The following is a 72,089-nucleotide window of genomic DNA, read 5'->3' on the forward strand; positions in this document are numbered from 1 at the left end:
CAGTATTATTTTAAAAGTCAGTTTCATTTAAGCTATCAGTTTGGTTATTAAGCTATTCGTTGCACAGTTTGAGTGTTATTGTGAAGTATTTTAATAAAGGCCATTTTTCCAGTATTCAATATTTGAGTTATTTATTCAACAGTTTAGCGATACGAACCTAGCAAAAGGGCAAATAAGAGGATTTGCAACAAATTCGTTACAATTGGTATCAGAAGTGGGATTGTTGAATAAATTCCAGAGGACAACAAGGACATGGCAAAGTTCAGTGAATTGAAGATCCAGCAACTGAAGAAGGAGTTGGAGAGCCGTGGATTGAATACAAGCGGCGTTAAACTTGAACTTCAGGCACGGCTACTAGAGGCAATGGAATTAGAAGGAATTGACGTGGAAGAGTATGACTTTCATCTTGATGGCGAGGAAACAACAAAAATGGAAGAGACAGTTACGCAGACAGTTACGAGCACAGACTTGAACATGATATTGGCTGCAATAACTGCTCAAACATCGAGAGTAACATCGAAGATTGAAGCACAAGAAACGCGTATAACAGAAATGACATCACAAATATCCACCAACATGTCATCACAACTGGAAGAACAATAGACATATATGGCATCACAATTGGAAGAACAGAAAACACACATGGCGTCACAAATTGCAGAACAATTAAAAGAACAAGAGGCACGCATAACATTACAGCTCGAAGCACAAGAAGAACGTATCTCAACAAAGCTGGAGGCACAGGAAACAAAATTCTCATCGCAGCTGGAGGCTGTTAGTGAACGACAAAATAAAGTGGAGGCCGAGATGGATGCTTTGAAAGATCGGATTCAGGAGTTACAATTGAACCGTCCAATCACTTCAACGTCTACTCTGAAGGTAAAATCCCCAACGTTTGATGGTTCTGTTCCATTTCAGGTATTTAAGCTCCAATTTGAGAAGACGTCGGCAGCGAACAACTGGAATGCTGAAGATAAAGTTGCAGCTCTCTTCGTGGCATTGAAAGGGCCAGCAGTCGAAATCCTACAGACGATTCCCGAAGGAGAGCGGAACAACTATGAAGCATTGATGGCCGCTGTCGAGAGACGTTATGGAAGCGAGCATAGGAAACAGATATTCCAAATTGAGTTGCAAAACCGTCACCAAAGAGCGAATGAGACTTTGCAGGAGTTTGCCTCGGATGTTGAAAGGTTGGCTCATCTCGCAAATGCGGACGCACCCGTGGAATACACCGAGAGGGTAAAAATCCAGAGTTTCATAAATGGCATACGAGATGTGGAAACGAAGCGGGCTACATACGCAAGCCCAAAGCAAACATTTGCTGAAACGGTATCTTATGCACTGGCTCAGGAAACAGCGTCACTTTTGTGTAAGCGAGTTTTGAAAGCACTCCGTGTGGAAGTAGAAAGGCCAGAGTGGGTAGACGCAATATTGGAGGCACTGAAAGGATCGCAAAAGCGAAGTGAAAAAGTTATCAAATGCTTCAAATGCGGGAAGTCCGGTCACATAGCACGTCATTGCGATCTTCGTCTTAATAGTTCCAACAATGTGGGTGGCCGTAAACGCAAAGCTGGAGGAGATGAGCAAGAGCGAGTAAGAGGTAGAGAGCTAGATCCAGCTATTGAATGCCCTGTGATATCTGTGTCGCAAATTGGTAGAAAATCGAGCAGTCTTACCGTCAGAGGGAATGTGGATGGCAAGGATCGTGTACTGACTGTAGATACGGGCGCATCTCATTCCTTGATCCGATCTGACTTGGTCAACAGGAGAGTAAAACCGTTACCTGGAGCAAAGTTGCGTACGGTCACTGGCGAGTATAACCAAGTTCAGGGAGAAGTGATATGTGAAGTATTGATTGGGAAGGTCATGGTTCTACACAAAATTGTTATGGCGGAGATTGTTGATGAAGTTATATTGGGAGTGGATTTCTTGGTTGACCATGACATCATGATCGATATGCAGAGAAGGGTGATGCGTTATGAGAACCAAGATGTGCCACTTAACTTTAGTTTGGAAAAAGGGTTCAGCAGTAATCGGGTACTGGTGGAGAAGACTCGACGAAGGCCACGAAATTCAAAGGTAAAGGTTGATGGAACAAATGGGCCAAACAAATCAAAACCGAAGGTACCTGTGAGAGAAACACTGGCACTGAAAAGCCCTAATGGACGTACTAAAACGAAAAAAGAATGCAAGGGTGGTTTCAAGCCAAGGCACACTAGTGTTGTGAAGCTTCGGAACGATACTGATTATGCAAAGCAAATCCGTCCAGCGCTAGCTCTGCGAAGTAGTTCTTCATTGGCCAAGCAACAGAGTGGAGGGAACGATCCAGGATAATGAGTAGTAAGATGAAACACAGGTACGGCAAGGAAAATAATTCGGAAGGTTTCCGGGAGGGAGATTTGGTACTGTTATACAACCCTCACCGGCGGAAAGGTGTTCCATCCAAATTTCGGTGCAGTTGGGAAGGCCCGTACAAGGTTGTGAAGAAGATCAGTGATACCATCTACCGCATACAAAGCATTGAGAAACCACGGAGTAGAAGAGTGGTACATTTGGCGATGCTAGCAGCGTTTAGATCGAGAGATTTGTCTGATCGGGACGATCAGACTTAGGTGGAGGGCAGTGTTACGAATATTAGCAAAACTAAGGAGTGCTGCCAGCTCTAAGCGGTGCTAAGCAGTGACGTGAATGCACATCAATAATTCAATCATTATGTATCTACATAAACGAAACAATAACTGCGTCTACATATATGTACCATGTACGTATACGAGCAGCGGAGAGTCAATGCACTAACACATGCATATATCTGAGAAGTTTGAGAGCTACTGGACTAGTAGATTCTGGAAGCGCCTAAAAGATGTATAAAATTGTGAAATTTTAGTTATAGCTGAGAAGTTTGAGAGCTCATGGACAATGCTAGTAGATTCTAGAAAAATGCGAACGAGGAAACCAAAAAGTATAAAAGGCGACAGATGTAGAGGCGCTGTAATTCAGTTTGATTTGGGTTTTCAAGCAGTTACGACTAAGACGATATCTAGCGAGCAATAGCAGTATTATTTTGAAAGTCAGCTTCATTTAAGCTATCAGTTTGGTTATTAAGCTATTCGTTGCACAGTTTGAGTGTTATTGTGAAGTATTTTAATAAAGGCCATTTTTCCAGTATTCAATATTGGAGTTATTTATTCAACAGTTTAGCGATACGAACCTAGCAAAAGGCCAAATAAGAGGATTTGCAGCAAATTCGTTACAATACCCTCGGTTCATTTTCCTACATGGTTATTTTCCCTTATGTTGTCACCATAGCTCTCAACTGAGTATGAAATGTTCGGTTACACCCGAGCTTAACCTTCCTTACTTGTTTCCTATTAATTATAAGTAATGATGACGGAAAAATATAGGTATTTAAAATATTTCAAGATGCGTTATTCTTTAATCAATTCCTTTTCCTGCTTCTGCTTCATTTTCTGCTGATACCCAACTTTTCTCTTTGTTTTTTTTTCTATATCCTTACAGGAGGTTTAAAAAGGATATTGTACGTGCATATGCATCTAGGTAGGAAGTAGGAAATCTTCGAAGTGACTTTTGTCAGTGAAAAATCAAATTCTTAAACAAAAACTCGTCCTCGAATGAACTGGAAAACTTCATTTTACTGATATTTGATTTATCGTCTTTGTTTTAGCGTAAATTGGAATATAATAAATTTGCCTTACTTGTTTTCGCTATGGACAGAACTCACCCACTGTGTCGGTAGTGTTGTGTTGTTGTTGACTAATATTACCAATTCCACTATGTGTCGGGATCTCTCTTGGCGTTGGATGCTCGTGATTATGATAAGGTGAATTGTGCGACTGCTGATGATGATGATGATGCGTAATCATGTGCTGGGAGTTATGATGCTGTATCTGTTGAGATAAATTAGGAGTTGACAATACATCGACGAGACTTTCAAAAGCAGCGATCTCTTGTTCCGAGGAAACGATTTCCTTCCAACACTGTACGCCGTTGAACTTTTTGAGTGCGACAGTATCACAGTTTTTATAACGTCGGTGGATTCAATTGCCCTTTCCTCTCCGCCAGTAGAGGATGTGGTCCGCTTAGGTTTATAGATAATGTAGACCTCGTGAAATATTGGTTTACACGCCTAACGCGATGTTACCAGCTAAGGCGCTTGCGAAAACATTGGCTGAAATATTTGATATGAGCCTACGCGAAGGTAATTAGTGGCGTGGAAATTTTTCTTTTTCCTTAACTTGGAACAGTGGCCAGAGAACTAATTGGGTCACGAGTGCAACAAAATCAACGAATGTTGTTTACTTTTTATATTTATGCCTAATCAACACTGTTATTAATCATTTAACTTTCGCGTGCTTAACGCCGCAGGCAATACCATCAATATCGTCCACCCAGCTGCATAGCTTTTCCCCCATATGGAATTACCTGGAAAATAAAATGTTCCTTGCTTGATGCAAATCCGAAAATGAATTATTTAGTTTGGGTTATAGATCGGGTATTTCCTCAGCTTCTTTCCTCTTTCAGGAATCATCCAAGTAGGTACTAGTAAATCGAAGACTTCACCTCTGGTGGCAACCAATATTTTTTTATTTCAGATCGGGCAAGTTCTAGCAAAATTAACCTTCCTTCTTACCCAGCCAAAACGAAAAGAAAAAAGAACAAGAAGACAACCAAGCAGCCAACTTTCGTATCTGGTTCCGATACACCGATATTCTGTTGAAGCGACTCGAATTGTGATCGCTATATTGTTTTGTTCAACCCATTAGTTGGCTCATATCCCTGTCACGCATGCTCTGTTCAGATTTCAAAGTCGTCGTGTTAATGATACGCGTATGGGATTCAGAGGTAAATTTTAAGTCGTGAGAGAATTATGCGCGTTGTGTTGATTCGTTTTGCCTTTTTCATCTCCTCTTGACAATTCCTATGCCAGTGAATTGGAAGAAGAACAAAGTCAGCTGATGAGATGGAATTCTTGGCGATGCCACCCGCACGAAATTAACACAGAAAGTGTTTAGCCACCCCAGGCGAACATGAGTGAGGGTGAATCCTAACCTTTTCACCCATCACTAGCCAACTAGTACGTTCAAAAGGGTGCATCTCCTAAGTGGATGATAACATGCTGATCTCCTTTAGCACTACAATTTAATCATTGATCTTAAAGGCCAACTTCTCATTGACAAGACTACTAAGCTAACGTCAAGAGGTGTCACTAGCCATACAGAGCGATTAAAATTTTCTGCAATCAACGACAGTAACAACGAATTTATTAAAATTTTGAAAGGATTTTCCGGAATCACTGGTATATCGCAAAATCACGCACCTATCAAGTGTAAAGTCGAGCATTTCATTCCGACTAAGGGTGCTCCTGTATTTCAACCACCACTTCCGACTCAATCCAGAGAAGTACAAGGCCGCCAAAGCCGAATTCGAATACTTAATGAAGCTGGGATGGATCCGACCCTCCAAAAGCCCATGGGCTAGCCCGATACACTTGGTTAAAAAGAAATCTGGAGATTGGAGGGTGTGCGGTGATTACAGACGGTTGAACGATGTCACTGTACCTGACAGATACTCAATATCCCATGCTCAGGACTTCATAAATAGACTAAATGGGAAAACCATATTTTCAACACTGGACCTCGTGCGAGCTTATCAGCATATTGCAGTAGTTGAAGAAGATGTACTCAAAACTGCGTTTATAACACCCTTTGGCCTTTTTGAAAGTCTGGTCATGCCATTTGGTCTCCGTGGGGCAGCGCAAACATTTCAAAGGTACATTGACGACATTTTTCGAGGATTACCTTTTGTTAAAACAATCATCGATGACTTGCTAATTGCATCATCTTCAGCTGAGGAGCACAACCAACACTTGACGACAGTGTTCCACCTTCTGCAAGACAATAATTTGAAAATCAATGTGGAAAAATGTATTATTGGAGGCAAAGGGGTAACATTTTTAGGTTAATAGCGTTTCCAGTACAAAATTTTCCAAAACCTAAGACAGTGGTAGAGTTAAGGCGATTCCTAGGAATGATTAATTTTTACCACCGCTCACTTCCGAAAGCAGCTGTAGTGCAAGCCCCGCTCAACAAGTACTTGTCTAGTTCAAAAAAGAACGATCGAACGCCTATAGTTTGGACAACCGAGGCAGAATCTGTCTTTGAACAGTGTAAGGCCGATTTATCTAGGGCGACACTTCTGGTGCATCCGTCGGCAGATGCAAAACTTCGCCTAAGACACAGCGATGGGGGCGGTCGTTGAACACCAAACGAAAGGTTCTGCGTGGGAGCCACTCTCATTTTTTTCAAAAAAGTTCTCTCCAGCTCAATCAAGGTACAGCACCTATGATCGTGAGCTTACTGCAATTTACGAAAGCATAAAATATTTTCGACATTACCTTGAAGGATGTAATTTTGCGATTCTCACTGACTACAAACCTTTAGTATATGCGTTCAAACAACGCATCGACAAAACACCTCCTCGTCAACAACGTCAATTGGAATATATATCGCAGTTTTCAACAAATATATGCCATGTCGCCGGAGCTGATAATTTTGTGTCGGACGCACTTTCGCGGGTGGACGCTTCCATATGCCACCCAATTTCGAAATTACAGAGCTGGCACAGTTACAAAAATCCGACAAGGAGTTAGAGGAGCTTCTTAAATCGACAACTACTTCATGCAAATTTACCAAAATTTATTGGGGTGCCGAAAAAACACCTATTGTGCTGGAAACTTCTACGAAAGTTGGACGACCTTTCCTTCCAGAACTTTTACGGCACCAAACATTGAATAGTTTCCACCGTTTGTCACATCCTAGTGGTAAGGCTACGCTACGTATTATCCAACAGGGATTTTTCTGGCCAAATATGAAAAGCGATATTGCTGGTTTGGCTCGTAATTGCAGACTGTCTACAATTCAAAGTAAGCCGACATGTACAAAGGATACCGAACGTAATTCAAGCGCCAGACGGCCGTTTCGACCACGTGCACATCGATATTATTGGACCCTTCTGCTCAGCCAAGGATACAGGTATTGTGTAACTTTTATTGATCGTTTTTCCAGGTGGACCGAAGCGATACCCACAAAAGATCAAAGCGCAGACACTATCGCAAGAGCATTCTATACTAGCTGGGTGTGCAGATTCGGCTCACCGAAATTAATTACAACAGATCCGGGTTCGCCGTTCGAGTCAGCTTTGTTCACTGCACTGTTCAAGTTTATTGTTACCCAACGTATTAAAACTACAGCTTATCACCCCGCGTCTAATGGTCTCATTGAGCGTTGGCACCGCTCCTTCGGCAATAATGTGTCATGAATCAAGGTTCAATTGGGTCGAAACTCTTCCAACGGTACTTCTGGGTCTTCGAACTTGTATACGAGAAGGGCTAAACGCATCTCCAGCCGAATATCTGTATGGCATGACATTACGGGTTCCCGGAGAATTTTTCAATCATGACATCGCGACGTTTCTCGGTGAATTTAAAAAACATATGCGTGAGCTTAAACCGGTTCCAACAGCGCATTACTACAAACTTAAACCATTTTGTTTCAAGGATTTTACGTCATGCACTCATGTTTTTCTTCGCAAGGAGAATACACGCTCTCTTTAGAGACCATACGATGGGCCTCTTGCAGTCATTGCTCGACCTTCTGACCGTATTTATCAAATTTATCAGAATGGCAAATCTGTGAACGTTTCAATTGAGCGACTGAAACCTGCTCATTTGGAGCAAGTTGAATCAAACGAAACCTTTTCTAATCCAGCTACGCAAACACATACCGAGACAGCACCAGATAGTTTTGAGCAAGTTTCATCACCGATGTTAGCGGAACAAAATCATTCTGCTCTTCAACCAGTTAAGGAACCTCACAATCCTTACGTCGTTCGCAAGGACCATTGCTATGCCAAACCCAACAATTCCAATGTCTTACTTGAGGACCACAGCTATGCACAGCAACAATCAACCAAGCAGTCACAGGGTAATAACCCTACTGCAAAGAAAAAATCTGTAAAATTAATATTAATTCTGTCAAATATATTTCTATTTGAAAACTTTTAAATTTTTATTTTTCAATGTTCACACATACAGTAAACCTTTGTAAAACTAAAAGTTTAGGGGGTGTACTGTAGGTATTATTGATTCCTTTTCAATCTATTTGGTACTTTAAGTTGAATTTTATCTGTACTAGATTTTCTTTAGTTATCGAAAAGTTAGTTGGTGATCTATAGAATTTGTGCAAAGACGAAGTTTGAATTTGTATTGATTAAATATAGAGTAGGGGGACTCGTGGAAGCATATAAACTTATAAGGTGTGAAATTATATCCATTTACACACACTGTTATATGAACGCACCTAGTAATATTCTTGATAAACTTGATTGTTTATCAGCTGTATTATTGCCAAACAATTTTTTTTTGATTGTTATACAAATTAAAAAATGCCAAAATTAAGTGAAAAATCAAAACTTGCTGATGGTGGAGATTTCTGATGAAAATGCCTGCTGTAATGTCTGCAAGGTTGCATTCCTTTGAGTTTACCGCGTTTATACAATGAAATGTGCCCGTAAATTTATACAAATTGTGTAAATGATTTTTCATAGAAAATTTGACAGCTCGTTTACGCACTAGATAAATTTATACGTTTACACACTTTAAGCCGGAGTCATTGGTGCCGTATGTCGTATCGCTGTATCTGTATCCCTAACGTAATCAGCTGTTTATCGTTACGACGGTAAACCAAACCCCAATTGGTTGGCTACGATACGGTTACGACCTTAGCGGCACCAATAATCGATAGCATTGATTCTCATAAGGTTGGTCGAATAAGCTGTTATAAGGTTACCGATACGGTTACCGACAAAGCACCAATGTCTCCAGCTTTATAAGGCATTTATACGGTTACATGAGTCCCACTATTGATTAAATATAGGGTAGGGGGACTCATGGAAGCATATAATCTTATAAGGTGTAAAATTATATCCATTTACACACACTGTTATATGAACGCACCTACTAATATTCTTGATAAACTTGATTGTTTATCAGCTTTATTATTGCCAAACAAATTTTTTTGATTGTTATAAAAATTAAAAAATGCCCAGATTAAGTGAAAAATCAAAACTAAAACATCTTTACTTGCTGATGTTGGAGATTTCTGATGAAAATGCCTGCTGTAATGTCTGCAAGGTTGCATTCCTCTGAGTTTACCGCGTTTACACAATGAAATGTGCGCGTAAATTTATACAAATTGTGTAAATGATTTTTCATACAAAATTTGACAGCTCGTAGTAAAAATAAATATTTAATAAGAGTAGAATATGTTAAATATCTACATAGAGCAATGCTCGGTCGCCCAGACAAATCGAATTTTTGGGGGCGCCAAATTCCTTTCGGAAGGGCTAATATGGCATAGTAAATTCAAAGCTTTAATATCAAATCGTTCGTTCGGGCTACTTATACCCCCAATGAGCTTGTACCCGTGCGAAAAGGATTCTTAGCCGTAACGGGACAGTCAAACGGGCAACACTTTCCAAACCTTCCAAAAGTAGGTCTCTCGCTTATTAATAAAACAAGCAAAAATAATTATTGAGTTGTGTATGCGTTTATAATTCAAGCTAAACGATTTACGTTTGTTTAAGTTTATAAGTGAGGTAGTAAGACTTCTTTGTTAAAGCCAACATTTATGTACAAAAATATCTTTATTGCCATAATTTATTTGTTTCCAAATGGGGCAACGAATCCTGCTTTTTTATAAAACTCCGCTGGTAGTGGATCATCCATATCATGGAAAAAGTCACAGTCTCTTGCCCAACAAGGCCCTAGTTCTTTACCAACAATATACCTACGCAAAAAATCTATCATATTGCGCTTAAGCAGCTCATCACGCACAGAGCCTATCCATGTATTATAGGACAAAGGATCATAAAAGCATGCATCAGCCTTGAGTTCAGTCAACAATTCACCCGCTTTCGTCGTATCTTCTTTGGAGGCAGGATCTTCTGTAAACAACAGTTCCCAAATAACACCACGAGCTTTAGTAGCGATTTTTTCGAAATTAGTATTTATTGCGCAATCTTCAGAAAGCTGTTCTGCTTCGACATTTTCCTTAATACATTTTTGATAATCTTCCAGAGGTGTTGCCTTTGATATGGTTACTTCAAAATCATTTGTTAACTGAAACGAGAGATATATACCAATTCAACACAAAGGGTTAATGAAATAATTAGCCAAGTTTTATACACTAAAGCCCTAATTGAACGTATGCATGTGTAAAAAAACACGGCTAATATATGGCTTTTTCCAAAATATTCAAATATTTGGTTAGATGCAACATATATAAGTAGTTGCGCATGCATTTTAGTTTGAATGTAGTAGTATTTGACATACTCTCAAACTATGAAGGTGGTAGGCTTTTTGGTGTAAAGAAAAATGTTTTTAAAAATTTAATTTGTATGGTTAAAACTGTGGAAAAAGGGTGCCCTGTACAAATCGTTATAAAGTAATTGTGGAAATTCAGAAAGTGATACAAATAAGTGGAATTCGAAAGCATTTTCAGCATTTATTGAGCAAAGTAAATTCTGGTAAGTGGTACTGACGGCTTTGTATTACTGGGGAAAAATACAAAATGGCCGATGCCGTGGCGTTGGAGGCGGTGGTCAGGGATGACGCTGTTGTGGATGACCGATGTCTTGGACACGGGTTTTTGGAGTATAGGAATCTAAATCGACAGACTGGCTACATATGAAATACAAGAAAAGAACGAAAACAGTTAGAAATTCAGGAAAAAAGAAAGTTTAATTTAGGTAGAGAATTAAAAGCTAAAAAACTAAAAACGAAAAAGATGACGGCATTCAAATTCTGTTACAAGGAATGCTGATTCAAAGAAGCGCGTGGACCAAAATGGTAGCAGAACGCAGACAAATCGAAAACAATGTGACTGAAAACGTGGTGACTGGAACCGTAAGAAAAACGCAAGATGTGAAAAATGAGGGTGCGGACATAAGGAAAGAAATAGAGGAGACAAACAATATACGTATTCAGAATAAAGGTGGAGAAGAAGAAACCAAAAATGCTGGTAAGAAAGAACAAGACAATATAAAACTTAGCGAAGGACAGACATATGGAAATAAAACACCGATAAAGAGTGCGCATGATAATCAAAAACAAGAGGCACAAAGTAATATGCAGATAGGTAAAGATAAAGATAGGAGTGGGAAAAGAAAAAGTGAGGAATACACGGAAAGACACCGTGGTGAGTTCAGTGTATTGGTGTACTCATCAGGAAGCTAAATGTAACACGAATTAAAAACATAAAACTAATCGGAAAAACATTCAAAATAAATTTTTTAAATCACAAGTATTCAAATACATGTGTACACAATGAAAAGTTGAAAGAACTAGAACACCTTACATACCGAAAAAGTTTGTGGAAGCGGTAAGTTTGGCAAGGACAGAATTCACTTTCCATGAGATTTTGAATAATATAAATAAATAAAAAAAAAATAATAATATAAGCACGGATATAAAATTTACATTTGTCACTAGGATAATGAAAAGGGATCCTGAAGAAAAAGATTGGAATTGAAGGGCATGAGCCAAAAGTGACGCATTACATTCCCAGAATTAGGCAGTGCTATAACTGTGGTCAGCTAGGACACACGCGAATGGGTTGTAGAGCTAAGTCCGGATGTATTCTTTGCGGAAAGAATGAAGGATGTGAAAAAATAATAAAGAATCAAATCGCTGTGTTCTGTGTGGTAGTGGTGAGAATCGTGCTCTAAATAGAAACAACTGCCCCAAATGGGAAAAGGAAAAACAAGTATTAGAAATAATGAGGTATTGTGAATGAAACTAAGTGCGATATCTTCTGCATAGACGTCAAAATTCCAAAGTGATTCGATCACCTGATTTATAATTGACTATCGCTGTCTCATTCTGTATCTCTTTCTATCACTCGCTGAAGATATGCGCCGCCATGTTGAACACCCTGTTAAAACGCAAAAAGTAGCCATATTGAACATTCTGTCAGGCAGTTGAGGGATAAGATATCACACTTAGTTTCATTCACAATGTAATGAGGGTTAAGGAAATTTAAAGGTTGAGGCGTTATCATAGCGAGGTGAGTATCTTTTTAACTATCTGTTAGGCACTAATCTGAGTATATGTAATAGGGGAAATGATCCCACTTTCATTACGAGGAACCGCGAAGAGGTCCTTGACATAACACTGGTCACAGACTCTTTCAGTGGCCTGATAGTTTCATGGAGAGTGGCGCACGCAAGTCCTAAGTACATACAAAATATTAGAAGAACTAACTGGGGCTACTATAAGAAGATTATAGGTAAAAAGCTATCTGAGGAGGTACGATTCCCAGAAAGCGAGGAGGAGCTAGACGTGTTTGTAAATAATTTCAGTCAAAATTGCAGGAATAGGGCTTGTCCGGCTAAAAAGGTTTTGGAAACTCACAAACCACCATGGTGGTCGTCTGATCTTGATAAACTTAGGAGGTCATGTAGGGCGGCCTTTAATAAAGCAAAGCATGATGGACATGAATCCTCATGGGCTGCTTATAAAGGGAAAATAAATATATATAAAAAAGCAATCCGGAATGGAAAACGATCCTCCTGGAGGGATTTCTGCGGCAGGATTGAATCCACATCCGCGGCCTCCCGGTTAAGGAAGGTGCTATCGAAATCTCCAACTCAGCTAAGTTACGTCCAAAAGCCGGGCACTGGATGGACTCCAGCGCTGAAACCATTAACTTGCTAATGGATACGCACTTCCCAGCAAGTACGGGCGTGTCTTCAAGTATTGTCAGCGGAGGGTCACCTAATGATCAGCTGATAAGCGAAATAACAGATGATAAAAGGATAGATTGGGCTTTACAGACCTTCAAGCCCTATAAATCGCTGGGGCCGGATGGAATTTTTCCGGCTCAGCTCCAGTATACTGCCGAACTTATAAGGCCCTGGATTAAAGGGATGTTTATAGGTGGTCTTAGGCTCAATTACGTACCAGTATCGTGGAGGGAAGTCAACGTGGTCTTTATCCCCAAGGCAGGGAAACCCTCCCACTCTAAATCAAATGATTATAGGCCTATAAGCTTATCTTTTCTGCTTAAAGCGCTCGAAAGACTTCTAGAGGACCACATCAGGAGGAGGATTGAGCCGTCGCTTCTTTCGCAAGCACAGCATGCCTATACTAAGGTCAGGTCAACTGACACGGCCTTGCACTCACTGGTATCCGCTATCGAAAGGTGACTAGACCTCAAGGAATACACATTGGTGGCATTTCTAGATATAGCGGGTGCCTTCAACAACGTTCTCCCGGAGGTAATCACCTCGGCGCTGACCGATCTGGGGGTGGACGCGTGCCTGGTGGAGTTTATATACAATCTGCTCACGCGTAGGCAGATTAAAACTGAGCTAGGTGGATGCATGATCCACAGACCGGTCGGCAGAGGCACTCCGCAGGGAGGTGTTCTCTCTCCGCTACTTTGGGTGGTTACCGTCAACCAACTACTCCGCCTCATGGAATCAGAAGGTCACCAAGTGATCGCGTATGCAGATGACATCTCGTCACCATGCGGGGGAAATTTCCGCAAACTCTTTGCAATCTAATGGAGTTCGGAGCTCTGCATCACCGGGGCTCTCGGCTCCACTCCAGCTGAAGCACTCAACACAATGCTATACCTTCCATCTCTTGACCTGATGGCGAAGGAAATATCGGTCATCGCCGCCATACGCATAAGGGAAACAGGTCTCTGGTCAAATGGATCTAGTGGACACGCAACAATCCTGGGCACGAGCGCCCCAGTCCCAATACCGGTGCGCACTGACTACTGCACGCCAAAAAACGTCTTCGTTAAAAATTATACTATATATATACCATCGCTACAGGACTGGAATACCAGACAACATACGGTACCGGGTGCCATCAATATATTCACGGATGGTTCTAAGCTTGCAGGGAAGGTGGGAGCAGGCCTCTTTTCGCCGGATTTGGGTCTAGAGGTCTCTTTTCGCCTACCAGATTACTGTAGTGTTTATCAAGCGGAAATGCTGGCGATACACAGGGCTGCGAACCATCTAGGGTCTATGCCTAAGGATGGTAAACGGGTGTTTATTTTTTCAGACAGCCAGGCCGCCTTAAAGGCCCTGGACTCATTCGTCGACAACGCAAAGTCGGTCACTGAATGCCGAAGATCTCTTAACGAGATGGCTCAGTACTTCAGTATCAGCCTTATATGGGTACCTGGGCACAGGGCAATTACAGAGCAGACGAGCTGGCCAGAAGAGGCACCACCGACGATATCTTTCCGGGAAATGATTCGGTAGGCATACCCATGGCCACTTTCAGACTTCGTGTGAACACAAACACTATAAGAATCGCAAATGGACTATGGTCAGCCATATCATCGTGTGAAACATCCAGGCAAACCTGGCCCTCATATGACAAGGGGCGCTTCTGATTTTAAACAAATCAGTTCTATCGTCCCTGATAAGGGTTCTAACAGGACATTGCTTAATAGGTACGCATGGTGCTAGAATGGGGGTAACGACCTTCGACTATTGTCGCAGCTGCAGATGTACAGAAGAGGAAAAGAGCGTCCAGCACCTTCTCTGTCACTATCCAGCGCTTAGTAGGCGTAGGATGGCTATCCTTGGTAAACCTTTTCTACATGACCTCGCTGAGGTCTCTTGCTATGAAGTAAAGGCTCTGGCAAAATTCATAATTTCCACGAGGTGGTTTGACCCGCTTTAGGCAGGGTAGGGGTCCTCTTTTGAGACCGTATAGGGTATTACGATGGGCCCATTGGTGGCCTAAGTAGTGACCTGTTACCATAGTGTTCAGCTCAGTCCTTGTAACCTAATCTAACCTATCATAGCGCCATTAATTACAACAACAGATTCAGCATTTTAGGAGAAATGGATGAACATTTAATAAAACAAGTGCTGAATGCATTAACAATGACAAAAAGATTAACAAAGGTCTTGTAAGAAATAGATATAGTGAGGTAGTAAGAAATGAGCAAAGAGCCGAACCAGTGAAAAGTTATACCAGGAAAGAAAATAAATTGGAAGAAACTTACTATGAAAAGCAGAACTGGACGAAAGTAGGAGAGATAGAAAGACAGCTAGCTTTACTTGTGGAAAAATTTAACATCGACAACAATGACGCATAAGTGCAGCTCATAGGAAACTTATGTCAGAATCAAGTTAGCGAGACGCTAACAATCAAACAAAATCAAAATAATGAACATGGATACAATAAAAATATTAAAATATAATGTCCAAAGCCTAAAATCTAATAAAAGTTATGAAGATTTTTTAATCAAAAAATAAAATCCAAATAGTTTATCTTCGGGAGATATCTTCTCATGAAAGACAAAAATTTCATCACAATTTAATTGGATTTAATTTATTAAAACAAGTTAGGGCCGATGGTAACCGAGGAGTAGCCATTTTAGGTTTTAGAAAACAAATCAAATTTCATACCGATCAGGGGCCGAATCGTAACATACGCTCCATGATCGAATGCAGTTTTCAAAATCACATTAGCTCCGAAATGGTGTATGGGATAATGAAATATGTGAACTAGGGACAATGTGTACTCACTAGATCCATAATATATATGTATATTTTTTGAAATATTTGGATAGTCAAATTTTTATCGCTTGAGTAAAAATAGTTTACGATCCGTGATCGTATGTTACGATTCCATAGCAGGATATTTTGATGGCAAAAACAACAAATTTAGAAACAAATGTGACTATTTGCGGGGCATACTTTCTGCCAAACCTAGGTATACAAGAATTAGAATCGGAAGTAAGTCGAATCTTAGCGCATCTGGAAAAATTTGGCGGGGGGAGGATGTCGTGGATACTGCAAAAGGTAGATTTCTATGCAGTGCTGTAGGCAATGCTAATTTTAGATGACTTAACGATGGGCCGGCGACCTATCACTGTGTTACTTATAATACGAAGTCGGTGTTAGATTTAGCCTTAACCAACATGGGAAGGATACCAGGTTTCAAATGTCATGATGGTTACCTCGGTGGCAGTCACCACAAAGCGATAGTCATAGAAGTAATGAATAGCAAACAACCAAATTTTTTTGAGGCTAGAAAGAAGCTTCAAGAGAATTTGAATATGGTTGCGTTCATAGGTTTAGAAGACTTGAAAGAAAAATAAAACATGCGAGAAAAAGGGCAACTATTGATTCAAACAATAAGAATCTTGACAGGCAAAAGGAAAAAAGCTCGGCACACAGGCAATGTAGTGGAACTTGAAGCTGCAATAATTAAATCGGAAAGGTGGAAGAAAGCTGTGAAGGATGCGAAAAGGAAAATAATTTGGAAACAATTGAGGAAATCAACGTGAACCCAAATGCTAAGGAGGCGTGGCGTTTCGTGAATAATGTTCACAACATGAATCACGGCGACGAAAATTTATGGGCAGAAGAAGATAATGAGATATATCTAAAAGAACTTGAACAACAAGTAAGACAAAGTAGGAGCAACATATCTGCGCTGAATATGGTAAATGCACAAAGGTCATGGGAAGAAATCTGTTTTAGTTTTGAAAAGTTCATTGAGTTGTTAAACAAGAAAAAATCTACTGCTGTGGGTTTGGATAGGAACACGTTTGATATGCTAAAAGATCTTCCTATTGATACGAAAGAGGGGCTGTTTCATGTCAGAATGGAGGGAAATAAAAATTATCCCCATTCCCAAAGCTGGGAAAAACTTGGATGATTTCAGAAACTATAGATCCATATCACTGTTGTCAGTGGTCGTAAAACGCCTCATGATCATGAAAAAAGATAAGTTAACAGAACTTATAGAAAATAATAAATTAATTCCCAACAAAAGTTTTGCGTACAGGAAGAATTGTTCTGCCACAATGTGTCTAAATGAGGCCTTGTACTACATCGCAGAAGTAAAAAGTAAAAAAAAAACAAGTAAGGAAGTCTAAGTTCGGGTGAAACCGAACATTGCATACCCAGCTATACACTTGAAATGCTGTTGTTGTTTGTTTTGTGTGCTTAATAGTGTTACAAGGCTGCGTAATAATACATATACATAAACATAGAAAATTGCTTAGTCATAAAAGGGGCGGTGTTACGCCCATTTTTTAAAATTTGAAGTTTTTCTTATTCATCGTTATAAACGTACTTGATATTGTAACGAATTTACTTGCAAATCCTCATATTTGCAATCCCCTGCTAAGTTCGAATCACTAAACTGTTGAATCAATAACTCCAATTTGTAATAATGCAAAATGGCCTTTATTAAAGTACTTCACAATAACACTCAAACTGTGCAACGAATAGCATGCTTAATAAACAAACTGATTGATAGCTCAAATGAAACTCTACTATTCAAAATAATACTACTCTTGCTCGCTAGATAGCGTCTTAGTCGAAACTGCTTGACAACTCAAATCAAACTGAATTCCAGCGCCTCTACACTTGTTGCCATTTATACTCTTTGATTTCAACGTTCGCATCTTCTAGGCACTTCCAGAATCTACTAGTGCATCAGCTCTCAAACTTCTCAGCTGTAACTACAATTGCACAATTTTATAGCTTTTCTCATTGCATACTTTCAGGAGTATCTCAGATATATGCATGTGTTTGTGCATTGACTCTCCGCTGCTCGTATACGTACATGGTACATATCTGTAGACGCAATTATTGTTTCGTTTATGTAGATACATAATGATTGAATTATTGATGTGAATTCGCGTTACTGCTTAGCATCGGCTTAGAGATAGCAGCGCCCCTTAGTTTTGCTAATATTCGTAACACTGCCCTCCACCTAAGTCTGATCGTCCCGATCAGAAAAATCTCTCGCTCTAAACGCTGCTAGCATCGCCAAATGTACCACTCTTCTATTTCGTGATTTCCCAATCGCTTGTATGCGGTAGACGACATCACTGATCGTCTTCACAACTCTGTACGGGCCTTCCCAACTGCACCGATATTTGGATGGAACACCTTTCCACCGGTGAGGGTTGTATAGCAGTACCAAATCTCCCTCCCGGAAACCTTCCAAATTATTTTCCTTGTCGTACCTGTGTTTCATCTTACTACTCATTATCCTGGATCGTTCCCTCGCACTCTGTTGCTTGGCCAATGAACTACTTCGTAGAGCTTGCTTTTGACGGATTGGCTTCGCATAATCAGTATCGTTCCCACATTTCACAACAGTAGTGCGCTCCGGCTTGAAACTACCCTCGCATTCTTCCTCGGAAATTCGTTGCTTCGTTACCCTGCGTCTTTTAGGTTTTGTCAATGCCAGTGTTTCTCTCGCAGGTACTTTTGGTTTTGCTTTATTTGGCCCATTCGACCTATTAACCTTTGACTTCCGTGGTTTTTGTCGAGTCTTCTCCACCAGTACTCGATTACTACTGAATCCTTTCCGCAAACTGAAGTTAAGTGGTATATACTGGTTCTCATAACGCACCACCCTTCTCTGCATATCGATCTTGATGTCATGGTCAACCAAGAAGTCTACTCCCAATATGACAACCATGACCTTTCCAATCAAGACTTCACATATCACTTCTCCCTGAACTTGGTTATACTCGCCAGTGACCGTACGCAACCTTGATCCAGGTAACGGTTTTATTCTCCTGTTGACCAAGTCAGATCGGATCAAGGAATGAGATGCGCCCGTATCTACAGTCAGTACACGTTCTTTACCATCCACATTCCCTCTGACGGTAAGACTGCTCAATTTTCTACCAATTTGCAACACAGATAGCACAGGGCATTCAATGGCTGGATCTAGCTCTCGATCTCTACCTCTTACTCGCTCTTGCTCATCTCATCCAGCTTTGCGTTTACGGCCACCCACATTGTTGGAACTATTAGGACCAAGATCGCAATAACGTGCAATGTGACCGGACTTCCCGCATTTGAAGCATTTGATAACTTTTTCACTCCGCTTCTGCGATCCTTTCAGCGCCTCCAATATTGCGTCTACCCACTCTGGTCTTTCTACTTCCACACGGCGTGCTTTGAAAACTGGCTTACACAGAAGCGACGCTGTTTCCTGAATCAGAGCTTGCGACACCGTTTCTGCGAATGTTGGCTTTGGGTTTGCGTATGTAGCTCGCTTTGTTTCGACGTCCCGTATGCCATTTATAAAGCTCTGAATCTCTACCCGTTCAGTGTATTCCACGGGTGCGTCTGCATTCGCTAAATGTGCTAGCCTTTCAATATCCGACGCAAACTCTTGCAATGTTTCACCAGGCCTCTGGAAGCGGTTCAGCAACTCCATTTGGTATATCCGTCTCCTATGCTCAGTTCCGTATCGTCTCTCTAGAGCGCCCATCAATGCTTCATAACAGTTCCGTTCGCCCTCTGGAATGGTTTGTAAAATCTCAGCTGCAGGCCCTTTCAACGCCATGAACAGTGCAGCAACTTTATCTTCAGCATTCCAGTTGTTCACTGCTGCGGTCTTCTCAAACTGTAGCTTAAAGACCTGAAAAGGAACAGACCCGCCAAAGGATGGTGGTTTTACCTTTGGATTACCCGTTGGAACTGCTAGGCGATTTAGTTGCAACTGCTCGATACGTCCTCTCAAAGCATCCACCTCGGCCTCGATTTTTTCTTCAAACTGTAAAATTTTCTTGCGCCTCCAACTTCGAGGAAATACGTCCTTCTTGCTCTTCCAGTTGAGCAGAGATCTGCGATGATATCTGTGCTGAAATTTGCGGCGACATTTCGGATATCCGTGCCTCTTGTGCTTCAATCTTCGCTGTTATACGGTTCTCCTGCGATTCCAGCTGAGATGACATTTGCGACGACATTTCGGATATACGCGTTTCTTGTGCTTCTATCTTCGATGTTATTTCTGACGACATTTCTGCAATATGTGTCTTCTGTTCTTCCAGTTGTGATGTTACTTGCGACGCCATTTCTGAAATGCGTACCTCCTGTGATTCTAGTTGGGATGATATTTGCGACGACATTGATGTTACTGTCGATGTTTGAGCAGCTATTGCAGCCAATATCATGTTCAAGTCTGTGCTCGTAACTGTCTGCGATGTTTCGTTTTTCTCTTCAATTTTTGTTGTTTCCTCGCCATCAAGATGAAAGACATACTCTTCCACATCAATTCCTTCTGCTTCAATTGCCTCTCGTAGCCGTGCCTGAAGTTCAAGTTTAACGCCGCTTGTATTCAGTCCACGGCTCTCCAACTCCTTCTTTAGTTGCTGGATCTTCAATTCACTGAACTTTGCCATGTCCTTGTTGTCCTCTGGAATTTATTCAACAATTCTTCTTCTGACACCAATTGTAACGAACTTACTTGCAAATCCTCTTATTTGCAATCCTCTGCTAAGTTCGAAACACTAAACTGTTGAATCAATAACTCCAATTTGTAATAATGCAAAACGGCCTTTATTAAAGTACTTCACAATAACACTCAAACTGTGCAACGAATAGCTTGCTTAATAACCAAACTGATTGATAGCTCAAATGAAACTCTACTATTCAAAATAATACTGCTCTTGCTCGCTAGATAGCGTCTTAGTCGAAACTGCTTGACAACTCAAATCAAACTGAATTCCAGCGCATCTACACTTGTTGCCTTTTATACTCTTTGATTTCAACGTTCGCATTTTCTAGGCGCTTCCAGGATCTACTAGTCCATCAGCTCTCAAACTTCTCAGCTGTAACTACAATTGCACAATTTTCTAGCTTTTCTCATTGCATACTTTCAGGAGTATCTCAGATATATGCATGTGTTTGTGCATTGACTCCCCGTTGCTCGTATACGTACATGGTACATATGTGTAGACGCAATTATTGTTTCGTTTATGTAGATACATAATGATTGAATTATTGATGTGAATTCGCGTCACTGCTTAGCATCGGCTTAGAGATAGCAGCGCCCCTTAGTTTTGGTAATATTCGTAACAATATGTTTAACAATTTTTGATTTATGATTAATAATATTTGTAAAATTGATTTTATCACAAGTTGGTGGTGCCACGCCCATTTTAAAAAATGTTTTCAAATTTTTATCAAGAGTCAATATCAGTCCACACGTCAAATTTCAACATTCTAGGTGTATTATTTACTAAATAATCAGGCTTTTTGTGTTTTCCAAAATGTTATATATATAAAAAGTGGGCATGGTTATCATCCGAGTTCGCTCATTTTCAATAACAATCTATTCTGGGTCCAGATAAGTTCGTGTACCAAATTTGGAGAAGATATCTCAATATTTACTCAAGTTATCGTGTTAACGGGCAGACGGACGGACGGACGGACATGGCTCAATCAAATTTTTTTTCGATACTGATGATTTTGATATATGGAAGTCTATATCTATCTCGATTCCTTTATACCTGTACAACCAACCGTTATCCCATCAAAGTTATAATACCCTGTGTACAAGTACAGCTGGGTATAACAAGGTGTTCGTATGCATCCTATATATCTCAAATGCATACAACTGTGCTGATTTAAAAATTCTCTACAATATTCTAATACAGAAAAAAGTTCATTCGAACATTGTTGAGTGGATGTTTAACTTATTTTCCTGTATAAAGTTGAATTTAGGGAAACACACAATACAAGTTGAAAATGGTCTACCGCAAGGTAGTTGTCCTTCGCCTTTACTGTTCAATATTTATACTGCAAAATTGCATGAGGTCAATGACGAAACAACACAAATACTTCAGAGAGACGAGGAAGCACTGCTAAGGTTTAAAACTTATATAACAAATTTAAAACAGCTTTGTAATGAAATTAACTTAGAATTCAATACAGGAAAAAGAAGGTTCAACTAACAGCTAAATGGCGATAGCATACAACAAGTAGAAAAGGCTGGGCAGGATAGTCAGTGCCAATTTGACTCCCATAGAACATGTGCAGGGCGTTAAAAACTGCATCGTACATGCAAAAAACTCATTAGAAAATTGGCTCCCAAAAATGCTGTAAATCTGTTCAAAACCTATGTTAGATCGAAAGCGGATTATGCTAACACAAAGTTTGCAAATGCGCCAAAAGGAGCGGATAAGCAATTAATTACATACTTCCGTAAACGAAACTCTGAGACGATGCCTCTGTGTCCCTCCCAACACACCAACGAATGCAAGATATGCTCTGGCCTGTGAACTTCCTCCACTGACCAGAGCGCTTTGGTAAACTACCAATGAATTAACGAAACAATGGCCACTAAACCCTGAAATAAAAAAATCGTTTACAAAGAAGTAGCATAGCTATATCGAGTCACAGCTATGCCTATAATCAATTTGACACGTTTGGATAAGATAAATGCAAAGATAAAACTTTCAAAGGCATAATAATATAAAATTTAGATATTCGGAATTAAATAAATCCAAGAGGGAATATTCGCGAGAAAGTTTAAAGGCTTGGTAATATGCCAAATTGGACAGGCTTGTAAGTGAGAATTTCTATATACTGGCCACAGGTACCTCAGTTGAAGGGGACAGTACGGGATATGCTGTATATGGCATCGAAAGTAAAGTAACAAAAAAAAACAAAATAGACCAGGACTTCAACTTTTGGAGAGTCGGTGGCATTATATGAAGCGGTCAAGCTAGAAATAAGGTATAAACGAAAGAAATTAGCTATTTTCACGGACAGCCTAGGGGCAATAAGTAATCTTGATTGTGACAGCACAACAAATATTTTAGTAGCGGAAATCCATAATCAATGGCGGACATCAAAAATTGAGACAATCAAAATGATTTGGGTACCCAGTCATATGGGTCTAACATTCAACGAAAAAGCTGACGATGCGGCAAAAAAACCAACTGAAATAGGACAACACTTAAATCCAGACTTAACACACAGAGAAGCCCTTCTGAGGATTGGCAGGGAACTGGAGAAATTAAAGACAAATATCCTAAACTGGGCACAGGTATTATAGAATTAATAGCACCAAAGAAAAAGAACCCTTGGTTCAAAAATAAAAAAAACATTTAGTGCATATGACACGAAGTTATTGAATAGACTGATTTTTAGGATATACGTATGGAAAAAAATACCTAAAAACTGCAAGGAAAACATCTCTGACCACTGCCAAATCTGCCAGGTGCAAGAAACGACACAGCACATGATTTTTAAATGTAGCTAACACAGTGCCTTCAGAACCGGTAGCATTTTCAAAAAATTCAATAACTTAAAAGATCTATTTATCACGAAAAAATTTTTGTACTATGAAGAATTAATTAATTTTCTACACAATGCTCGTCTTGCTAATTCCATGTAGGAAACAAAAAAAAACTGGTTATGTAGGATTGCTCTGTATTGGAATATTTTCCCCAACAAAAAAAAAACTATTGTAATTAATAAAAAAAAGTATATATGTATATAGCTACATATACACATATAAATATACAAACTTTCATTTTAACAACGAAATGTGAAACAGTATTAAAGGATAGTTTATAACAGGCATGCTTAACCAACGAACCGATATCATTTCGTTACGATAATTAACGTTAATAAACGAAACAAAGTCATTTCGTTTCGTTTATTAACGTTAAGAACGTCAAATTAACGAAGTGATTTTGCTTCGTTTTCTGCCATATCAAAACGAAATCAAATCGTTTATGTTGATTATTAATTTCAAACTATGCTGGCAAAGCTGATTGATGGCGGAGTCATTAAAGGTGAAGGCATTAGCCAAGCTGATTGAAACTTTTCTCATGAATTTTGACAGTACGAACATTTCTCAGAGTATTTTGACATTACCACCAACGAATTACACAAACAAATTACATGGAGTTCGTGTGTATGTCCGCTCGCTGTTAGCACCTTACTGGCTTCACCATGGCTATAGCATTGCCAGCACAATTCAAACTTTAAGTATCACGTTTTTGTTAACGTTTTTACCGTTAACGAAAGCTTTTCGTTTCGGTTAAAAACGAGATACAATTTATCTTGATAATTTCTTTATCGATAATATTTCGAAGTGTTTCAACGGAAACGGTGGAAATTTTTTGATAAACGATTAGCTTAACGTTAAGGTGCATCCCTGGTTTATAAGAAAAAATTCAAACAAATTAACTTTCAAAAAATTTATGCTTTTGTGTATTAAAATCATGTAAGAAGGATAAATGGATGAGATACTTATATTATAATTCAGTCTTTTTTGGTTTGTTAATATGTACACAACTTATTTGAAAATGTAGTAAATTTGTAAACCCGTCACCTTTTTTGTGAAGTCAATAAGTACCCTGCAAAAATTGTGTGACCAAAAACGCACACAAACACACGAATTTTTGACAGGGGTGACGATTTGGAATGAAAAATTCTTCAAATGAAATAGCATGTTGACAAATTTAGCTTTCCCACAATGTATCGTGCTCTCTCGCACCTATTATTTTTATAGGGATAGCAAAATACGTAATTTTTGCGTGCAAAAAAATTCGCCATTTCTAATTCAGCAGAGACAGCAAAAAAACATTTGGTGGTCGAAAATTTTTTCAATTTTGAGAGTTTTAAATGGAATATCTCCGGAAATATTTAAAATTAACAGGGAGTTCTCCAGATCACATATATATATATTTTAAAGCTCGCAGACTTATAATTTAAAAGTAATTTGGTGTTAAAGTGCAAATTTCTATACAAATTTTATATGTGTATACGTATATATGTATATGTGGCAGCACAGCTTTGTAATGTCATCAATAAAATATATGTATATATATATATATATGTGCATGTTGCTACAAAAGCGCGATTGATTTAATAAAAACATTTATAATAAGTGAAAACAATGCAAAAATGAAATGTGAAATATACTAAAATGCAATTTAAGTTTATCGTTGTCAATTTATATAGATATGTATGTGGATTAAGGTTTTGAAAGATGTGTAAATTGTAATTTAAAGTTCTATAGAAATTTGTTAAATTTGCAAACTTTAACAACAAATAACTTTTAAATTATAAGATTGCGCACTTTAAAATATATATATTTGTGATCGGGAGAACTCCCTCTTTCATTTGATACCAAGTTTTACCCCGAACTCGGGGGTGCTATTCTAAAATTTTCCCAAAGTCTTTAATATACAATGATTTTTGCTGTTTATTTCGACAAAAATTTTTGATTTGATTTTTGTGCTCATCGAAAGAATTCACAATTATATAGCACCATGCCGCGAATAATGATAAAAGGTGGTGTGTGGAGAAACACTGAGGTAAGCATTTGACTCGACTGGTTACTCTTGGCCGTTTATTAACTAAATTGATAACTTTCAGGATGAAATCCTCAAAGTAGCTGTAATGAAATATGGCAAAAACCAGTGGTCACGTATTGTATCACTGCTGCATCGCAAATCTGCCAAGCAATGTAAGGCACGCTGTTACGAATGGATTGATCCTAGCTTAAAGAAGACAGAATGGTCACGCGAGGAGGATGAAAAGTTTTTGCATTTTGCCTAATTAATGCCAACACAATGGCGTACAATTGCGCCGATTATTTCAGAGGGTTAACTGGCACCAATTGTTCACACCAAATTGTTAGGTACAGGATTCGCCACGGGTAGGTGAGGTTGGCAATCACAACCTCTTGAATCATTTTGGTCGGCAGGTATGCCGCGGATATATTCTTGGCACTTGTTATTGATGGCTTTTATGATGCCACCAACACTACCTGGACAGACGCCAATGCTCAGTCAACCACCCAAGCCGTGTCAACCCCCAATACCCGGACACGTCCGGACGTCCTGGTTATAATGTATGCTAATACAACTAATAATTTGCTGATGATTATTTTTGTGTTATTTTCTTTAGCAACCACCTGAACCTGTTACTGGTAAATATCAACAGCCGCAACAGTATGATCAAGCCCAACGCCGTTTAGATCCCGATCAGATGCCAAATCCGATAAGCGTTATCATTGAAAATCAAAATAGCGCTGGTGGTGCTTTTATTACTAATGAACAGGGTTTATTACCACCATTGGTGACCACAAAATATGTGGTAGAAGATCAGGGTAACTCCTCGCCACGTTACGTTAGGTATCGATAATCGAAATTAATGTTTTGTTTGGCAATTACATTGATCTTTCTTCTTTGCAGGTCGTCTTTGTATTGCATACCTGCAACAGCTGATTTATTTAAAACAACAGCTTTGTCCATTACACTTACCGCCTCACCAATGGCACGAACGGATGAGGGTGAATATGAGCCACCCATTGTAAATTTTGGTGAATTGGGTGCAATTAGATCTAATCGTTGCAAGGCTCAATAGCAACTTGTAGATGCTAGTCGTCGTTTCCAATGTCTAATGTGTAAAGTAACAAGAGATGGTAAAAAAAATCTTTCACTTCTACTTGTGTTCATTGATCCATATTTTTTCTCAACAGTGCCAACTGCATATTTCCAACAGTTGGGCCATACCGGACAGCGTGTTGATAAATATGAACGTCCTGAACTTGTATTGGGTACATGAGTATTTGTGTAAAAAATGCTTGGGTACCGATAGCTCTCATGGTAAACCTCAACTCATATCCACATCAATGCCTCGCATTGAATTGGGTTCACGTAGTATGGACAAGCATATTGTTGATTCCAGTGGTAAGGCCACAATTTCAAATGATGGGGCAACCATTATGAAACTATTGGATATTGTGAATCCAGCCGTAAAACTCTAGTAGACATCGCCAAATTTCAAAATGCTGAGGTAAGTTTTTTGTTATATTAGAATGTGTAGAATAAAAATGTTTCTCTTATCAGGTCGGCGATGGCACCACTTCAGTAGTACTTTAAGCAGGTGAAATCTTAAAACAAGTTAAACCATATGTTGAGGAAGGCGTGCATGCACGTATCATCATTAAAGCTATACGTAAAGCATTATAATTATGCATGACCAAAATATGACATGGCTGTACATGTGGAAGCGTCAATCAAAGGAACAGCAAAGTGCTTTATTGGGAAAATGCTCTGCCACAGCAATGTCCTCCAATGTCCAAAAGTATCAGAAAATTGTTAATGCTGAATGGCGTCTCCTGTACAATAAAATAGGTAAGTAAGGCGCCAATGTTGTGTTTTCTAAACTACCAATTGGTGATGTTGGTACACAGTATTTTGCAGATCGTGAAATGTTCTGTTAATGTACCAGAAGAAGATTTGAAACGTACAATGAAAGCTTGTGGTGTAGCTGTTATGACTACAGCTAATGATATTAATTCAAGTGTTTTGGGTCAATGTGATTACTTTGAAGAACGTCAAGTTGGTGGTGAACATTTCAACATTTTCCAAGGTTTGATAGTGGGTTTGACATTAACTTCATTTTTATAGTTTATAATTATTTAAAGGTTGCGTTAATGCTAGAACATATACATTGATTTTACGTGGCGGTGCCGAACAATTTTTGAAAGAAACTGAGGTTCGTTACATGATGCTATAATGATTGTGCGGCGTACAATTAAACATGATTCTGTTGTTGCTGGTAAGTCAAAATACAAATTGAAAATAATTTCTAATCTTAAATTGATAAGTAAAATTATTAAAAGATTGTGTCCAACTCCGGAAGAAAAAACTATAAAATTTGTGTCAGTGAAATGATTATTATTATTATTATTATTATTGGTTAGGTACTGGTATGAATATCAGAACTAACTGAAAGGGCATTGGCTACTCAGGCCATCAGCTCAATTTTGATGATTATAATAATAATAATAATTTATTTATTTACGGTCTTTAAGACCTAGTTCAAGGTAAAAAAAAAAAAATATATATATATATATATATATATAAATAAATTGTATACATTACATGCTTAATGACTTACAGTATAAAAATAATTTTGCTTTAAACTTATTAATATTTTCACAGTCTTTTATCGCATTTGGTAATTCATTGTACATTTTATAACCTATATATTCTAAAGTCTTCTTCGCGAACTCCGTTCTTACTCTAGGCAGTCTTATATTTCCGCTGCTTCTAGTTCCATAGTTATGTATTTCATGATTAAAATGTATTCTCCCGTTCAGATAATTCGGTGTTATTCCTAATTTCATATGATGTATAAATTTCAATGTGAAATAATATATCGACTGTTTTACACTGAGCCAGTTTAACATATTTAGCATTGTAGTTTTTGGTGTTCTAAGCGAACATTTTAAAATTAATCGCATTGCCTTGTTTTGTTGTATCTGCAGTTTTTTTATTTGTGTGTCATTTGCTAATAGCAGGATTGTTGGACAATAGATAAAGTGCGGTTCAATAATTGATCGATACACTAATAATTTGTGTCGTTGACTAATATATTTACAAGTTCTGTACATAAAACCAATTTTTTTTGCAATTTTGTTTTCTAAATAATTTATGTGTTCTCCAAATCTAAGGTTTTTGTCGATCCAGACTCCTAGGTATTTGATCTTGTCTACTTGCTGAATTTCAACATTTCTTATCTTCAGAGTAATATTGCTAAGGGTATTGGCACCCATAATGCTTTGATTTTTGCAAAATATCATACTTTTGGTTTTATCCACGTTCACTTTCAACTTTCTATGGCATAGCCATTTGTAAAGGGAGTCTAAGTCTTCTTGCATTTTCGATACCGCAAAGCCCTCACTTCTTTCACTAATGGTTATCAATGCATCATCCGCAAATAGTCGAATATTGCAATATTTCAAGCATTCTTTAATATCGTTAATATATATTGTAAACAATAGCGGTGCCAATACTGAACCTTGCGGTAGCCCAATATGTACATCAGCAACCGGTGAAACTGCACTTCCAATTATCGTCTTCTGTTTTCTATTACTCAAATAGCTTCTGAACCATTCCAAGGATTTTCCTCTTATCCCATTATTAAACATAACATTCAGCAGTTCCTCTCTATCCACAGTTTCAAAAGCACGTTTTAAGTCTAAAAAGACTGAGATCACAACTTTCTTATCAGTTATATCCTCTTTCCATTCCGCAATAACCATATTCAGTGCGGTTTCGCAAGAATGGCTTTTCCTAAACCCAGATTGTTCAGGTATAATAATTTGGTATTTATCTAGATATGCCACTAATTGATTTTTAACCACCGTTTCCATAATTTTTTCATCTGCGGGTAGCGTATTAATTGGGCGCAGTTCCTCTGGCCTTACTGTATTTTTGACTTTTTCCGCAGGTACTATAGTTGATACTTTCCAGCAATTTGGAACAATGCTACTGTTTATTGATTCATTTATTATATCTTTGTAGAAGTGAGCAATGTAAATCATGGCATCTTTAAATACCCCCTCCGACAAAAGCTTTTTTCCACCATATTTGTTTCTAAAAGATTTAGAAATGTTCATTATATCATCTAACTCTACGTCGGTGAATTGAAAAGTTTCAATTGCATTATTTACACTTGTTTCTGCCGCAATCGGAATTATTTCAATGCTATCATTAATTTCAGCTATGCTCTGTATAAAAAATGTATTTAGGGCATTGGCTATATCGTATTCCTTCTCGAGGCATTCACCGTTAATTACTATTTTGCTAACGACCTTTCTGTCATCGGTGAGCTCAGCAAGATGTTTTAAAGACTTCCACATCCGCTTCATGTCTCCTGCACTATCGAGCACTTTATCTTCCATATATTTCTTCTTTTTATACATAACAGTTTTTTTATATCTTTTTTTTATGCCATTATAATCCACCCAGTTGCCAGTATTTCTAGCAGTATTATAGAATTCAATTTTTCTTTTGTGCAGTTCCCTTAGCTCACGGTCATACCACTTATTCCTCAGTTGTATTTGGATCCTCTTCTCATACGTCAATGCTTGCATAGCTTCAGTTAAAATATTGTTCAGGATCTCAGTTCTACGTTCTATTCCTACATGAGAGACAGAGCTAAAGTCGCACGTTCGCAGCAGATTTAAAAGATTTTCTGCGCTATAGTACTCCCAGTTGGTGACAGTAGCAACTTTTCTCATTTTGCAATATTTAGCTGTTGGTACTTTGAAATGAATTGTTTCATGATCGGAAATTTTATATCCACTTACATGTTCAGTTTTAACTTGCTCATTATTGCTGAAGAGTAAGTCTATTTTCGTAGAGGAGTGCTCAGTTATTCTTGTGTTGAAATTTATTTTTTGTACCATAGCCATTTGTGCAAATAAACTTATAAGCTGGTTTGAGTATGTTGATGATATATTCATATTAATGTTAAAATCTCCAACTATTATAATGTTGTCAGATTCCCTGAGGTATTCATTGATGACATTGTTTAAGTATGTCATGAAGTCAGCATCACTGCTATTTGGTGAGTGATAGAGTACACCAATTTGCCATTTTAACGCATATTTTTTAAGTTTTATGACAATGCACCACACATTCCTGTCAATAGCTTTATTACACACTATGCTATATTGTAAATTTTCATGTACATACATTAGAACACCACCTGTATGTCTACTGTGGGAATCGCAGCGGATGAATTTATATGTGGAAATGCATAGCTCAGAATCCATGATTTTATCTGTTGTACATGTTTCCGCGCATAAAACAATGCTGGGTTTTTTTATTTCTATAAGATGTTCCAGCTCTAGCTTATTTGCTGTAATACTATTAATATTAAGATATATACAGTCCAAGTTGAGCACTTTGTTACGCAGGTTTGTTTTAGTTTTTGACTTGTGCTTTGTGGTTACAGATTCCCTCGTTGGTTGCTAATAGCCAATCTTCCTCTTCCTTGCTATGAGCTTTTGTTGATACACAGGACACATTCTGTCCATGGAATCGTGATTTTCGTCCAGTCCCAAATTTAATTCTTTATTTGCCCTGATGCAGTTGATGCATTTATTTATTGCTTCTTTATTGCATACCACATATTTGTGCTCACCCAAGCATTTCGTGCATACTTCTTTTTCTTTGCAGTCACTGGCTTTGTGATTGAAGCCTTTGCATTTGAAACAACATAGTACTTGCACTGCATCATATACTCTGCACCGCTCCCAGCCTACATTGAGCCTTTCTCCGGCTAGTATATTCATAAAAGCTTCAACCTCCACTTCAAGTACGGCATTATAGTAAATTTTCTCATTTTTTTTAACTTCATACTGCTTGACAATTTTTATATCTGTTTCGGATAGACAATTATTCTGACGTTTAATTCTCTGGGTAAGCTCATCATTATCATACTTGAAATTTATACCAGTTACAATAACGGTTGGTTTCACTTTCATAGGAATCTTCACATTGTAGTTATTTCCGAGGCTGTTCTCAATAGCATTTTTTATTTTCTCACGATCATGGTCATTTGCACTCTCTACAATCACTACACCGCTTTGTCTTGCTACTATATTTGTAATTTGTAGCTCCTTTGGATCGACATTCAAGTTTAGATCATTTTTGGTTTTTTCAGCACCTTGCTTTGTATTTGGCTTAACTATTAAGGGAACAACTTTTCTAATCTCTGGCAACGCTTTTGTTACAGCTGCATACGATGCCTTGGCTTCAACATTGCTGTTTCTCTTTATTTCTGAGCATATTTTTTTATTTTCATTACTAATTGTTTCAATCATTTTCTTATTGTCATTTTTATTGCTTTTTAACTCTTCGCATACTTGCTCACTGCTTCGCTTGAACCCTTCTGCTATTTCACGGATTTTGTTTACTTCTTTCACACTTCTTTCGCAAGATTCTTGAGCTTTTTGCATTGCTTTGATTCTTTCACTAAATGCAACTTCCACTGCTTTAAGTACTTGTTTAATCTCTCGCTCATTTTTCTTTAGTGAATTATCAAACTCACTTCTATACTCTGCTAATTGTTGTCCATTCTGCTTTACCACCATTTGCATATCTTTAAGGATGTCATCAACGTTATGTACATACTGCACACAGTCAGTACACATAAACCTAAGCATCTCACATTCTTCAAGTTTGGTGACGCTGTATTGATCCAAGCCTGAGCATTTTGTTGTTAGGTGGTAATATTTACCACACACCCCTTCACACCGAATTTTTGACGCTTCTCCTCGTATATTACTTTTGCATTTGTCACATTTTTTCTCCATTCTTCTTTACACATATACAAAATTTATTATAAAAGTAGTTTACAATGTTTTTGCATCAATTAACTGCAGAACATTTATGTCCGCTAATTGTAGTAGAATTTTAGAGTTTTTATGTATATTTCTCACAAATATTTAGTGCGTATAACTAATTTAAAAAGATTTTAGAATATGCGCATATTTTTCACCGCTTTCTTTCACCGTTTATATTGCACTCTCTGATTGTTTGTTTTTCTTTTTGTTTTTTGTTAAGGTTTTGGTTCTTTAAATAATCATATCTATGGTTTTGATAAATTTTGCAATTTTTTCAATATTATCCTGGCTAGGTGTACTTAGGATGCTGTTTAAGTTGTCCGTGTTGAAAAGCGTTATTTTTAAGTTGCGATATTTTGCACATTGGTTGAGGATGTGATCCAAGGTTTGGTAGGTATTGCAGCTTGTACACATTGGTTGGTTTTCTCTTTTTAAGATATGTTGGTGAGTGTTTGTAGTGTGTCCAAGTCGGAGTCGTGAGAAGAGTCTAGTTTTGAAGCCGTGAATATTTGTTGGGTATTGTGGGACGGTCCCATCTTTGTTGACTATCGAGTAATGATCATGTTTGTAGTTTGCTCGCGATTGGCGTAGTTTGTCCATTATGATGGATCTGATGTGTCGTTTTACATCTACCTTTTCGGTTTTTGATGTGTGTATTATTGGTGCATTGCAAGCAAATTTTGCTGCTTCGTCGGCGTATTTGTTGCCACTAATTTCTGCGTGTCCCGGTATCCATAGCAGTTTTAGTTTTTTCTTATTTTTTATTATTAAGTCTCTTATTTGATTAATTGTTTCCCAATTATTGCAGATTGGATTTTTGACTGCCTGAAGGACCGATAGACTGTCGGAGCATATCACGTATTTTGATTTTTTGTGAAGGGCGTATAGTGCGGCTTCGTGTATTGCTTCTGTTTCCGCCGAAAAACTTGAAGAGAAGGGGAGCATCGATTTCATGCCGATGCAGTCGCCAGTATCGGTTGATATACTGAAAGCGACACTGTTTTGCGTTTTCGATCCATCGGTGTATATTATTTTCCAGCCGTTATTTTTGTGGGTGTTGGCCTTTTCCAGGAACAATTGTTGAAATACTGAGTTCGGGGTGGTCTCTTTTTTGTAGGTGTGTAGTGATATATCGCATGATTTGGTATCTAGAGTCCATGTTGCGTCGTACGATCGAAGTGTCTTTTTTCCCTTAGGCTTTTGAGGTCCTTTTCGACGTCCACCGTGTTAGGACTTTAATACCCGCGACTTCTTTTCCTGAGTCGCATATACATTTTGCCTGTACCTAAGGACATTTTTCCAAGCTGCGCGTACAATATATCCTCCGCCTGCTTGTTTATTTGGAAGATGTATAACTAACCTTCGTCCGTAGGCCGAGATACAGTAAGGACCTTCGAATCCTGTGTCGGTATGTTCGGATTCTGATTTTGCAAAAGTCGCAGTGTATCCTCCGACTTCATCACGCATGGTATCCATACCTTAACTTTTGTTACCTTGGGGATTTGCGCTTTATCCACCATCTCAAAACGAGCGTTCGTGCCCTGCCTTTGGAGGTTTGGAACCACTTCCTCCAGCCATCGCAAGCTCGCGATGTTGTCGCACGCTATCATCTTCATACCATTATACCATCCCCCGAATCAAAGGTTGGAAGGAGCTTACTTGGTTATTCCCGCATCATCTTAACTTACTTACTTACTTACTTAATTGGCGCTTAACCGTCTAAACGGTTATGGCCGTCCAACAAGGCGCGCCAGTCGCTCCTTCGCTCCGCCAACCGGCGCCAATTGGTCACACCAAGGGAGTTTAAATCGTTTTCCACCTGGTCCTTCCAACGGAGTGGGGGCCGCCCTCTACCTCTGCTTCCATAGGCGGGTTCCGATAGAAACACTTTCTTGGCCGGAGCATCATCTTTCATTCGCATAACATGGCCTAGCGCAGCCGCTGCGTTTTAATTCGCTGGACTATGTTGATGTCTGCGTATAGCTCGTACAGCTCTTCTTCGGTACTCGCCATCGCCAACGCGTAGAGGTCCATAAATCTTTCGAAGAACTTTTCTCTCGAACACTCCCAAAGCCGCTTCATCTGCTGTTGTCATGGTCCATGCTTCTGCCCCATATAGCAGGACGGGTACGATAAGTGACTTGTAGAGTATGATTTTCGTTCGCCGAGAGAGGACTTTACTTTTCAATTGCCTACCTAGTCCAAAGTAGCATTTATTGGCAAGATTGATTCTTCGCTGGATTTCAGTGCTGATGTTGTTGCTAGTGTTGATGCTGGTTCCCAAATAAACGAAGTCTTTTACTATTTCGAAATTATGGCTGCCAACAGTAGCGTGGTTGCCAAGGCGCATATGCGCTGACTCTTTGCTCGATGACAGCAGGTACTTCGTTTTGTCCTCATTCACCATCAAACCCATCTTTACCGCTTCTTTTTCCAGCTTGGAGTAAGCAGAACTAACAGCGCGGGTGTTTAGGCCGATGATATCAATGTCATCAGCATATGCCAGTAATTGCACGCTTTTATAGTATATTGTTCCAGTGCGGTTAAGTTCTGCAGCTAGTATAATTTTCTCCAGCATCAAATTAAAGAAATCGCACGATAGGGGGTCACCCTGTCTGAAACCTCGTTTAGTTTCGAACGGCTCGGAGAGGTCCTTCCCAATTCTGACTGAGCTGATGGTGTTGCTCAACGTCATTTTGCACAGCCGTATAAGTTTTGCGGGGAAACCAAATTCAGACATAGCGGCATATAGGCAGCTCCTTTTCGTGCTGTCGAAGGCGGCTTTAAAGTCGACGAAGAGGTGATGTGTGTCGATTCTCTTTTCACGGGTTTTTTCCAAGATTTGGCGCATTGTGAAAATCTGGTCGATGGTAGATTTACCAGGTCTGAAGCCGCACTGATAAGGTCCAATCAGCCGGTTCACGGTTGGCTTCAATCTTTCGCACAATACACTTGAAAGGACCTTATATGCGATATTAAGAAGGCTGATTCCACGATAGTTGGTGCATTTTGCAGTATCCCCCTTCTTGTGGACTGGGCAAAGAACACTTAGATTCCAACCGCTCGAGGTCAAAGGTCATTGCCTTAATAGCACCGCAGAAAAATTCCTCCAATTCTTTTCTCCTAGAGAGAACAATAATTGGGGAATAGGAATTTCAAATCTTCGAAGTCCGCTGATTTGCCAATTGAAATTTTGTTGCGCATTTCTATTTTTGTTAACAAATTAAAAGTTTAGTTATTGTTGCGAATTTGTTTAAAATTGAGAAAAAAAAATATAAGCAAAGCAACAGGGAGCAACAAACGAATGATGCAACCATCTTTCACACGTTGTTATTGTAGCAGTGCTTCGCCCCATCCAATAGGTGCGACCGATCAGAAATTATCATCAATATCCTCTAACGGGAGTCCAAGGAAACTTGCTGTTTCGACAGGGGGGACCATAATGAAAGGGGTGTTAGAGGCGTTGATTCCACATTACAATTAAAGAGATGGTTGGTGTCATGTGGGGACACATTGCAAGCGGGGCATACATTTTGTATGTCGGGGTTGATTCTGGATAGGTAAGAGTTTAACCTGTTACAGTATCCAGAACGAAGTTGAGCTAGAGTGACTCGCTTTTCTCTGGGGAGTATGCGTTCCTCTTCCGCGAGGTTTGGATACTTTTCTTTCAGTACTGGATTCACCGGGCAATTCCTAGCATAACGGTCCGACGCTTGTTTATGGAATTCACCAAGGACCTGCTTGTGTTTTCTCGCTTCATACGGCTGGGTTCTCAGGAGCCGTATTTCCTCAAAATGCTTACGGAGATGACTCCTTAGGCCCCTAGGCGGTGCTGGTTGACCAATCAGATGTCTGTTGGGATGCTCAGGTTTCTGGGTATTCAACAGGAACTGTTTGGTCAGCATATCATTTCTCTCCCTGATGGGGAGTATTCTCGCCTCATTATGCAGATGGTGTTCTGGGGACATAAGAAGACAGCCCGTGGCAATTCTGAGAGCAGTATTTTGGCTTCTTCTGTGGGTAATTTTTAGGCTTGGCGACTATATGGGTGACGCATAGCACTTAATCGGCTGGCTAATTGCTTTGTGTGTAGTCATGAGCGTTTCTTTATCCTTTCCCCAGGTACTGCCAGCGAGGGATTTGAGGATTTTGATACGGCTCTGATTTCTCGGAACAATTGCGGCTGCGTGCTCACCAAAATGTAGATCCTGATGAAAGTCACACCCAAAATTTTAAGGTGTAAGACAGTCGGTAGGGTAATGTCATATGGTCGACATTTGGCGCGGCCATGTTTTAAAAAGGATCACCGATGATTTGGTTGGTTGCAATATCAGGTTTCGCGAGGCGACAAAACTGGAGAGATTGGGGAGATAGCTGTTTATTTTATTACAAAGCTCATCGGTGTAGGAAACAATAGCATAGGTGTAGAAGCAATAGTGACTCCTTCTGGTGGTAAACGTAGCTATTGAAGTTAAACAGAAATTTGATGAATATGAGTTTTTTTTAAGTTATTGCAAAAAAGCGTTGAGGATTTTTAATATCTTACGAGGTACCTTCGTACATGTTTCTAAGAATGAAGAATGAGACCTATTCAAACTTCGCTATACTTTAACATACGATACTTTACCCTATTTTAACACAACTATCATTTATTGATTTTATTATATTTTATAAAATGTTTCTTCCTCCACAGTTCATTTCCGTATTGGATGGTAAATATGGCTTTCGCATTTTCTCCATCAATAACTGACAAGGTGGAAAAAATCTATGCGCGTAAATCGCAACATACCTTGGTCGAGCGTTTCTTCAATAGCTCTCTAGTGGTGATGGTGACAGCAGAAAAACCCAACTGTTTACAAATGTTACAATATATCAATTGCGTCTACGGCTCAAATACCCACATTATATGAATGAATCGAACGCACCTAATTGTCTGCCTAACGGATAGTATACATATTCATCAAATCGAAAATATTGCTTCAAACGAACTGGGTCTGAATACTGAAACAGTACACATATTCAAAATCGATGAGGAGGCTGTGATGATGGTATAGGGTGAGTTGTTGAATAACATACGAAAACCACTTTAACCCATCTATATATTTGCATTACAGCTAAAGCTTTACAAACAGCAAAAATCGCTGGCGCCAAGCAATTGGAAAAGGCAGTGAAGCATTCATCACACTGTACGGATGGTGTAAAGTTAGAAACTGCTGTTGTAACAGCTGCCACCGACACAACGGTCATCTCTACTTCGCCGAGTAACGGCTCGTCCGACTATCTATCGAAGACAGTATAATCATATCTTTTGCCAACACAGGTTAGCGATGTGCTTGCACAGGAAAAGATTTCAATTGGAAAACAAAAACCAATTAAGAGAGTTTATTTATTATTAAAGTATTTACTTTTCTTTATATCAACAGTATTAATTTAAGTTGCAATATCACGTACATATATAATAAGGGATGTGATACGATTGATGTCGGAATTAGATTTGAAACCAATCAATACTCCTGCTAAGGGTTGTAGAATTATTGCTTGAATAATTAGATTTAGAACAATAATAAGTCTGACTTAATTACAAGTCGTACATTTTTAAATTCATCAATTACGACAGCAATCGGATTCTACGACACCTCTGAATATTCTTGATCTGAAAAAAGAGTATACCTAATCTGAATTTCTACTAAGCTTTCAGTTGTAGATTATTCAAATAATTGGAGTTTTTTCTAAAGCTTAAAATTATTTTCTACTCGCTTAGAAAAGATTTCAATTGGAAAACAAAAACCAATTAAGAGAGTTTATGTTATTATTAAAGTACTTACTTTTCTTTATATCAATTGTATTAATTTAAGTTGCAATATCACGTACATATAAAATAAGGGATGTGATACGATTGCTGACGGAATTAGATTTGAAACCAATCAATACTCCTGCTATGGGTTGCAGAATTATTGCTTGAATGATTAGATTTAGAACAATAATAAGTCTGACTCAATTACTAGTCGTACATTTTTAAGTTCATCAATTACGACAGCAATCGGATTCCACGACACCTTTGAAGATTCTTGATCTGAAAAAAAAAGAGTAAATCTAATCTGAATTTCTAATTAGCTTTTAGTTGTAGATTTAAATTGATTCAAATAATTGGAGTTTTTTCTAAAGCTCAAAATTATTTTCTGTTCGCTTGGAAAAGATTTCAATTGGAAAACAAAAACCAATAAGGCGAGTTTGTTTACTATTAAAATAATTACTTTTCTTTATATCAACTGTATTAATTTAAGTTGCAATTTCATGTGCATATATAATAAGGGATGTCGTAATACGATTGCTGTCGGAATTAGATTTGAAACCAATCAATACCCCTGCTAAGGGTTGCAGAATTATTGCTTGAATGATTAGATTTAGAACAATAATAAGTCTGACTCAATTACTAGTCGTACATTTTTCAATTCATCAATTACGACAGCAATCGGATTCTACGACACCTTTGAATATTCATGATCTGAAAAAAGAGTAAACCTAATCTGAATTTCTACTAAGCTTTAAGTTGTAGATTATTCAAATAATTTGAGTTTTTTCTAAAGCTTAATATTATTTTTTTGCTCGCTTAGAAGACATTGGAAAACAAAAACCAATTAAGCGAGTTTATTTATTATTAAAGTTCTTCTGTTTTATATGAACTGGATTAATATAAGTTCCAATTTCATGTACATATATAATAATATTGAAAATAATAAATATTGAAAATTCAATTTTTTTGGTTCATATTTTATTCATATGGCTGCTCCAGGTAAAGTAAATCTGCAGGTAAAATTCACGTTATATGGCGGTTATATAAATGGTAAAACCGCAGTAAAATTGATTGTCAAATGGCTCGAAAATGTAGAGTGAAATGACGGAAAAATGCCCGCCATTTGACGAGCATTGTGACGTGTGTGAGTAGCACAGTGCTATGCTCACATCCTATAAGTGGGAGCGGAATGCACGATCACATTAATAGGAACGAAACGGAAAATTTGGTCACAAAAGTTAATCACGCCCATGCAAACGTGACTATGAATATAACCGCTGCAGAAAGTCACAATGACCGTAAAATGACTAGTAAAATGACGTGGAGCGTTTTTGCAGGGTACAAACAATATCGAATTGAGAGAATTATTACAACTCTGAACATTAGAGCACATGACAGCACGCACAGCTGTCATTTGAAGTTCACATTTCCACATCGTTAAGCCTATGGCGGAACGCTTCGAGGTGAAGCACGGGACAGCTGATTATAAACTTTTTTTATTTGATTTTAAACATCAACTTCCGGCGCAGTACGATTTTGACATTTGTCCATCGAATTTACAAAAACGAAGTACATGGAACTTTTATTTATGTTTGTAGGTATGTCACCATGCTGCCACCTTGTATCGTTCCGCCATGGTTAAGCCAAAAATTGCCAAAGCAAGTCAAATAAACAAAACCATTGCCTTATTACGTATAGAGGAATAGATATAACTCTCACCATTTCAGCTGTATGTGCGACAGCATTAAAGCTCAAAAAAAATAAAAACATTAATAGTATTTGAGGCTGCTGGCAGACGTTCGCTAACTGTTGCAAGTGGCCCTGTGTGAAAAAAGAAAATTTAATTATTTCATTAAACAAAATTCTGATTCAATTAAGTTTCTGTGTGAAATTGGTAATACGGTTAATATTAATCCATTGATCAAGTGTTTTGCTTCTCTCACATCTGAAGAAGTCGGTAGACGGTGGTATTTCCAAAGAGGATAAATATAATAAGAGGCGTTACTTTGTATGATGTTTTCGTTATGGTAGTCGCAAAGAGGATAAATATAATAAGAGCCACCAGTCTGCTACGCCTTATATTTTCCATGAGGGACATTTTCAATCGTCTTGCATTTATCCATGTCGTGTAGGCACCTTATGCAAATGTGATTTTTGGAAAGAGAATTAATTAATTAAATACAGTCGGACAAATAAATACAAATACCCCACGAAAATGCATAGAGGACACGACATGGATAAATGCAAGACAATTGAAAATGTCCCTCTTGGAAAACATTAGGCATAATTTTTTTTTAATTTCCAGCGAGTTAAGGCTCCATTACTGATACTTAGCATAGGCTTGACTTGGCTTGCGAACTGTCACTTACAGTTCTGTTAAATTAACATTGCATGTTTCTGATTACTCAAAACTTAACTTGACTTAGAAGTCTGTTGAATTTTGATTTTCTATGTAAGTTCTAAGTGACGTTTACATTTTGAGATGCCATTTGTTTGTTTCCATTTCATTTTGACATTTTGTCATACAAATTGACATTTATTTAAAAATAAATTTCAACGCTGATTATGATGCCAGATTTTATGCGCCAAGTGGAGTATAATCGTGGCTAAGTTGCCAAGTTTACGCCAAGCCAAGTCAAGTCTATGCTAAGTATCAGTAATGGGGGCTTTACTCGCCACTCCTAGTAGTTTGGAGGCTCTTATTATATTTATCCTCTTTGGTATTTCTAATATGGCAGAGGTTGGTGTTGCTCCTAACACTTGTCCGAAAGGCGCGACGCAAGCATTGTAAAATGCAGTTTGTGTTGGATCTTCAATATCGTTAGAATGTCTTGCTCAGCAGGGACCCAATTCTTTTTCCACGATATGATTACGCCAAATGTCAAGAATTTGTCGTTTCAACAACTCATCACGTACATCAGTAATCCACTTGTTATAAGAATATGGGTCATGTAAGCAAGCATCATCTTTTACCATTCTCAAACTCTGAAACTGTTGTTTGTTGCTCTATAGTTTTAAATTTTGTTTGAAACAGTTAATTCCACACAGTTTGGCATACCAAAGACGCAATTTTCTTAAAATTATTGCTCATTACATCATCATCATTATCTCTTCCACCTTATCCTACATTAGTCGCTGCTAATATTCCAAAGGGGTAGTCTAGAACGGAGATCGATAGGTGTCAAAAGACGCGTATTGATCTCGGCAACAATAATCCGAAGGCGGAAGATAACTCGTTCAACCTATATTAACGAAAAACCGAAATATGACCCCGGGTCTCTCCGAAATCGGGAGTCGGATCCACAGTATTTTTACGCAGAACACTTCTGCGTTGACGGCCTTTGGCCGCGCTTATAAAAAATTACCCTGGCCGGTCCACCAATGGGGTGGGATCAAAATTGAGTGCAAAATCGCTTTGTCTACAAAATTTTATTCAGTGCACAACAAAATTACAAAAACCACATAAAATTGCCAACTTCAACTACAAATATCTCCAGACAGAGATACAACTTTACTTTTCCGCCTTCGGATTATTGTTGTCGAGATTAATACCTCTCTCGATATTTTTGGACACGTATTAACAGTCAAGCCCTGTTCTATACTTTTACCTCCAGAGGTTTTTCCAATGATATTGAGCTGCCGATATCAGGTGAGGATATCTATAAGGTTGATATTTTTATTTAGTTGCTAAAATCCAAGAAAATACTTACAGCACTTGACATATTGATTCTTTTTGGATTTGCTGCAGTTCTAATCGTTTTTAAAAATTGACAGTACCTGAACCATACATTTACTGAATGAGTAATAAAGAATATTTACACTTGCGTGGTTGTTTACACAGCTTGGTCTTTATTCTGGTAATTGAAAGATGATGCCAGATAGTGTTAGGAGTATTGCTATGGAAATATCGCAATTGCCGATAGTTTTTCATATCACGATGCTTACCCTGTGGAACACTTAAAAAAGGGTGGTGGAGTTTTTGTATAAATAAAAATTTTGAAAATTTTATTATCATTGTAAAAGTTGTAAAATAGCAGCGAAAAATGAAAATTTTTATTAGGGCATGGCGGGATAACAAAAATGCAGACAGATAACTGGAGTTTGAAAGCATTTTTTATAAAATAGAATCTGGTGTATTACTTGTGGGGATAACATGGAGATGTACATAGCCGATGGCTTTGACGCAGGATAGAGTATAGTAATCGAAATCAATAGACTGGCTACAGACAAAATACAAGAAGGGAACGAAAACAGTAAGAGATTGAGGTAAAAAAATTTAAATTCGATATAGATTTAAAATCTTAAAAACTACAAATGGAAAAGATAACGGCATACAAATTCCGTTACAAGGAGCACTAGGGCTGATTACATTCAACACAGTGTCTACAGACCACAACCACAATAAAGCAAAGCTTGACGACAACCGTAGCCAAACATAGGCTTCTTGATTAAAAAAAATATTAATTATGTTTAAAAAACGCCCAAAAGAATGATTTCAGCTTTTATTATCTGTTATTTACTTCTATTTTAGTTTTTATTTATTGGGCCAATAATTTTTTTTTTCACTTTTGTGTCTTATGGAGCTTTTCGGCCGTTGGTTTTAAAGCAAAAAACAAGGTTTTTTCTTTTTTCTTCTACATGTTTCGGTGCTATTTTGCACCTTCCTCAGGAAGTCTGTTTATTGGACAAAAAACATAAAATTATTTATAAATATCGACCAAGTATAGGTACACTTACATTAATTTGTATTTTACAATTTTTCCACTTAAAACATACTAATTTACTGAAATATTTATTTTATTTATTCTCAATAATCGCCGTTGGGTAAGCATAACTAATATTGTCCACATCCTTTTAGTTTTTATTGGCGAAATACAAAAGAAGCCACTCACTGTCGCCTTTCAAAAATAGAATTAGGTTTAATCTGGCTACAACGGCTTTCGTGATTCATTGTCGGGCTACTCTGCCGCGCCGAAAATAACGACACTCATAAGAACATGTGTAAGAATAATATGACATGTGGCGACTACACCGCCGTCGTGAAAGTAATCAGCCCCACTTATTCCATGGCGGAACTATACAAAGTGGCAGCACGGGACATCTGATTTGTACTTTTTTTTAATTGATTTGATATATCAACTTCCGGCGCAGTACGATTTTAACATTAGTCCAACGGTTTACAAAAACAAAGTACATGGAACTTTTATTTATGTTTGTAGGTATGCCACCATGCTACCACCTTGTATGGTTCCGCCATGACTTATTCATGGGAGAGCTACCATAAAGTTTTTCATATAGATGCGTTGTTGTTGTCCAATAGGTGCGACCGATCACAAATTCTCATCAATATCCTCTATCGGGAATCCAAGGAAACTTGCAGTTTCAACAGGGGGGAACCATGGTGAGAAGATTGCTAGAGGCATTGGTTTCACATTACAATTGAAGAGATGGTTGGTGTCATGTGGGGACACATTGCCAGCAGGACATACATTTTGTATGTCGCGGTTGATTCTGGATAGGTAAGAGTTTAACCTGTTACAGTATCCAGATCGAAGTTGAGCTAGAGTGACGCGCGTTTCCCTAGGGAGAGTGCATTCCTCTTCTGCGAGTTCTGGGTATTTTTCTTTAAGAACTTGATTCGCCGGGAAATTCCCACAAGGCTGTGCTCTCAGGTGCCTTATTTCCTTCCAGTGAATAACCTTCAAGCTTGCCTACCATATCGGGGACGCGTAGTAATGAGAGTTTCTTTACCCCAAGTGCTGCCGGCAAGAGATTTTAGGATTTTATTACGGCTCTAGGTTTTCAGTACATTTGCGGTTGCATGCTCTCCAAAATGTAGATCGCGAGGTGAAAAAACTGGAGAGATCGGCGTAGGAAACAATAGCGAAGGAGTTCTGGCGGTGAAGGTAGCTAATAAAATCCCTCTATGCCTAGTTTTTTAAGCATCGGCATGGCTATGCCGTATGGGCCTACTGCTTTAGATGGTTTAGCATGAACGATCATCAATCAGAATCGCTGCAATGCGGATCTTATGCCACTTCATAAAATCAACTATTCCGCGATCTTCCCAGTTAACCCATTACAGTTTAACTGCAGTATTCTAAAGTGCAAAGGGCGAGACGTCGTCACTCTGGGGGTAAGTGACTACGCCTGAGTTGAGGGAGGCCACGACGCAAGTGATGTTGGAAGTGTCTTTGTTGTTAATGCAACAACAACAACAAGCGCTGACTAAAAATACTACCATCCTCATCGCTTACAAGGTTCAATGTGGCCATATTAAACCGTTCCCGAAATGGTCGGGGTTACCGGTACGTACCGGAAATATATCCGGAAATAGACAATAACAACAACAGCTATATTTTTATGAATTCCCCCTTATTCATTCCCTTCTATCTCGTTATGAGAGAAATAATTCAACATAAGGGCCAATTAATGGTGACTTAACCATAACCAGATAAAACAGCTGATCGAACCAACCTTATGGAAATCAACGTAATCGATTAATGATGCCATACCATAACGCTAACGCCATAACCATATCATAGCCAATCAAATGGTTTTTGGTTTTTCGCCATATCCATAACCTAAGAATATTTGAGTTGGAGAATTTATTAACTTTTTGTAGATTTTATTAATTGTTATGGATACGTAGGAGTAGTACACTGGCTTTATGAGATGGTGGTCCAACCGATTCTGCTATATGGGGTGCTGGTCTGGTGGAAAGCACTGGACACGGCAAGCACCTCTAAAATGTTAGTGTCAGTGCAACAGATGGCGGCCACAGTGGTGTGATGGTAGCGTGCTCCGACTACCACACCGTATGCCCTGGGTTCACACCCCGGGCTATAGGCTTTCTGACTTCGGACACTCTAGCCTTCTTACCAGTTCAACCTTCACCCCAGTCAATCCACCGAGAGAGGAGTGGGGAAGAGGAATTATCTGGGGCATGGGACCGGTTAACTTGTTCACGAATGGGTCGAAGTTGGACGGAAAGGTTGGTGGGGGAGTATTGAGCTAAATGTAAGCCGCAAGTTTAAGTTGGCTGATCACTGCAGTGTATTCTAAGCGGAAGTTGCTGCGATTAAGGATGCGGTGGATGGAATGCTATCCAGTGCTACTACGGTTAGGGAATTTAACATCTACTCTGATAGCCAAGCGGCTATCAAGGCCTTGAGCTCAACCACAATGCGATCGAGGGCGGTCTGGGGGTGCCTGACCTAGCTTGGGATTGCATCGAATTATTTTACAATTAAGATTATATGGGTCCCGGGCCATAGTGATATCCCGGGTAACTGTCAAGCGGATCTCTTAGCCCGCATCGGTACAACTGAACCGCATGAAAATGGCTGTAGGGATTTCGGGATTCCGCTGACCACCTGTGGATTGCTCCTCCATAGGTGGGCCTCAAGTCAGCTCAGCAAACTTTGGGTGGACACCACGTCTTGCAGGGTAGCAAGATCTTTCTGGCCGAAAGTGGATGGCAGGAGGTCTGCTGAAAAATTGAGTTCACTAAGGCTCACCTATCAATGGTCATTGGGGTTTTGACAGGTCACTGTCCCATGGGTATCCATGCGGTTCGTCTAATATACTGGAAACTCCATCCTGCTGCAGCTATGCAGTATGGAGGAGGATGATCACTTTATGCTTAATTGTCCAGCTTTTGCCAGAACTAGGCGAAAGTACTTCGGTCGCGACTCACTTGGATCTCCCGAGGATTTATTCAAAGTTGAGATCGGTATCATTCGGAGCTTTGTTGTTGCTACCCAACGATTCTCTAAGTAGCTAGATCTCAGTCATCGTTATTTTTGGTGTATGTGGTATCACAACGCACCTTCGTGGTTGTCCAAACGAGCTTTTCTTATCAGGGTAGCTACCACCTAACCCAACCTAACCTATGGATACGTTTTGACTAAGAGACTTATTTTTTTTAGTATACTATGTTTGTAATTTTTTGCGTTTTCTTAATTTTTATGAAATTTTCACAATTTTTAGGTTAAGGCACCGATAACTGATGTCAATTTGATATGGATAAGTAAAAATGTGGTTATGACTATGGCGTTAGGGTTAAAGCTGCTAGCAAAGTTGACATAGTCATAACGCCATTGTCATAACCATATTTATACTTAACCATATCTATTTTCATCGATTATTGACACCATCAATTTTTGTAGCTACATGCAGGTCGAATTATGAAATGCACGAACCACTTCGCTGTTTAGGTCGTGATTTTAATAAACACTGTAAAAATTTAGACGTCTGCGAATCGTTTCTTGGTATTAAAAAATACCTTTTAACTACATTAAATTTGTAATTCGAAATGAAGCAAAGAACGCTAAACCGTGATATACTGTTCAACCCTCTGCTTCAAATATGAAGTACCAGTTACTTGAAACTTGTTTGCAAAATTGCGTTGTGATCATTATTTTTATATGTATGCAATCAAATTTACTCTGTATAAATTCTATTCTGTATATATTTTATCTACTGTTAATTTGCTTTATTGTCAATTTCATAAATTATTATTTAATAGCTCCTTCATGAGTACATTTTAACACATTTACAACATTTTAACTTTTGCTTACTTCTAAGTTTTTAAATGAAATTGTCAAGCATTTAATTAAATACTGTTTACATATTACTTTAAAATTGATGACTGCTTATGTTGTTTATATCGTGTATTACATCTGAGAATTAAGTGTCGGTATATTTGGTCTGTATAATTGTTTAATTTGTAGACTGATAAAGAAATAAATAAATAAATAAATAACCAAAAACAGCTGATAGCTGCGGCCATTAAAAAAGCGAAGTTTTTGGTTATATTAACAATTGCTATTGGTGTTTGAAATTGAGTTATATTTGGTAATTTTATAATGAAATTAACAATGTGACAATAAAATAATAACTGTTACTGATTTGTGTTTATATGAATATCAAGTTTTACCTAAAATGGGCAGTGATGAAGAAATCGACAATTTGTTCATGAACATAATGGCCTTATATACAAAAAGAAGGAACTTGGAGGTAAAAAGACGATGACATTCCCGCCCCGTCAATGCTAATCGGAATCAAGCAGGATATCACCAAAAAACTTGTTTCAGTATTAAAAGTATGGACGAAGAAGAGTTTTTGGCACATACCAGAATGACGACCGGTTTATGACATGTTTTTAAGGTAATTGTTTACTTTAGCTCACAACTGCTAAATATCAGGAGAGGGGCCAAAAGACGCGCTTTGGACCCAGGATCACGAATCCCAAAGCAGAAATTCAAAATTTTGTTTCGTTTCGGAGATATTTGCAAACAAAATTGAAAATTTTCATGTGGTTGTTGTTGTTTTGATGATTTTGTATACCCACAATAAAAACTGTGGGTAAAAGTGTTTTGCGGGGATATAGTTTTGGTCTCCAAACCGGTGTTGGACCCACCCAGGGTAATTTTTTATAAGCGCGGAAGAAGGCCGCCAATGCAGAAAGGTGTTCTGGGCAAAAATACTATGAATCCCACCCCCGGTTTCGGAGCGCTCCAGGGCCATTTTTCGGTTTTTTGGAAATAACTTTTGACAGAAATAAAATTTTGAACTTCCGCTATCGGATTCGTGGTCCTGGGATCAAAACGCGTCTTTTGACAGATCTCCCGATATTTTTGGTCGTGTTTTAGCAGTTGTGAGCTAAAGTAAACAATTGCCGTTTTTAAAGCTGATGGCTCCATCACTGAAAAATATAAGCAACAAATAAATGTAGAAGAAACGAACTCTTCAGTAAAGTTTTTGAATCTTAACAATTATTATTTTGTATTAACTAGTGCGATTTTTAGGTACTTAGAACATGGCATTCCCTTCAAGAAAATAGCTTGCAGTCACAAAGTTGGAAGGATGGCTGTGAGGAAGATTGTATTGGAAACCCGCGAAGCCATCTGGCAAACGCTTTCTCCAAATTATTTGAGTGAACCCACAGAGCAGCAATATAGAAATATAACGACTGACTTTTACCAAATGTGGAATATGCCGAATTGTGTAGGTGCTATTGATGGAAAGCACGTCGCAATAAAATGCCCTTCAAAATCTGGATCGATGTAATTCAATTATAAAAGGTTTTTCAGTATAGTACTTTTGGCAGCGTGCGATGCTAAGTACACGTTTACAGCTGTAAGCGTAGAAGCTTATGGAAGCCAAAACGATTATGGAATATTTCATGAAACCAGATTTGGAGAAGATTTCTGGGAAAGTCATTTGCCACTTCCACCGGATACTCCTCTGTGCCAACATCACAACAACCCTTCCCGCATTACTTTGTTGGAGATTATGCCTTTCCTCTTATAGACAGTCTTATGAAACCATATCCAGGTTTGAATACAAGGCGAGAACAACTAGTTTTTAACTATAGGCTATCCCGTGCGCGCCGTGTTATTGAAAACGCTTTTGGGATTTCGACTGCAAGGTGGAGAATCTTAAAAACGGGAATGGAGTTTACTCCGGAAAACACAAAGAAAATTGTACTTGCATGCTTAGTACTTCACAATTTTTTAATGTTGCATGACACCAGAAGGTGGTATTGCCCACAAAATTATGCTAACCGAGAAGGAGAGTGTAGCGTCATGTAGTGCCAGCCAACTAAAAACTAAAAATAAAACTAAAAACTAAAATAGCTGGCATCACCCCCACATGCAACCATGCATGTATGCACTTGGTGTTACTGGGTGAGAGAGTCGAATGACGGAGAGAATTCTGATTGGCTGAATCTTCCGTTACTCGACTCTATCACGCCACTGCATCATGCGATTTTACCGCTATGCACTTTTGGCATAGCGGCAGGGCCGCTTTGAAGCGTCAGTATTTTTCTACAGTTTTCAGTTTGAAATGAGCCGGCAAACGCGTCACTTGAGCCGCGCGTGTAAAATATAATGGCTAACAGTGGAGAAATTATACATTGTAAAAATGAAAGTGAAACTTAACAAGAGACGAAATTGTTAGGAAATAAGAACTTTAAATAAAGTGTAATTAAACAATAAAACAAACTAAGTTTACTAATTTAAAACTAAAGAAGAAAGTAAAGAAGGTTTGTGTGTGTGCGTGTGGCTAAATGCCCAAAAATGAGTGGCATCTGTATGCCACTTTACATGGCGACCGTGAGCCGAAGCCGAACGCGGCAGAAAGAAAAAAATTCAAAATTGTGAAAAAAGGAACTTAAAAGAACTATGTTTAAAATAAAATAAACGCCCTATACTTAAAAACTAAAATATACAGTTTCCTTTGTGAGTGTTGTGCGGTGATGAAATAAATGCCGTAGATGCAGCAACCGTATACTAAATTTAATTACATTACATAATCATTATCTCCAATCGGAAAAAGTGTGATAGCTTACATTAGTTAAGGCGCACACAGATAAACCACAAGCAGAACTGTTCAAATTACATTCTACATCAAAATCTACAAAAATAAAAATTACAAAAAACCTAAAATCTACAAAACTGTTGCAATTGAAATAAATAAAAACTACAAACTGAGGAATTTTTTCTAAAATACAAAACTGAGTAGAAAAAAAAACTTATAATTTTGAATTATATATATAGTATGTACATATGACTATGTGCTGGTGCGTACAGCCTGCTAAAAAGTCATACCCAAAAGTGGATAAAGGCAAATAAAACAACGGCATAAAGCCGTAAATCATCTTTAATACATAAAATAACGGCACTTATGCAGTCTCCTCAGGCACAGCAGCAAGGAAAAAGAGGACAGAGCAGCAAGCAGAGTAGCGGAAGCATAGGATGGCAGAGGAGCGCAGTAAAGTACACATGTATGTATGTATGTATAAAGTTTCATTTTAATATACGTATGTATATCGAATTGATTTTGCCATTACAATAAAAAAAAAAAAAAAATTTCACTTTAATAGCTTTCTGAATTCTACATTTTACAAAGTTACCATTACTTAATTACAATTTCAAATAGTATTGATATCGAGATATAAATTTAAACAATGTAACTTCATTTAGCTAAATAATATTTTAAATAATTTCATATTAAAACTGCAATTCTAAACTTCTGTTTTTCCAAGTCAAAAAGTTACAATAGTTTTTCCCTTTTTTTGTAATTTCACAGTTAAAATATTCATAAACAGTTCCCTCAATGCCTATAAAATAGTTTTGGAAAAAGTAAAATGAAACATTATTATATATAAAATTAACGCTATTATATATTAACACAGCAAATCTGTTTGTAAGCCTCTTTAAATCAAAAAAAAATATTATTATTTTTATAATAAAATCGTCCTCTGATATGCCAGGAAATGAAATTTTTGCCTTCATATACAAAAATTGAATTTAACTTGGAAACAATAAAATATTTTCATTCATTTCGTTCGATTGCTATAGGAATTATAGAAACATTTTGGAAATTTTATTAAAAGCGGTGCGTCCGTGATATAATATACGTTATACTTTTCATACCTTCAATATAAAGCGATGTGGTCGTAAACATCGCCGTATATTCGGAAAAATTTTGGTTAGGCTTGTGAAAACAAGTGCGGTTTTTTTATATTTTTTTCCAATAGTCCGAAAAAAAAAAATATACCAGCCTGTTTCGGTTTTCACAAAATAAAAGAAAACCGGAACACGCTTGCCTATTTCCTTTTGCAAAGCCCATTCTGGGGGGCGAGAAACCACAGACCAAGTGTCCTTTTTAGGACAGCCTGTCCATTGGTTAGCTAGCGGGGCTAACCTAGTGGGGGACAGTCGGTAAGTCCGACTAAGTTCGGCACGGAAGGGGGGTAGGCATTTCTCTAGCCTATAATTTAGAGAAAATCCGCAGACCGGATGTTCCTTTGTTTTCAAAAAAACAAATTATATAATTTTCTTAACCAGACTTACCATTTTATAAAATTCATACCAAACGCGACAAATATTAACCGGATTTTCAAATAATATTTACAAAATATTTACCTGATTTACAAAATTTTTTTCTCTTAAAATAATTTTCAATAAAATTACCCTGTTTCAAACACATGTCCGATTCTGAGGGCAATTCCAGCGATAAATTAAGCTCTAAAGGAAGGTGTTCATTAGCTCGTCAAGAAGATTTTTTAGGATTTAATGACTCAGATATCGCAGAAAATAATAATTCAAATTTTCAGTCAGTAACTAATATTATAAACACTCAGCCTTCAGCAAATTCGTCTAATAATTCAGACAACCTACTAACTAGCACTTCCAATTTTCAGTCAGGAGCTGACTTTTCCAATTTTCACTCTACTTTAAATTCTTCTACTTTGCCTTCCACAAATAATTCTTCAGATTTACAATCGAATAACAATATTTCAATCATGGCAACCTCAGAACAGAAAAAGGTGTTCATTACCAGTTGCGCCTCAATTATTAGGGACAACTACAGCGGCGATCCACTGGCATTAGAATCTTTTATCGACAAAATAAAATTAATTGAAGTCTTCTCAGATGAAAATTTAAATAGTACTTTTATTGCATTTTTAAAATCCAAACTTGAGGGAAAAGCACGCGAAGCGTTACCAACCGTAATAAATTCAGTCGATGACATAAAGACTGCCTTGAGAAATAGAATAAAACCCAACAACTCGAAAGTTGTTTCTGGTAAAATCGCGTCTTTACATGTCATCAATAATAACTACTCAGACTTTGCTAAGCGCGTTGAAGAACTATCCGACGCATTGGAACGTTCTTTGATTATTGAAGGTATGACACAAGCCAAGGCACATGAAATGGCCGTAGAGCAAACAGTGAATGTGTGCAGGTTGAACACTCGTTCAGAATTGGTCAAATCCATCCTGGCTTCAACTACCTTCAGTGATTCAAAAGACGTAGTTGCAAAAATGATAGTCGAACGTAATAATGAGGTAAAAGAAAGACAAGTACTAGCATTCCGTACTCGTGGTAATTGGCAAAATAGTTTTCGAGGAAATTATAGAGGTAATAATTTCAATAATAGGTACAACAATCCAAACGCGAGATTCAACAATAAAAATAGAAATAATTACAACAATATTAATTACGGGTACAATAATTCTAATAGAGGTAATAATGAGAGATATAGCACTAATAGAAACAATCAGCCTAGTAGTAGTAACAATAATGCTAATAATAATAGACGTTCAAATTCGCGAAGTAATGCCAATGTACGCGCTTTAAACGTGAACGACCCTCAGGAGCGAACACTGGGGGATCGGGATCACGATTTAGACAATTAAACGAATCTTCTTCAAAAATATTAAAATCCATCTACTGCTTGAACCTTAATTATTCAGATTTTATTGAACTTCAATGTAGCGATTCCTACAAACCATGTACTTTTCTAGTAGATTCTCAAGCAGATATTTCTTTAATCAAAATTTCAAGTTTATCTCAAAATTGTAACTTTAATATTAACGAAATAACAAACATAACAGGCGTAACGCCTGAAACAATTTCAACTTTAGGAACCTTAAAAACCAACTTAATTGCATATAAGTTTTTAATACCGCATACTTTACATGTAGTTAACGACGATTTCAATATACCTTCAGACGGAATACTCGGCAAAGACTTTTTAAAATTTAATAAATGCATTATTAATTACGCGAGCGATAGCATAACTATTAATACCGGATTAGATAACGCAAATATACCAATTTTACACGGCACAAGTACCGATTCTTTAGTTATTCCTCCGAGATGTGAAGTTTATCGGTTATTTAAATTACCAAAATGCGATAATCCTGTTTTTGTAGACTCGCAAGAAATCTGTAATGGTGTTTTTACGGCAAAGTGCATTGTTGACACAAATAATCCAGTTATAAAAATTTTAAATATTACTGACGAAGTAAAACATGTCAACAATTGCAATATCGTAACGGAAGATATCACCAACTACAATGTCTACAAAATCAATGAAACTTCAAAAGATCAAAAACGCTTAGAGGAATTAACGAAAATTTTGAAAAATCAAATGCCGGGTTATGCTCAAAAACAATTACTAGATTTATGCTTAAAATATGCCGATGTATTCGCTTTAAAACTGATCGTATGACTTTAAATAACTTTTACGAACAAAAGCTACGTTTAACTGATAAAAATCCAGTCTATATAAAAAATTATCGTTTACCATATACACAACGTGAAGAAATTAATAAACAAGTCGAAAATTTAATGCGAAATGATTTAATAGAACCCAGCTTTTCTAATTATAACAGCCCTTTAATTTTGGTGCCGAAAAAGGATCCTACAGGCCAAAAGTCTTACCGTATGTGCGTTGATTTCAGAGCAGTCAACAAAAAGCTTATCGCAGACAAATTTCCGTTGGCACGCGTAGACGACATACTCGACAATCTTGGCAGAGCCAAATATTTTTCGACTTTAGATCTTTTTTCTGGTTTTCACCAAATACCACTTCATGTTAATTCTAGAGACGTTACATCTTTCAGTACAGATCGAGGAGCTTTTCGTTGGAAAGTTTTACCTTTCGGTTTAAATATAGCACCAAACTCTTTTTCACGTATGATGTCATTAGCATTTTCAGGCATTTCGCCAAATCAAGCTTTTATGTACATTGACGATGTTATCGTCATCGGATGTAGCGAGACACATCACCTCAAAAATTTAGAAAAAGTTTTCGAAACTTGTAGAAAATTCAATTTAAAGTTAAATCCCAACAAATGCAATTTCCTTCGTTCTGAAGTAACTTTTTTAGGCCATAAATGCACCTCCAAAGGCCTGCTGCCAGATGACTCAAAAATAGACGCAATTAAAAAATACACTAAGCCTAAAGACAAGGACGCTGTTAGGCGGTTCGTTGCATTTGCAAATTATTATAGGCGTTTTATACCTAACTTTGCGTCACTGGCAGCCCCTTTAAATCGTCTAAATCGGAAAAAAGTTGAATTTGTTTGGGATGATGCTTGCGAAAATGCTTTCGAAAAATTAAGATTATCATTAATGTCTCCTCAATTATTACAATACCCTGATTTTTCAAAAGAATTTATTATCACTGTAGATGCATCTAAGAGTGGTTGTGGCGCTATATTAAGCCAAAAGCATGGAGATAATGACTTACCGATTTGCTTTGCATCAAAATCTTTCAATAAAGCCGAACAGAAAAAGGCAATCATAGAATTAGAACTTTTAGCAATACATTTTGCTATAAAACATTTTCGGCCGTATGTCTACGGTACACATTTCACGGTAAAATCAGACCATAGACCATTAGTTTATCTATTCAATATGAAAGATTCTTCCTCGAAACTCTCTAGAATCAGATTAGATTTATCAGAATACAATTTTACAATTGAATATATTAAAGGAAAATCGAATGTTGTGGCTGATGCTCTTTCGCGTATAAGTATAGACGAGATTAAAGATTCGACAAAACACGTTTTAGCCGTTAAAACGCGATCACAAACTAAACAACAAGAATTACAAAATGAAAAAATAAGTTTAAATGATACGACCTCTAACGATAATAAAGTACAAGTTTATGATAAATTTTCATACGATTTTTCAAAAAAGATACCGCGAGTAAAATCAACAATACAATATAATAAACATAAGGAGATCTTCAATTTACAAATTTATGCGCATTTAAAACATAAAAAATATAATTTACTTAATATCGTGACTGCTAACGAAATAACGAATTTAGATGAGTTACTTTCGAGGCTGGAAAAAGCAGCCGACAATCACAATATTAAACAATTAGAATGGCCAAAAAATGATGTCTTTTTCAATAATTTTTCAATTACGAATTTTAAAATCCGCGGAAATGAAATTTTAAAATCATTACAAATAATATTGACGGACCCTGTAGAGACCGTAACAGACAATGAACAGAAACAAAAACTTATGACAATTTATCACGAAGATCCACTGTTAGGAGGCCATTGCGGAACAAAAAGGTTATATGCCAAATTAAGAACTAAATATTACTGGAAAAACATGACACGTGATATAGCGAAATTTGTGAAAAATTGCAATGAATGTCTTTTAAATAAAGTGAGACCAAAAACAAAAGAAAATCTTGTCCTTACTCCAACACCCTGTAAACCATTTGACATAGTGATTATCGATACAATAGGTCCACTTCCAGAATCAAACTATGGTAACAAGTTCGCTGTTACTATGATTTGTGACTTTTCTAAATACCTGGTAACAGTAGCTGTACCAGATAAATCAGCAAAAACTATCGCATGTGCTATTTTTGAAACCTTTATACTAACATATGGTACAATGAGAGCCATTAGATCCGATTTAGGGACGGAATACAAAAATGAATTATTCTCGGAATTAACAAAACTTTTAAAAATTAATCATGATTTCTCAACAGCTTATCACCACGAAACTGTTGGTACTGTTGAAAGAAACCATAGAGTCTTTAACGAATATTTACGTGCATATCTAGATGAAACGTATTCAGATTGGGATACGTATTTGAAGTATTTTACATTTTTACATAATACTACAAGTAGTTCGGTTTTTGATAATAAATTTACTCCTTTCGAATTAATATTTGGCAGAAAATCTACAATGCCACATGAATTACAAAAGGAACAAATCGATCCGATCTATAATGTAGAAAATTATACAAAAGAACTAAAATATAGAATGCAAAAATCTCATAAAATGGCAAGAAATTTGATTAATAAACATAAAATTAGAAATAAAGAATTATACGATAAAACGGCTAAGCCTTTAGAAATTAAAATTAATGATAGGGTTTTAGTGGAAACAGAACCGAGAAATAAACATAGAAATATATATCAAGGTCCCTACATAATAAAGAATATCGATGGACCAAATGTAAAAATTTTTGATGAAATTAATAAAATTGAAAAAATTGTACACAAAAATCGTATACAAAAAATTAATTAAATTGATAGCCGAAAATAATCCTTAAATATAAACCTACTTTAAGAACACGCCAATGAAAGCCAAACTAAACAAACTATTAATGTTAATTCTTAATACGGCCTAATGTACAAAATTCATATGTTAAATTGAAATACTTAATAAATATATATTTACTCAATTTAATAATAAGCATATAAATAGTAACGGTTCACTTCAAACTAAAAACATTATTTTTTACATATTTCATTTTCTTATAAATTTATATCTTAACCCTAGTAAAGCCTAAAGAAGAATGTGGCAAGACTGATCACCTTGCCAAATTCTTCTTTTCCAAAGGGGGATGATGTAGCGTCATGTAGTGCCAGCCAACTAAAAACTAAAAATAAAACTAAAAACTAAAATAGCTGGCATCACCCCCACATGCAACCATGCATGTATGCACTTGGTGTTACTGGGTGAGAGAGTCGAATGACGGAGAGAATTCTGATTGGCTGAATCTTCCGTTACTCGACTCTATCACGCCACTGCATCATGCGATTTTACCGCTATGCACTTTTGGCATAGCGGCAGGGCCGCTTTGAAGCGTCAGTATTTTTCTACAGTTTTCAGTTTGAAATGAGCCGGCAAACGCGTCACTTGAGCCGCGCGTGTAAAATATAATGGCTAACAGTGGAGAAATTATACATTGTAAAAATGAAAGTGAAACTTAACAAGAGACGAAATTGTTAGGAAATAAGAACTTTAAATAAAGTGTAATTAAACAATAAAACAAACTAAGTTTACTAATTTAAAACTAAAGAAGAAAGTAAAGAAGGTTTGTGTGTGTGCGTGTGGCTAAATGCCCAAAAATGAGTGGCATCTGTATGCCACTTTACAAGAGGCGGTCCGCTGCGAAGTGTACAGTCATTTAGACGTAGAGGCCGAAGTAGTGCATATGAGTACAGAGAATATTTTACCAACTATTTTAACTGTGAAAGTAAATTGTAAATTTACGATTTTTATTTAGAACAATTTGAAACTATATGGTTTGTTGGGTAGAGATTTTATGGTCGTTTTAAATAAGTGTACTTTGTTGTTTTTGTGTTACTTTGACGCGCTTCGACGCTTACAAGCCAACCTAATATAACCGCACCGCATTTTTTTAGCGCACGCAAATAACCGGCGTTTTTTGCCCCAACCCAAATAAGCATGCGTTGCGACAATGTAAAGCTGGAGACATTGGTGCTTTATCGGTAACCTTTTAACAGCTGATTCGACCAACCTTATGAGAATCAATGCAATCGATTATTGGTGCCGCTAAGGTCGTAACCGTATCGTAGCCAACCAATTGGGTTTTGGTTTACCGTCGTAACGATAAACAGCTGATTACGTTAGGGATAGGGATACAGCGATACGACATACGGCACCAATGACTCCGGCTTAAAGCATGTGTGCAAACGTCAAATCTAAATGTCACGCAGAACAAAAATTGGAAATCGAGTTAGGTTTTTACGCAGCAAATTCAATTTGGGTTGCTCTTATACAAGTTGTATGGGCATGAGAAATTTTTGACGGAAAATGACTTGCGTGCGTTTATATTAGGTTGGCTTGTTAGTGCGTCATCTTCAGAAAGCTGTTTTATTTGAAAATATATCAAATATATAAAAATAATAAAAATAAATCGAACCACACTCTATCCAATATCTTCACACAAACAAAAAGCCCCATCGAACCCCTACAACAAAGCAACGTCATATACCAAATAACTTGCAAAGGAAAAGAGAACAAGGAATGTAATAAGCTATACATCGGCACGACCCGAAGGTCACTGAAAGTACGACTAGCAGAGCACCAAGCCGACATACAGAAAAACAAAAGCAACACCGCATTATCACAACACACAACAACCAGTGGACACACAGCTGATCTGACAAACACAAAAATATTGGACAAAAACAAACGAGGGAGAGCGAGATACACTTTGGAAAGCTTACGAATATTGCAACAAAGGGAAAACCATGGTTCAATTATGTACAGGTTGGCTCATCTCATCAGCTGATTTTATTTATGTCATTGCATGGTCGAAGGGATTGTCAAAAGGAGATGGCAAACTCAAAATGAAACCAACACATTGGCAACATTTTACTTACACATACAAAAACTGCCACGTTTTTTGTTTCCATTCCATACCTTTCGCACCAACACCAATACACAGATTTTGACAATTTGAACAGACATATTTTGTTGCTTTACAGATGAGCCAACCTGTATATAGTTGAACCATGGGGAAAACACAGTCAATAAAAGGGAAGACACAGCTGGCATTGCCTCTGCGTACCTACTATGCTTATAAGCACTTTAGTATGACAATCATTGTTTACTAAATAGTTTGGCAGCTTAAGTAGAGGTTATGTTGCGAATAGAGTGGAAGGCAGTGGACTAGGCAGCCGAATGTCATATAATGAAGGAATGGTGTTCGGAGATTTTTCAAAGTTAAAAAAAAAAAATGATAAAAGCTTTAATATAAATAAAACTATCGTTTTAATAACAACAAAAACGCCATATATATTCTGTATACATAAATTTGTAAGGATTATCTCACTTTAAAATTTGAATTAAATAATCTAAGTTTTTTTTTTGAAACTGAGTCGAGAACTGTTCGTGTGAATGTGCGAATTTTCACCGATTAGCTGTTAGTTGCGCTACTTGGTAAAATTTACAATGATGACAATGATACCCAATGCGCGCGGTACTAATAATTAGTTAATTTTTTAGTTAATAATATAAACAAATAATGTAAGTTTTTTAGTTTTTGTTTTTTGTCATATGTAACTCAATGTTTAATTGTTAAAAATTAAAATGTAATGCAAAATATGTATAATGATTTTGTTGTTGAATATAGATCTCGCTCCAGAAGATGCTAGGATGACTAGCGAAACGTCGAGCTGCGACAGTGAAGTAAAATTGTTTTATTTGCACTGAAAACCAAAATAGGTCAAATAGCCTACTTAACTCCAATAAATTTAAGAAAATTGAGCGGAATCACCAATAATAAAATTAACCACTTTTTCCAAGAATAAAAACGAAAATTCAATCTTGACAATTATTACTTACATTGATTAATTAACTAATTATAATCAGACCAATTCTAAATATTCTCGCGGATTTTTGTTCTCGCGGATTTTTTTATTCCCGCGGAAAAACTCCTCCAATTCTTTTCTCCTAGGGAGAAAAAAATTGGGGAATAGGAATTTCGAATTTTCGAAGTCAGCTGTTTTGCCAATTGAAATTTCGTTGCGTATTTCTTATTTTGTTTAAAAAATTGAAAAGTTTAATTATTGTTGCGAATTTGTTTGAAATTAAGAAATAAGGTATAAACAACAATGAACATTATTGCATTTCATGTGGTATACACTGATATGAGTAATGAATTGGTGCCACAGCAACATCAACAGAGGAGCATAAGAAGAAGACGGCGGGTTAACACAAATCCGCCGGAGTTACCTGCTTTCATTCTGCAAAGCAATTTTCTGGCGGCTACGTCGAGTTGAGTTCGCCTTTCGCCATATGCCAAAATCTAATTAAGCCTTAAAAAATCCTTGCGCAATTTCTGGATGGCTGCATTAAATATACAAAGAGCTCTTCCGTTGCTTATGATATACTTTTCGACTTAAAATAAAGAATATTGTGGTTGTTGTTGTTGTTGTATTAACAGTGAGAATATTGTGGTAGAATGTAAATACATATTTTAGCACAAATTTGTGCAAATAAGTGTTCTTTCTTAAAAGAACCGATTTCCTTTAACTATTTTGATGCATTCCCTTTAATTTAACTAGTGAAAAAACTCTTATGAAATGGCAAAGAAATCTCCCTCTCCCTCACATTCATAATACCTACTTTTCATTGTTTACTATATAGTTTGGCAGCTTAAATAGAGCTTATGTTGCGAATAGAGTGGAAGGCAGTGGACTAGGCAGTCGAATGTCATATAATGAAGGAATTAATGTTCGGAGTTTTTTCAAAATTTGCCCGAAATCCTGAATCACAAAAGGGAGTGTAGTTAAGTACGAAAATGAAAAAATGTAGTTAGGTTTTGCTCCTTTTTTAGCAGGAGATTTTCATTTTAAAAATGTAATATACAAACCAATGTTCATTCTATTACTTTTTTAGCAGGAGACTTTCATTTTAAAAATGTAATACATAAACCAATGTTCCTTCTATTACTCATTTTATCTATGGAGATTCACATGCACTTTATAAAAACGTGCTTTTTATTTTTACGAACTTATTCCTCAATGAAAATAAATGAGACACGTATTAACGTAAGCATTAATCATGTTTCTTATTTCTTAAATGTTCTTCCTAAATATTATAAATGTGTTAAAAGTAGCAAGACTAAAATAATATTGACAAATCTGATATGTCAAACTTATTTTATATAATAAAAATGATTTCATAAATTGCATGCATTTTATACATATGCATTATATTTTAAATTTTCTCTAACTATTCTTTTTGTGCTGACTAAATTTTGCTTATGCATAACTTTCTTTGGCTAAATAAGCTAACAATTCCAGGGGCCGTTTTCACCATCTTCGGTGAACGCTAACAAACACTTTATTTATTATTAAGGGTTACTTTCAAATAACGGACGTTAAAAGTTCCCCTGTCACATGAGGAAAAATGAAATACAACTATTTTTATAACATGAAGATAGATAGAAAATTAATTGGGGATTGCACTGATCACTGGTCTCTCCTGATCGATTACGAAATCGACATGAATACAAAATTATGTTTTTTATTTAGTTGAACGGCAATAGAAATTCTTATATTTTTCAAGAAATCCAGGAAACTTCAAGAAGAAGCCTAAGTTTTTAATTATTTGTGTTTTGCTTTGACGTTGGCAGTGCGCTGTTTATAGATTGAAGCAATTAAAACGCGTGTGTTCAAAGTCAGATGTAGACGCAACGCAAGTGCCAAAACGACTCAAAAGTCAGCTTAAGCTTATTTGCTTCACGTGTTATTTATCATTATTAATTAAAAATGTTGGATCTCGTAAGAAGCTAAACTTAGGCAAGATATACACGAGATATAACTTGGTAAACGCGTACAAAATATGGAATGCAGCTACGATTTTCTACGCCTCAAGATTTCTTATGCTGTGCATAATACGCGTCTATGAAGATACGCCTCGCTTGCATCTTCCCTTAGATTATTTTCAAAGAAAAACTGCTTTGTTTTTTAAACTTTGCTAATATTCACATACATGTCTGCTACTATGGCTGTCGCTTCCATACTACTATTTCATTATTTAAAAAAAAAAAATTTGTTCTAAAAAATGCAACCTTGTCACATGCATTCTCAAACACGGTTGCCACACCATGTTTTCAATTAGGACCAAAATACATCGAAAAAAAGACCAGATCTGAAAAAAAGACCAAATTTTAGGTTTTTTATTGGTATACAAACAATTTGGTTTTTTCAATGGTTTAATATATAAAATTTGAATAAAATGGAAACTTGGTTTTAATTCAAACTGCACAAACAAAAATAAAGTGCACCTATAGGTATTATATGTTCAAATTTCTAGGATTAGTCTATGTCTTTCACAAAACAAACGTTGTGAACCTAGTTTTGCTTGATTGCAATGGAATAAAGTGCATAGCGCAGTTAGGTTTTATTATTTACTTACTTAATTGGCGCTTAACCGTCTAAACGGTTATGGTTTTATTATAGAAAGGTTAAAAAATTTGCGTTGTGGCAAACTCACTAAATCGTAAATAAAACTAAGCAGTGGTGTTACTGCTATTTTTTATAGAGGTTTACTTTTTCCCTAACGTTTAAACTTCATACCAGAGCCTAGATTCAGTAAGTATGAGCTGGAACTCATATTAAAAATCAAGCGTCTTAAAAGTTTCAACTATGTAATAACTGAATACCGATTCAAATATCTAACCAATAAAACAAAACAAGTCTTTTTTCTGATAAGTCCGTTGTTTCATCAAAAATTAATGACAATGTGTTTGCCCGAACATTCAACACTTGCCTTTTTAATGCCTTGCCTAAATTATCTACCGGGTGAAATGTCATTGTTCTGCTACATTTTGTAGATAGAACAATTTTCGTGGTAAGAATTCCATTGAAGTGTAAATTGGTTAGGTATTTCAATTATATTATACGATGTTTAATGATTAAGTAGAAACACGACTTTTCTAGTCTTTAGATTTAACGGAAGTGCCGGCCACCATATTTATTTTCAAGGTTGCCCTCTATTTTCATATTGATAGTTTTACAATATTTACAATAGGGTTGCTTAACTTCTAATAACTTAAGCTACATGTACATAATGGGTTTACAGAAGTAAATTGAAAATTATGTGTGGGTAATAGATTTGCCGAAAATTTTATTAGCAGTATTTTGAATTTTTGTTTCAGTGAAAAAGAAATAAAAGTACCAAATCCGTGCCGAACAAGAACCAAAATTGAGAAAAAGGGACCAGCGGACCATATGGGGTTGAAAAGGGCCATTTTTTATCCAAATGGACTGAGGTGGCAACCGTGTTCTCAAATGAAAGCTTCCACATCAAATACATACACATATAAGTACTTCGACATTAAGAAATGCATTGTCGCGTTGTAAGCCAAAGTATTTTTGCAAAAACCACCACAATACCACACACCAAGTGTAAAATTTCACAAAAATAATAAATTTTTTCGAAAAATCACACCGAATAACTGCAGTCCTTGTTTACCAATTTAGAAACAATGAGAATCATTGTAAATTTTACCAAGTAGCGCAACTAACAGCTGATCGGTGAAAATTCGCACATTCACACGAACAGTTCTCGACTCAGTTTCAAAACAAAACTTTAGATTATTTAACTCAAATTTTAAAGTGAGATAATCTTTACGAATTTATGTACATAGAATATATAAGGCGTTTTTGTTGTTATTAAAACAGTAGTTTTATTTTTATTAAAGCTTTTATCAATTTTTTTTTTAATTTTCAAAAAACTCCGAACACCATTCCTTCATTTTATGACATTCGACTGCCTAGTCCACTGCCTTCCACTCTATTCGCAACATAACCTCTGTTTAAGTTGCCAAACTATATAGTAAACAATGATGAGAATGGCAAATACGAACGTGTATGAAATGTAATGTCAAAACGTATATGCACATGGTTGTATTTATATGCACGAAAATGCTTTAAAAACGCATGAAATTGTTAAATTTAAGTTGAAAAAAAATGTTAAAAACTTTAATATAAATAAAAAGCTTCTTTTAATAACAACAAATACGCCTTATATATTCTATTTATACATCAATTGGTAAGGTTTATCTCACTTTGAAATTTAAGCTAAATAATCAAAAGTTTTTTTTTGAAATAGAGTCGAGAACTGTGCGTGTGAATGTGCGAATTTCACCGATCAGCTGTTAGTTGCGCTACTTGGTAAAATTTACAATGCTACTTTTCTTCCATAACCGGTTTCCTCTTTTTCGAACATTGTTCAGAATAGGAGGAAAGGGAGAAGTGAAAAAACTCTCAAGGAATTTTTATTTAGAATACGAGGAATGGGAGAAGGGATAAAACTCGCACGGAATTTTCGTTTAGAATTGGGTTGAATATCACAGTAGCCGTGTTTTTTAACACGCGTATATCCGTTTACGCTTAAACTTTATATGATGAATTTCATATCAAAGCCTAAAAAAAACGTACATTTTGAACCCGACCCCCTCAGAATTTGATGAAATTTTGCAAGGGGTTACATCTTACCCACCCAACACAACCTCATTTTTAGAAATTGCATTTTCGAAAAATTGTGAGCGTGGCAAGGTATCGAAATATCCGAAAATATTAGAAAAATGACGATAATAGGTACCTTTAAAGTGTGATTACTACGGAATAGCTTTACCGATTTCAAAGATCTTCATACCATTAGAAAGGTATTGAAATAATCTTTCAAAAAAATACACTATAAAAATTTTTTGTACACTGAAAAAAAAAGTTTTTTTAATTAAATTTATAACTGAAATAACACTTCAAAGATCTAGCGATTTTGAAAAATAAAATTTTATTTTAGAAGGGTCTATTTAATATATATAACATATCTGAAAACTAAAATGGGGGTTTTTTTTAATTTTTTAAGTAAATGCATCTCTTGGTTACTTTCTCATATTTGGATATCACGCGTAAATTAATCAACCAATTTGAAAAATTTGAATACCGTTAGAAAGGTATTAAAATCACCTTTGAAAACATATACTGTAAAGATTCTATATTACACTGAAAGAAAAAAAAATTTTAATTTTTTTCTAAATCCTTTTTTTCAAACTGGGAAAACACCTCAAAGACCAAGCGATTTAAAAAAAAAAATTTTAGAAAGGTCGATTTAATATAAAAACTAGAATGGTGTTTTTTTTCTTTTTAAAATTTATAAGTAAAACCATCTCTTGTTAACTTTTTTTTTTTATTTTGCTATTATTGTGTCACAAAAATGGTACCTAGCTATACTTTGGAAGTTATACAGATACAGATACTATGACTAAGTATTCTAATAGATTCGAACAAGAATCGTATTATCAAATTTTTCAAACACGCACAATAAATAGACATACACTTGATAAAGTTAATTTTTTATTTTTATTTATTTAGATTTAATATACAACTATGCGCAGCTCATACTGCTGACTTTCGGAATATTTGCTTACTTACTAGTTTGTTCAGGTAAACTACGCCTGTCCATGCTAGAGCGTTTCACGTCCGAAAACTTTGTTTTATTTTTTGTATATCTTTGCTAATTTTTATCAATTCGTAAGATAAATCGTGCCCAAAAATGTCTTTAATTTCCTTAGATGTCATGGTGTTTGGTAATAGAGATAATATTTTTTGCTTATCCAAATTATTTGAGCAGTTTTCGATTTGATATTTCATGTTCTCCAAAATTTGTTCGTAGTAAGCTTTGATCTTCTGACTTATCTTGTTTGGTTGATTTTCCGACAGGGTGGATAAATGCTGTATATTGGAACGATTTTCCGTCATCCCTTGTCAAATTTGGTTTTGAGACAAACCGGTTTCGGCGTTGTGCCATCGTCAGTGTCGATTTTCGTTCTCTGTCTTGTTGTCTCAAAACCAAATTTGACAAGGGATGACGGAAAATCGTTCCAATATACATCACTTTGATCTTCTGATAAAGTTGACAGTAAACCACCTCCAAGTGAATCCGAAATACTTTGCGCAATTTGCTGTGTTTTTTTTTTTTTGCAGTATGAATCCCTTTCTAAATATTTTCGCTTCATTGGCGATGGATGGCTTCCAAGATGAGGAATAACATGCTTATTTATATTGTCGACGAGTTCGTTGCGTTCGAGTGATTTAGTATAGCTGCTGCATGTTGGAACTTCCTTATATTCTTGATACAATTCACCGCTAGTCAAGATTTCTTGTGCCTCTTCACTTTCCGTTTCAGTAGAACGCTGATTATCAGCAATCTTGATAGCATCCTTAAGTTTAAAGCGACAACTTTCGCAAATACGGCAACGATGAATGTCGGAGACTGCTGGAAAATGCTCAGATATCAGCGCTGCTTCGTTTGAGCTAATGTTTCGAAGTTGAGAGGAACATTTTCTTGATAGCTGCACACATCTGTATTTATTAGTTGATTCCATATCAATGCCTAGTTTCGTTCTGGTCTGTGTCTATCCGTTGTGTTGTTTTTTATAGTCCATGGGTGCTGTGGCAGGTAATATCAATATATGTGTCCGTGGTAGGTAACGTTAATATGCGTGTGTGTGTTCGCGGTATTGATACGTCCGAATTGTTACCTTTTCCAAAGGTTGTTTTTGTAGGTATCTAGACATACCGCTTGTTAGCTAAGCGGTAGGTTGAGGTAGGTAGAAATCGGTGATCTTTGCCGTTTGGTAAATTTTTCGGTTTTGCTTGTTTATTGTTACGTGTTTTGTTGCTGTACCTTCTGGCTTGTGCTGTTTTTTTGTAAACTAGTTTTAAGGGTTCAAATATTTCGTCAGAGATAGTGTTGGTTTGTTCGTTTATTATCCTGCCGTTAAATGTTTTAACTTGTATATCTCCATGTTCTCAAGTACATTGAGCCGCCGACCTTTTCCTTGCACGTGAAGTATTCGAGCCGTTGTTTTGATGTTAGCTGGGGTGCACCCCACTGGAATAAAAATTTTTTACAGTGTATTTTTTCAAAGGTGATTTTAATACCTTTCTAACGGTATAAAAATTTTTGAAATGGGTTGATTAGTTTACGCGTGATATCAAAATATCAGAAAGTAACCAAGAGATGCATTTACTTAAATAAATTTAAAAAAAAGAAAAAAAAACACCCTTCTAGTTTTCAGATATGTTATATATTAAATCTACCTTTCTAAAAAAAATTTTTTTCTTTCAGTGTAATATAGAATTTTTACAGTATATGTTTTCAAAGGTGATTTTAATACCTTTCTAACGGTATAAAAATTTTTCAAATTGGTTGATTGGTTTTTTTTAGTACACTGAATTTCATATTTTTTGAAAGCTTATTTCAATACCTTTCTAATGGTATGAAGATCTTTGAAATCGGTAAAGCCATTCCGTAGTAATCACACTTTAAAAGTACCTATTATCGTCATTTTTCTAATATTTTCGGATATTTCGATACCTTGCCACGCCCACAATTTTTCGAAAATGAAATTTCTAAAAATGAGGTTGTATTTGTGGGGGTAAGATGTAACTCCATGCAAAATTTCATCACATTCTGAGGGGGTCGGGTTCAACGCATATTGGATTTGATATGAAATTCATCATATGGACTGCTAAGCGACGAACTTTAAATACACCTCTGAAATTGCTGCGCATAAATTTTGTCGTACTAAATTTCAATAAGCATTATACTCAGATGTAACTGAAATATGTGTCTTTGTTTCACCCTCTACACTAATTCTATGTATTCTATAGGTGTCCACAATTCATCGCAACTGATTCAGCTATATGTTATACCCTATGGCCATCAGAGCGTTGTGTCTCCGCTTTTCGGTACACTCTGTTGCTGTAGCTAGTTGTTTAACCACAGCCGCTAGATGGGTCTCCTAAGCATTATCTAAGCGAGGATAGACGTTTTTTTCACGCGGAAAGTATAATACCATGGTACAATTACCAGGTAAACGCATCAGAGTTGCATTTTACATGTTTTTTCATTCGAAGGTGGTCATAAAATGTCAAAATTTGTTTATGTTTACATTTTTTGTTTATATACGTTTGATGTGAAAATTTCTTACTACGCAGTGGTTTTTTAATGTTTTGCAAATTTTTGTAAGAAAAGAAAACACTTGTGTTTTGTGTATATTTACGGCTGAATTCTGTAATTCAGTCATTCAGTCTCATCTCAAGTCTCTAAATTTGAGATTTTCCTTTAGAGACAATTTTTGTGACTTGAGATGATTTCGGTATTCAGTAAACGAAAGTCACAAAAACAATTCACCATATCAACGAAATTCACCAAAATGACAATTTACTCATACATTGAACAAATAATATAGCATTGCATTTTGTCAGCGTAAGCTTGAGTGGTGTTTTGGCTGAGCTCGCTAAGACGCCGTTCACAAATTTTATAGAAAAACCCAAAGTGTGTATGTTCGAATCTCAGCGGCGCCACATAGAGTTCGATGTTTTTTTAAGTATTTTCTGTTTTTTAATTTTTTCTATGCTTATTTTAATTTGAGGAATAAAAAAAAATATATTTAAAGCGTTTTTCGCAAATAATTTTCATACTTTTTCTGAAATTTTCACGTTTGTGATCTGCCCCGGCCCAGCTCACAAATTAGTGATTGCTTTTGTGAGGCTGGAGACGCGAGACAGCTTACAGAATGGCAAATTGTCTCAAAAGTGATTTTCACCCCAAATAGTCTCTAATAGTGACTAGAGACGGCTTACTGAATTCAGCTATTAAATATGGGAAAGTGTTGTTTGTGCAATATTGGAAAGGAGAAAGCGGGTGTGAAGCTTTTCACAGTCCCGCAAGATCCAAGGAAGAGGAAAAATTAGGAAAAAGCTTGTGGCGTTAAGTTTCCGCAAAATGGCTTCATTTGCTCGCTCCATTTTCAAGCCTCTGACCTTATTGTGGGAGCGAAGAGAGTAAATTTGATGCCCAACTCCACTCCGTCGCTATATTTACCGGCTTTTATGTAAGTATTCACTTTCCCGATTGGTGCAAGATATAAAATGAAATATAATTTTATTTATGACTTATGAGTACTAATCAAGAGTTGGTTAAAAACGAAAGTTGTCTCGTCGTCGCCAACCGTAATTCCTTTGGAGATCTACCAAAATTTCGGACAATACTTTAGCCGCTACAAAGTGGACCTTTCATCTCTAACATGAAATAAAAGTAAGTTAATATCTGCAAGTTATTTGATAAAGTCCCTTCTACATGTTTGGTTTTTTTTGTTTAAGTGACACCTTTGGAGCGAAAAGCCAATACTTGGCACGGAAAAACTGCAGCACACAAGCGGATATACATAATGTTCAACAAATAAGCCGTGAAACCCAGACGCAGTAAGTTCCCGTAGTTTATTTACTTTACATTTTAGTCTTTCTAATACTTCATCTAAATTTAAATTATTTAGTGAAATATTACTCCAGTGCGCAATGGAGTCAGAAATTACCCGCTTGAGGGTGGAAAATCTTAAGCTACGTGAGGAGAATGAAGAATTGAAAAGAAAAATTGCCAACACCGCCATCGTAATGTCTGCCGTGGAGTCTGTTTTTACAGAAGGACAGATGCAGAAGATGTTGCTACGTGGTAAGTGTTTTCCCTTACCTTGTATTGTATATATACTAATTCGCATGCGTAGAACTTAGGAGTAAAGTACCATAACTTTTATTTGTGCATAGAACTTGGGATTGGGCTTAAAACCATTTATGTATTCAACATTACAAAATAAAACAAAATAGTTCTCAGCCAGTATTTTTTGAAAGTTTTGATCAAAAAATATTTAAATATCATACCCCAAGATGATTAAAAACGTTCAAATTTAAAAGCATTTTCTGTTCGAAAATTCACGTATCGTCGAGAGAAAAATGTACCATAAATGTGATTATTCTTGAATAATCATTTATGATTCCTATTTCGAAACGCTTTTTATTCATATTTGATATCATTGTAAAATTGAGCTTTAATAGCTTTAGAGTAATATTTGACTGCTTTTCACAGTCATTTTCTGATCATATTCGTGAATATATTTCAATCGTTTTGGTTGAGATTTTTGAATCATTTTTGAATGCCATTATAATGCATTTATTCTTCATATCTCATTCAAAACAACTACATAATAATCTTATTTCATCAGGGAAGAAAGCATGCAAAAGTGAGCTATTCGAACCACAGCTAACTCGCAAACAAACTTGACCGATATACACCTTCGACTACAACATCCAACATCAGCATTATCGTCTGCATCTTAAAATACGGATACGATACGGGATGTTGACGCCGTATCCAGGTATGTTAAGATAGTTTCATTTACCTGGGGTTCAAATAGCTCACATCCTATGTATTGTCCAATCATTAAGTATTTTCTGGGAAGCTGAAGAAGAGAAATGGTTGGGGAAATCTTCGTTCACGAGCAGCATTACATTATTTTTGTCTTGAAGAATATCTTTTTTTATATATTTTTTCTTAGCTTCATCAAAAAATATGTGTATGCGAAAAAAATAAGATTTTAATGAAAAGTAAAATTTCAATAAGTATAAAATTCATTATTCAGCCAACAAATATATTCATAAAAGATTCAGAAAGCTGAATGAAAAATGATTGTAAATTTTTGATCACCTAAAGTTAACACATTTGATTCAAATATGATTCCAAAATGTGATTGAAAAAACTATATTCAGTTTTTGATCATCAAAGGTAAGCATATTTGATTATTCTTTTTGTTGGGTTGATGGTGAATGAGGACAAAACGAAGTACCTGCTGTCATCCAGCAAAGAGTCAGCACATACGCGCCTTGGCAACCACGCTACTGTTGGCAGCCATAATTTCGAAATAGTAAAAGACTTCGTTTATTTGGGAACCAGCATCAACACTAGCAACAACATCAGCACTGAAATCCAGCGAAGAATCAATCTTGCTAATAAATGCTACTTTGGACTAGGTAGGCAATTGAAAAGTAAAGTCCTCTCTCGGCGAACGAAAATCATACTCTACAAGTCACTTATCGTACCCGTCCTGCTATATGGGGCAGAAGTATGGACCATGACAATAGCAGATGAATCGGCTTTGGGAGTGTTCGAGAGAAAAGTTCTTCGAAAGATTTATGGACCTCTACGCGTTGGCGATGGCGAGTACCGAAGAAGATTTAATGAAGAGCTGTACGAGCTATACGCAGACATCAACATAGTCCAGTGAATTAAAATGAAACGACTGCGCTGGCTAGGCTATGTTATGCGAATGAAAGATGATGCTCCGGCCAAGAAAGTGTTTCTATCGGAACCCGCCTATGGAAGCAGAGGTAGAGGGCGGCCCCACTCCGTTGGAAGGACCAGGTGGAAAACGATTTAAACTCCCTTGGTGTGACCAATTGGCGCCGGTTGGCGGAGCGAAGGAGCGACTGGCGCCTTGTTGGACGGCCATACCCGTTTAGATGGTTAAGCGCCAATTAAGTAAGTAAGTTTTGTTGGTTTTTATGAAATATTAAAATTTAGTCATTAGAGGACTTCAAAAATCATTCCAAAAATTGATCGAAAAATGCTTTTTAGTTTTTCATCATCAAAGGTATTCATATTTGATTATTTCTTTTGTTCAATTGTATGATAACTCATTGTTTAGTCAGAAAGAGTAATCAAATTGTATTGATATGTAGGGAAATTCAAAATTGAATCACCTAAATGCTGAGTGGGTTACCGATGCCCAAACAACATATAGTTTTCGGCGCGTACGCTCACGGCAAACACCTCTTCTTTAACTTGAATAGTGTAATTATTTAGTTGTAGTAGCTCCACGAGTCCGAAGACAGTAATCTGTTAGCTCGCCCACATAGCCATGTTTTACTTTGTGTATGTATATCTCTATAAAAAGAAAAAAATAGGTTTGTGGACTCGAGGGATATCTTTACTTCAGCACAACCCTGACGATACGAAAAACGGCCCTTCTCAGGGCCACCACTAATCACCAAAGAGAAAAATTGCTAATCAATTATACCTACGCAAAACGGCCCTTATTAGGGCTACCAGTAATCAACAAAGAGAAAAAATTGCTAATCAATTATGCCTACGCAAAACGGCCCTTTTAAGGGCCACCAAGAGCAAAATTTGCTAGACAATTATGTTTTACATATTATAAATTTACTTTTGGATTATTTATATCCTCCATATTTTTAAAATTATGGTTATTTTCAGGGCAATACATAGAAAAAAGGGGATGACAAGAAAACAAAACCGGAGTATAACCGATACGGAAACACTCCAAACCGAACTTTTGCCATAGCAGGTACCGATACCAGATCCAGCCTAAAACCGAAATTGATACAAAAGCCTCCTGGTTGTTAGAGCAAAGAGGAATTTAATTTGTTGTGAAAATTTCATATTTCGCAGTTTTTTCAAACATTTTACGAATTAATACATTAAAAATTCTTTCTTTGAAATGAAATTGTGATATTTTAAATTTATTGTGAAATCAAAAAGTATGTAAACATATTAATAATAAATATCAATCTAATGTTTACACGGAAATGAGTTTTAGTCTCAGAAAAACATTTTGTGAGGAAGCTCCAAATTGATTACACAAACAAAAAATAATTGAAAGAAAAACATGCCCTCCTACATAGTAAGCTTGCATTTTCATTAATGTTCATACTACATGCATATTATACATATGTATGTATGTACTATTTTTGTTGCATTAAAATACATCGAGGGTAAGTCTACCGTGTCGAACTTGCTTGAGTTTACAATCTTTGTATCCAACAGTTTTAAGACTAATTATGGAGTTGATATTATTTATACTGATTTTAGTAACGTATTTGATAAAGTTTCTCAGTCCATACTTTTAATCAAATTTAATCGGTTAGGATTTCCTCCATTGTTCTTCTCTTGGGTTTCTTCTTATTTGAAGGAAAGAAAACAAACAGTTATATTTAATAATTGCTGGCCTCGGTTCATAAACGTAACTTCTGGTGTTCCACAGTTTTGGTCCAGTTTTGTTCCTGTTGTTCATTAATGACCTTCCAAGTGTTTTGAAGTGCTGCAAGCCGTTGATGTACGCTGATGATGTCAACCTACAGTTGCCCACGTTAAAGAGCCGCAGGGAGATGCATGGGGTTTGGTTTATTGTACAACTAATAAGTGGGTCGATAAATAGTCCATTTTTGCTTGGCAAAATAAAGTTTAACGTTCCAACTAGGCCATCTAGACATTTTCTTTA

The 72,089-nt window shown here is 36.8% G+C and overlaps 2 protein-coding genes across 6 annotated transcripts; one reads left to right on the plus strand and one right to left on the minus strand.

Annotated features, from left to right (window-relative positions):
• Nucleotides 1-9,604: 9,604 nt before the first annotated feature.
• LOC137239858 (uncharacterized) lies at nt 9,605-41,708 on the minus strand. 2 transcript variants are annotated; one of them, XM_067765594.1, is made up of 4 exons: nt 41,552-41,707; nt 41,450-41,500; nt 39,561-39,662; nt 9,605-10,195 (listed from the first exon to the last, which is right to left on the minus strand). In XM_067765594.1, exons 1-4 carry the CDS (start codon nt 41,561-41,563, stop codon nt 9,734-9,736), a joined length of 627 nt encoding a protein of 208 aa, XP_067621695.1. In that variant the 5' UTR covers nt 41,564-41,707; the 3' UTR covers nt 9,605-9,733. The 2 variants fall into 2 exon arrangements, with proteins under 2 accessions (XP_067621695.1, XP_067621696.1); XM_067765595.1 differs by lacking the exon at nt 41,450-41,500 and having other exon boundaries at nt 41,552-41,708.
• On the plus strand, nt 24,472-38,802 carry LOC137239859 (protein transport protein Sec24C-like). Of its 4 annotated transcripts, XM_067765597.1 has the most exons (11): nt 24,472-24,608; nt 24,965-25,211; nt 25,273-25,750; nt 25,807-26,033; nt 26,094-26,323; nt 26,381-26,697; nt 26,751-27,038; nt 27,098-27,276; nt 27,332-27,465; nt 36,741-37,102; nt 37,162-38,802. In XM_067765597.1, exons 4-5 carry the CDS (start codon nt 25,888-25,890, stop codon nt 26,263-26,265), a joined length of 318 nt encoding a protein of 105 aa, XP_067621698.1. In that variant the 5' UTR covers nt 24,472-24,608; nt 24,965-25,211; nt 25,273-25,750; nt 25,807-25,887; the 3' UTR covers nt 26,266-26,323; nt 26,381-26,697; nt 26,751-27,038; nt 27,098-27,276; nt 27,332-27,465; nt 36,741-37,102; nt 37,162-38,802. The 4 variants fall into 4 exon arrangements, 3 of the variants coding, with proteins under 3 accessions (XP_067621698.1, XP_067621697.1, XP_067621699.1); XM_067765596.1 differs by lacking the exon at nt 24,472-24,608 and having other exon boundaries at nt 24,670-25,211; XM_067765598.1 differs by lacking the exon at nt 24,472-24,608 and having other exon boundaries at nt 24,670-25,211; nt 27,108-27,276.
• Nucleotides 41,709-72,089: the final 30,381 nt, after the last annotated feature.

This window comes from Eurosta solidaginis, chromosome 2 (assembly GCF_040869045.1).
Source record: "Eurosta solidaginis isolate ZX-2024a chromosome 2, ASM4086904v1, whole genome shotgun sequence".
Taxonomy (NCBI): Eukaryota; Metazoa; Arthropoda; class Insecta; order Diptera; family Tephritidae; genus Eurosta; species Eurosta solidaginis.

Excerpts from the sequence above, each read along its gene's own strand:
- LOC137239859 (XM_067765597.1), top strand. The coding sequence starts at position 25,888 with ATGCCAAATCCGATAAGCGTTATCATTGAAAATCAAAATAGCGCTGGT. Across the intron at positions 26,034-26,093 it reads TCCTCGCCACGTTACGTTAG|GTCGTCTTTGTATTGCATAC; the intron begins GTATCGATAATC and ends TCTTCTTTGCAG.
- LOC137239858 (XM_067765594.1), bottom strand. Across the intron at positions 39,663-41,449 it reads CATTGGAAAAACCTCTGGAG|GGCCACTTGCAACAGTTAGC; the intron begins GTAAAAGTATAG and ends TTTTTCACACAG. Across the intron at positions 10,196-39,560 it reads TCGCACATACAGCTGAAATG|TTAACAAATGATTTTGAAGT; the intron begins GTGAGAGTTATA and ends CTCTCGTTTCAG.